The 72,089-nt window shown below is 43.8% G+C and overlaps 1 pseudogene; it reads right to left on the bottom strand.

Moving 5' to 3' along the window:
* Nucleotides 1-23,346: 23,346 nt before the first annotated feature.
* On the bottom strand, nucleotides 23,347-24,146 carry LOC121460467 (annotated as a pseudogene).
* Nucleotides 24,147-72,089: the final 47,943 nt, after the last annotated feature.

The raw sequence follows: 72,089 nt of genomic DNA, 5'->3' as shown, positions 1-72,089 counted from the left end.
GAAGTAAGAAGACGTGAACAAAGTAATGGACTTAGAGGAAATACTGCATATAGTCAGGTATAGAGAGCGCTTGTCTGTGATAGTTCACCTGGGCAACTGAGTTAGAAGAACGGTCAGTTTGAGACCAGTGGGAATACGTAGCAAGACTGGGCTTCAAAAAAGAGAGAGATGTCATAAATGCAATGTAGCATTATTCTGTCTTAAAAAACCAAGAAGGACAGGCTCCAAAACCACAGAGAAACCCTGTCTCGAAAAACCAAAAAAATAAAAAAATAAAAAAAAAACCAAGAAGGAAATTCCGCTGTTCACTAAGGACATTAAGCCATGTGAAACAAGCAGGCCACTTACCCGAGGGTCCCAGAGGAGTCAAATTCATAGGAACAGAAGGCAGCATGGTGGTTGTGAAACTGGGTAAAGGAAATGGACTTAGAGTTCTGCCCTCTACTTCTTGCCCCCTCCTCCTGCTTCTTTCCTCTTCCTCCTCCTCCTTTTCTTCATCCTCACTGTCTCCTTCTTCCTCCTCTTTGATGGAACTTTGTCTTAGAACCTTCGTGCTGGGGTGCACAAGCACATGGCATCTCACACTCCATTGCCTCCCTATTAGCTGGAAATGTAGTTCCATTACGTGGCAGGGGAGAGCTCGTGGGCACTTCTCAGAGTTGCCAGCCCATGCCTGCCATCTACTTCCCAGATTTCAGAATTAGTTGGTTCTGCTGTCATTGGAAGATGGTGGAGGCTTGATCCCAGGGTGTCAGCACTGAGCTGGTGGAAAGCCAAGGGCAAGGTAATTAGGCTATTGAGGGATCGATGGGATTTTTTTTTTTTTTTTTTTTTTTTTTGCCACCCAGGTTAGTTCTCAAGAGAGGGTTGCTATGAAAGAGGAACACGGAGCTCGCCATATCCTCCTGCATCTGTCTGCTATGTGACTTCCCTTCTGCATGTGCTCCCACAATTCTGATGCCATTTTCTTTAGTGTGACACAGTCACGGTGCGCATCATCAGAACTGGTACAATACCATTTGAACTTTCAGTTCCCAAAATTGTGAGCTGAACCTCTTTTCCTTACGCTTTATCCTGCCTCAGATATCATGTTGTAGGAACTACAGGTGGACTAATGCGTGATCCTTTTCTTCTCATCTTAAAATAATCCTAGATTATGAGACAGATGGGGTGGAGGATGAAGAACAGGAGAGCTTTTTCTGCAACCGAGAAATGCTTCACTCTTCTCCCAGCTGGCACAGAGTGTCCATCAGCGTCTTGTAGGTCTCCCTTTAGGGCTGGTTGCTTTATGCTCACGCCACTTCCTTCAATCTCCATTTCTCGTTAGCCTTCTGTTGACAGGTGTACTAGTGACTAGAGTTGTTAGCTTGGTGACAGAAAGAACTAAAAACACACAGCCTTCAACTTCCCCCTAATGAAAATCACTGGGTTGTTTAAATAGCAGGTGCTATTAATGCCTATTTGTCCTTTTCTCCCTCATCCTGCTTAATCATTGTCAGGAGGGAGGGAGGAAAGCTCGCATGTCAACAGAGCCCCGGAGTCACTAATTTACAGCTAAACTTCAAGCCAGGATGGCAGGGAGGGGGTACTTGCCCCCCCAAGGTGCTCATTTTGTGCTCCAATGCTAATGAGCCCCTCAAAACCTGCAGCGCTGCCCACACAAGGTGGGATCCCGCGGTCTACCAGGCTGATTTTGTCCTGGGCTTCTGGGAGCCACAGCCTGATTTGTATGTTCTCATCGTTACAATTTCTGAAGCCTCAATTTCTGAGGTCTTCAATAGCACACTATAATTTCAGGATTGATGATGGTGCTGACAGGAGTGAAAAAGAAAACATATTTAGGGAAACAGGAATTTCTCTCAACCTTTCTTCTGACATTCGGCGGTCGATGATGGATGTTTTTAAATTACTCTTGATAAGAAGCTATCAGTAGGAGTTATTTTGTTTCACAGATACCTGGCAGGTCAAAAACACACTCAAATTGAACAAATATTCTCAAATTAAGTGCAGAGGATGGCAAGGCCAAGTAGCTCATGCTGCAGAAAGAGGGAGAGAACCAGGAGGAATGGAGACACAACCACCTCAGCACTCAGGGGAGGCAAGCACCTATTATGTCCTTAGGAAAGCAATATGCACCAGAGGAACCCCGTGGGCCCTTGGATGCACTATTTGCATCTTGAGGATTGCAGCTGATGCAGGGAGAAGTGGTGGAAACCAGCGCCAGGCTGGCGGGAGACTGGGCTGCTGTACTTTGGATATTGAATGCCCAATGTCCCTGTGGGAAAGGCTTGGTTCTCAGCACTGTGCTATGGGAAGAGGTGGAACCTGAAAAGGGTAGGGATTAATGGGAGGTCTTAGGTCCTTGCAAGTGTGTCTTGAAGGGGACCGTGCGAGGCTAGCCTTCTCCCTTGTCTTTTGCACTTGGCAGTGAAATAGATGGATGGCCCTTGACATAGTGTGGGTTTCTATTTCTGTGAAGAGACATCAGGACCACAGAAACTCTTATAGAGGAAAACATTTAATTGGGGCTGGCTTACAGTTTCAGAGGTTTAGTCCACTTTCTTCATGGTTGGACAGGATAGCATGCAGTCAGACATGGTGCTGGAACTGGAGAAGGAACTCAGAGTTCTATGTCTTTTTTTAAAAAAATTATTTATTATGTATACAGTGTTCTGCCTGCATGTCAGAAGAGGGCACCAGAACTCATTATAGATGGCTGTGAGTCACCATGTGGTTGTTGGGAATTGAACTCAGGACCTCTGGAAGAGCAGCCAGATCTCTTAACCTCTGAGCCACCTCTCCAGCTCCAAGTTCTGTCTCAGTCTGCATGCAGCACAGGAGTCTGTGGACACAGGGCATAGCTTGAGCATATGAGACCTCAAAGCCCATCCCCAGTGAAACACTTCCTTCTAGAAGGCCGTACCTACTCCAATCACATTTCTTCATAGTGACACTCCCTAAGGGGCTCCCTTTTCTTTCAAACCACCACAGCCTTCTACCACGAGCCTCTATAGTGATGTATTTCCTTGCCATGGCAATGGGCTAACCAACCATGACATAAAACCCTGGCAATCATGAGTCCAAACAAGCTTTCTCTCTTGGTTATCCCCAGTATTTCGTTACAGTAAAAATGAAGCTAACCCCACACTTGGGAGGAATGAACAAGACCTCTGAGAGGGGCTGGGTGTGGTACCCTCCTGCCATTCTAGCACTTGGGAGGTGGAGTCAGGAGGGTCAGGAGTTCAAGGTCATTCTCGGCTACACAGGGAGTTTGATGCTGTCTAGGCTACTCAAGACTCTCTTAAGAACCCTGAATAAATAAATATTCTTCGAATTCGATTGTCCTTCACGAGTCACATAAACCCCTCTGAGCTCCTGTTTCCTATCTAAAAACTGAGGTGGAAAGATTTTCCTAGAGCGGGGCCCAGGAGTGGGAGTCCAGGAAACTGCCTGGAAATTATGATCAGAGGGTACCTGCTTTTCTTTGGAGTATTAGTATCTGCCACACAGCTATTGGTGTGATGGTGCATGCCTATAATCTCTGACCTAGGAGCTGAGGCAGGAGGATTATGAGTTTGAGGCCAGCCTGGGGCTATAGAGTGAGACTCAGTCTGAAAAATAACCTGCTACAACAGTGAAGATAGTGGACTAAGCCATTTTTAATTTCTGTTAAATTTCTGTTACAACTGTTACATATATATATATATATATAATGTGTAAATAACATTCTATAAACATTATTGAGCATTTACTGTGTTCCAGGTGCTGTGCTTGGTGGTAGAGATATAAAACAAGTGATAATTTACTAATTATAAAACCTTGTAAGTGATTCCAATGAGACTAGAGCAGTGTGTCTCAACCCGTGGGTCCTGACCCTTCACTACTTGCACTGGGCCATGATTCTGTCTCAGCACAGATTATGAAACAATGTAACCAGTCAGTCATGGATGGAACTGTCCAAAACCGTGAGCCAAATACACCTGGACTTTCTCTAAACAGTTCCCCTCAGCTCTACCGCCAAGGTGAGACAGAAGTGCCTGACACACACCATGGAAAATTCCCACTAAAACTGCAGTAAAAGCCCCACGTCTCTCTTGGGAAGAGCAAGCCAGAGAGGCAGAATAAACAGACACCGTGCTGCACATTCTAGACCTGCACACTGCTTTAAAAGCAGACGTGTTTTTACCTCCTCTTTCTCTTTCCGTGAGGTTGAAATAGTTTATTTATGTGGCTCTCACCTCAGGTATGAACTCTAAATTAAACACTTACCGTGGTATCAGTTAATGCATGAGAAACCCATCCACGGAGCCGAGTGAGTGGGCTCTAAAACCAGGTGTAACCGAATGCATATAAAAGGGGTTCAACAAGGTGATCTTTATGTCCTGGACTCCTGGGAGGTTTTCCTTGAACTGGTTCCCGTCATCAACAGCCTCGCATTCTTTTCTGAAGGACAGTTGAGATCATTGTAACTATAATGAGGCTATATGCTGTGGAAGTCTTGAAAAGCACGGCGGAGGAGGGAGTGAGCCCGCAGAGGACCCGCCACAGGCCGGCTTTGCCGCTGTGCACTGCCTCTTGTCTGGAAAGCACAGTCTCCCCTCCCCTGGACTCAGGATAACTACGAAAAGTGAAGCGAGGCTCTGGGAGAGGCCACCGGTGTTAAGCACGCTAACGTTTCCATTACGTCTAAAAGCAGAAAATGGAACAAATAAAGCGGGTTGAATTTTCCCCCCTCTATAATGTATGTCAGGATGTCACAGGAACTCATTGTCTGCGATGAATGCGAAAACACGGGCAATTTATACTGAACAATGCCCACGGCGGTGAGTCTGTGAAAGCACCTCACCCGTGTGAGTTTCATCTGCCTTGGTTTTGCCCCTGTTTTCTTCCCCAACGAACGGCGCTGTTTGGATAATACAGTCTTTAAAGTTTAAGCTGCCTGCAGTAGTGGTTCTTCTTTTTCCTAGCACTCCGGGCTTCTTAAACACAAGAAATGCAGGATAAAATAAAATAATGTGTGTTTCCTGTCTGGCCTCTCGGGTCCATGTGCTTAGTGAAAACGCCCAGCATTTTTCCAGGAAGAGGCTGTGGGGTCCGAGGGAGGTATGTTGGTACCTGTGCGAGGAGGCTTTTCTTCAAGGTAGGACTTGCTCGTCACTCTGGTGTTGGTCCAGCCCCGGCAGGTGCGCATCGATGCTTACTTCTTGTTAGGAGCCAAGACTGGTCACCCACCAGGGCATGTGGGCCAGAGCCTTCCTGTACTTGGAGGGGAGGATTGCAGCATTTTCTGTCTCCTCGGGGTCTTCTGTTCTTAATGGAGGAGCTTATGGGACTCAGAAGGGCTCTTGGCCAGGCGTTGCCATGGTTGGCATGAGAGCTCGCTGGGAAGGGCGTGTGGGATGGGTGGCTCTCCCTGTGGGGATAGGAGTTGAGTCTGGGGACAGAGACTAAAAGAAGGTACACTTAAGCTTTTGTGAGCCCGGGTCGTGTCTTTTTCTTGGTGTCTTCGGCAGTGCCTGCCGGTTGAGAATAAACTAGGTTACAGACACGCTACCAACCACCATTGTGGATAGCTCACCCCAGCCTACCAGCCCGAAACTGACACATTCAAATGGCTTTTAGCATTAGGCGCAGTACACAGAGACACAAAACAGACCTGTATCTGCTTCAAAGACTGGAGCTTTCTAGAAGACTCCATGTATTTAATGACATTCGGTTAGACTTCCTATACCGCCTTCCTGGGGGGGTGTGTGAGCATGTGGGTGCACAGAGGTCAGAGGTTGATCTAGCAGCTGCCTCTGACGCTCTCTATCTTGTTTTGGTGGCAGGATTACTCATTGAACTCCAGGTTCACCTACTAATTAGGGCTAGATTAGCTAGCTAGTCAGCAAGTTCTGGGTCCTCCCTGTCTCCATTCCCCCAACAGTAGAGTTCCAGAAACACACCATCACATGCGGTTTTAGATGAATGGGGGATTCAAACTCAGGTCCCCACGCAGTGCTGCAGGAACTTTGCTGACTGAGCCATCTCCCCTACTCTATTCCTGTTGCCAGCACCATCACCCTCTCCCCACTTCCTCCCCTCCCCCTCCCATCAGTTCTCATGTAGTCTAGGCTGACCTTAAACTCTCTACATAATGGAAGCTGGCCTTGAACTCCTGATCCTGCTGCCTCTACCTCTTGGGTGCTAGGTTACAGGGTGCACTGCTACACCCTGTTCAGTCTTCCTTCTCTTTTTTTTCATTCTTAATTTTTTATTTCCCTCCCACGCCCTCCCCCTCCAGTCCTAAGAGAGGGCAAGGTACCCTGCCCTGTGGGAAGTCCAAGGCCCTCCCTGCTCCATCCAGGCCTAGGAAGGTTTGCATCTAAACAGACTAGGATCCCAAAAAGCCAGTACATGCAGTAGAGACAAACCCCAGTGCCATTATCATTGGCTTCTCAGTCAGTCCCCATTGTCAGCCATATTCAGAGAGTCCTGTTTGATCACATGATCGTTCAGTCCCAGTCCAGCTGGCCATGGTGAGCTCCCATTAGAACAGGCACACCGTCTCAGTGGGTGGACGAACTCCTTGTGGTCCTGACTTCCTTGTTCATCTTCTCCCACCTTCTGCTCTTCATCTGGACCTTGGGGGCTCAGTTCAGTGCTCCAATGTGGGTCTCTGTCTCTATCTCCATCCATCGCCAGATGAAGGTTCTATGGTGATATTCAAGACATTCATCAGTGTGCCTATGGGACAAGGCCAGTTCAGGCATCCTCTCCTCTACGGCCCAAGGACCTAGCTGGGGACATCCCTTTGGATACCTGGGAACCCCTCTAGAACCAAGTCTCTTGCCAACCTTAAAATGGCTCCCTTAATTAAGATATCTTCTTCCCTGCTCCCATATCTGCCCTTCCTCCATCTCAACCGTGCCACTCCCCCAAGTTCTCCCCAATCCTCCCCTTCTCCCTTCTCTCTTCCCCTCTCCCCTTCCCTCGACCCCACCCCACTCCCATGCTCCCAACTTTTGCCTGGTGATCTTGTCTGCTTCCAATTTCCAGGAGGATCTATATATGTTTTTCTTTAGGTCCATTGCTGGTAGGAATGCAAACTTGTGCAATCACTTTGGAAATCAGTTTGGCGGTTTCTCAGGACCTTACTTAGGTTTTTTCTTATAGCTGTCTCTCTTCTTCCTGTCCACCATTCTCCACCATACCCTTCCTGCCGCGAGGGGTGGGGTGCTCTGAAACTCTGAGCTATCACCAAGCTTTTCTCATTTCTAATGCTGTCTCTGGTGTTTTTGCTCACAGAAATGGTAAGACTTACTAGTATTTCCAGAAAAACATTGTTCTGGATGCATCTGAGAAGTGGCATGTGAGTCTGATCCTAGTGAAAGCCAAACAGGAAGTCACGGTGGAGCACCCAGTAGAGGGGCTAGCTGCTCACCTATTGGCAGCTGTGAAGTATAAGAGAGAGAAAGCAAGAGCGTCCAGACACACCCTGCAAGAGCACACCCACAACAGGCTAATCTTTCACTAGCTTTTACGTCTTCGGTGTCCCACTGTCTCCCAATAGCAAGAGCACAAGGTCTTGGGTCTTTGGGGGACACTTATCCCAACTGTGATCTTTCAACTGTCCCTCATATTTAGAAGCTGAGGTTTTGTTTTGATGTGTGAATTTTTAGAGGGAAATTTAAATGGAATTTCCCAATTTTTAAGACAGAAACTAAATCCAGAGGGAGTGTGTGCAGCCTTTGCAGGATTGTGTATTGCTAGGTTTTCTGTCTCAAGCCTTAAGTCAAATTGAGTATGTCTGTCAGTAACTCTAATAAACATGACCCCGAGAGACAGAAAGGCCCAGCTCAGCCTGGTTTCATGAGTTCTGTTTTGCAGTTATTCTAGAGTTCCAGTGACACCCCTCGATGCTTGAATTAGACCCTTCTCCTCTCACTGGAACCCCCAGCTGTGTAAACACCACAGAAATAGACTGTGGTCAGATTCACGGACACAAAAATCCATCCATTGCATGGTGAATGTCATGACAGGAGAGAATGAAGTGGGGAGTTCCTGCTTAGCAGGTGTGAAGTTTCACCTGTGGAGGGTAAAAGAGTTCCAGAAGTAGATGGTGATGGGGGCATTGGGGAGGCTGCACAACAGGCAGGCTTTGTGTCACCAAACTATGTGCTGAACACAGTTAAGAAGGCACATAGTTTGGTTCAGCTTATGTGCATTCATCAGAATTTTAATAGTCAAAATAATACCAACAACATAAAGAGACTAATAAGGAAAGGAAGTGGGGCTGGGGGTGATGGTCTAGTCAGGAGGCTGAGGTGGAAAAATTGTTGTGAATTTTAGGCTATGTGATGAGGCCCTGTCTCAAAAATAGACTTCCTATATGCCTGCTCCTGGGTATTTACCCTCAAATACTTCAAGTCAGCAACCTCACAGTGAAGTTATGGGCCACACTTAGGTGTTCAGCAGTGGCAGACTGGAGGAAAAAATGTGGTTTATAGACACTAGGAAAATGTTTTAGTCATAAAGAGGAGTGAAATTATGTCATTTGCAAGAAAATGGGCACAACTAGAAAGAATCATGTTAAACAAATAAAGTCAGTCTCAGAAAGGCGAATATCACATTTTCTCTCACTTGTGGGTCCTATACTTTATGAACATACAAATAATTATGTGCAGATGACATGGAAGGAGAAATAAGGCATCTAGTAAAACAAAGGGGACTCATGGGAAAGGGGGAGGGGTGACAATTGAAAGAGTGGTGAGCTGGGGGGAGGGTCTCTGCTAGGGTTTCTATTGCTGAGACAAACACCATGACCAAAAAGCAAGGTGTGGAGGAAAGGTCTTATTTGGCTTATACTTCAGCATTGCTGTTCATCACTGAAGGAAGTCAAGACAGGAACTCAAACAGGGCATGATCTCAGAGGTAGGAGCTGATGCAGAGGCCACGAAGGGGAGCTGTTTACCGACTTACTTCCCATGGCGTGTTCAACCCACCTTCTTATAAAACCCAGGACCACCTGCCCAGGGAATGGCACCACCCACCATGGGCTCAGCCCTCCCTCATTGATTGCTAAATGAGATCCTTATAGCTGGATCTCTTCATGGAACTTCCTCAATGCAGGCTTCTTCCTCTTTGATTAGCTTGCGTCACGTTGACACACAAAACCAGTTAGTACCTGGGAGTATCCTCAGGTACATCATATACTTGCATGCAAAGGCCTTCTACAGCCTTGTATAAAACACTCAAAACCAAGCCAATCAATAGATTGATTCCCATTTTACTGTTTGCACATCAATTCCGCAGCCCAGAAATTACCCTCTCACGTGCTACTACTGTGCCTTCATTGCTGTGGGCAAGTGGGCCGTCTAGAGACAGCATGTTTGAATTCTGCATCTTCTTGCCAGTGGCTAAAGTTCCTTTATAGTTTTTATGTTCACAAAACATTCTGGTTTTGGAAGCATAGTGCTCTCTTCACCCATTCAGTGGAAAGGTGGCTTCAGTGGTGGCAGCAGTGACTGTCAGGGATGCAGGCCAAGGTTACTGTGAATGAGGCAGGTTGGATTCACCAGGGACCACGACCCAGGGTGAGGCTGGGCTGAAGTATTTGAGGTCCCTGCCTGCAATCTACTTTCTCATTATCCAGGAAGCAATGTGTGTCCCCCATCCTTAGCAATTCTTGTTCAAGGTCATTGTGGAGGCTTTGTGATTGTAAAGGCCCTTTCAGGCCCACCCTTGTCATGTGACAGCCAGGCAAGCCACCAGGGCTCCTTGTTCAGGGTGAGCTGAGTTTGTATAATGGTAGTGACTGCTCTTCACTGGGAAATGTTTAGATCACCGGGGACAAAGCTGCTTATTTATCATAAGGGGAAAGTCCCCGAGTCCCCTGGGTGGAGCATCCTAACAAAAATAATCCTTCAAACTTACAGTTTTCCAAATAGCGAGGACTAAGTCAACCCCAAAACTCTTGTTCCCAAGTAAAGCGCCATCCAGTTTGGCCTCCCCAGCCCCTTCTGTGACAGCCGTAGGCTTGAGGATTAATTGTGTGGTGGGACAGATCTTCCTGCCTTCAAGTCTCCAGAAGCGTCAGGTGCACAGAAGGGAGCTTCCTCAAACTTGACCATCTTCACAGTTTCCTAAATTTTTGCTCTAGTCATAAATCGCTTATAGTTACCTTGAACATTTCATTTAAATACAGTTAAAAACCTTTCTTAGCTGTGGGCTATGACTAGACCTACTTGAAGACAGCTGTGTGGGTCACACTCCAGAGGGTGGAAGGCTGGGGTAGTGGAGGTGTGTGTGTGTGTGTGTGTGTGTGTGTGTGTGTCTGCCATGCCAAAACTGCACTTTTCAAAAACTGTTCAATACAATTTTAGTGTATTCCAGCAATCACAAGCTTGATATGACTTATGTATGTGTTTGAATTGCAATTAGAAAATGTCACAGGTGCCTCTTCCATGTTCTTGAGAAGCAGGTATAGTCAGAAATGGTCCTGTCTCTTGACAGCCATCACTCTCTGGTGTCAGTACATTTATTTAGTGATACGATGTGATCCCCATTGACTTGATGGTGCAGGATACTGAGGGCAAGTCCTCACTCCTCCTTGGTACCCATTATTCCTATAAAACTGGAAGGGCTATGACTATAACCTGGGGTTGCTGTTGCTCAGCTCTATGGCCTTTTTGAATCTGGGATCTGGTGAAATCACAACTTTGAGAGAAGCTGGGTTATGCTCCCTTGGGGACTTTCATGTCCCACCTGGCAGCTTTCCGAGCTGCATATGACTAGAAGCCCTTAGACAGATTTATATGAAAAGGAACTTGCTGGTTCATGTAATCGAAAACTGTGGGTCTAGCTTCTTGTGTGGAATAAAAGGGTGGTATCGGGCTCAGATTCGAGTACTTCTGCTTTCACTGCCTCATCTTTTCTCAGGTTCACACTTGACAGAGGCACAATAGTCAGTCACCAGGCTCCCATGGTTAAGTTGCTAGCACACAGCTCTCGTTCTAGCAATAGTTACTCGGCTAACCACCTACCAAATGGCTTAGGGGGTTGATTCTAATTGATGGGTAGATTTGGCTCCTGTTCTTGTCTTGGAGCTGGGAGGCAGACCAACAGCTAGTTAGTGTAACAACCTTAGAGGATGAAAATTTTCCAAAGGCAACAGAGGCTGTTGTCAAATGGAAAGGTGTCTGGAAGGAAGAAGGCTTAGGCCCACAAGGGTCTCACCAGTCATAACCCCAGAGGTTCATGGCTCAGCCCTACAAATAAGTCTGAGACATTGCAATCCTGACCTTGATTAGAATTTCCTGGGAAGATTTGAAGCACAGGCCTCTCACCTCTCCACTGTGATGGCTCTGAGTGGGATGCAGCTTTTGAAGGGTTTATTTTGTGTAGGAAATCAAATTTCTTTCTGGAGAGGGATTCTGCAGCAAAAGGTGGATGCGCGAAGCTGCCTGCTGCCGTGGTACAGGGTAGAGAGGGCGCTGACCATCTGACCAGTCAGGGGAAAGGAATTCTTGTTTTGGTGGCTGAAGCAGGCAAAGCCACAGAGGCTGGCGAGGGTGGACAGAGGCAGAAGCACAGGGCCAGACTTAGAGCCCTTTGGGTATCAGGACACCAAGATGATTGGGGCAGTGAAGCACAATGAATAAAAACTCAGAGACAGATATTGGGGTTCAACCTGAAGACCAGGAAAGCAAAGCAACCAGCTACTGGCTCTTACCTTGACCTCTGTCCGAAAATGGTGATCCTGCCTCCAGGAAACAGAATAAGACTGAGACTGAGAGCTGTCTCCTCCTGTTTTATAATCCTATCTAGTTCTGGGATTAAGGGTGTACACCACTACCTCCTGGTTTCCATGGCTAACAAGTGTGGCTCCTGGGATTAAAGGTGTGTGTCATTGTTGCCTGGTCTGTTAGACTGGCCAGTGTGGCTGTTTTACTTTTCTGATCTTCAAGCAAACTTTATTAAAATACAAATAAAAGGCCACTACAGGGCAGGGGGCCCAAACAGGAATAGACAGAAAGAGAGACGTTCTCTGCCACCTCCTAGGGAGGGTGGCAACTTTACTGGGGACAGTTGTAGGCCAGTCTGGGGCGATGGTAAGATGGGAGATGATGTAGACAAGTGGGGAAACCATGGAACATGGTGGCTTAGGGTGGAAGCCCCTTCTGGAAGGATGCCACTGTTGTAGAATATTATTTTAAGTTGTGTTACACTTGTTTATGCTGTGGAGCATTTGTTTAATGAAGCAAAAATGTATTGGGTTCTTTTCTGTTGTATTTGTCTAACTCTGTAAAGCTGTTCTGCTTTACCTGTCAAAAACACCTGATTGGTCTAAGAAAGAGATGAATGGCCAATAGCAAGGCAGCAGAAAGGATAGGCAGGGTTGGCAGACAGAAGGAATAAATAGAAGGAGAGATCTGGGAAGAGAGAGAGGAGCGAGAGAAGGAGGACTCCAGGGGCCAGCCACCCAGCTACACGGAAAGTCACAGAGTAAGAAGTAAAGAAAAGTTTATAGGATAAAGATAAAAGCCCAGAGATAAAAGGTAGACAGGATAATTTATATCAAGAAAAGCTGACTAGAAATAAGTCAAGCTAAGGCCGGGCATTCATAAGTAAGAAGAAGACTCTGTATGTATGATTTATTTGAGAACTGGGTAGAAGGCCCCCAAAAGAGCCAAAGAATAAAATCAACCAACAGCAGGCCACATTCAACCTCCTACAGCAAGGAGACATAAGTTGTGGGAAGGTCACATTCAACCTTCCAGACTTGCTTCTGTGAAGCAGTGGTCTGCTCAGCAGCGATGGATGATCTGTTTGTAAAGGGTTGTCGGTGAATAGCAGCACATTCAAGGTACTGAGAAAGTCTGCGGTACAGGGACTTCCTGTAAGGTTATATTTGCTTGAGCATCTCCAAAATGCTCCTGAAGGGGTCAAGACAGCATTTGTCACCCTGTATGTCAGGTTCAAAGTGATGCCTCTTCCCTGGACGGCCCATTTCCTGAAGCTGAGATGTGCAGTTTGGAGAAGTAACCAGTGATGCTTCTAGCCTTGGCATGAGACGAGTGTGTTCATGGTTAGTTCAATGAGAAATGTGGCTCCTTAACAGGCCCTGCTGTTTGCTTTAACCACTTAGAGCAAAAGGCAAAGGTTAAATGTCAGCAGTCTCGGACTGTTGCTTCCTGGCTCAGTGTGTGAGAGCGTGAGCAACTTCTGTACACCTGGCGCTAGGCACTAGTTGCTGAGCGTGCAATGATGTGCAGAGTGCTGGCTGGGTTTGAGAAAGTGCTGGAGTAGACAGGCGTGACAAAGACCTGAGCAGGGGCTTAAAATCGGGTGATGATAGACAGAGGAAGTCGGAGCAGGGATGTGAGATAGCAGAGACAGTCACACAGGGGGTGCTACTAGGCAGATCCCTGCTTCGAGGGACCAGAGCCTATGTCCTCAGGCTCTGGGGACAATGTAGAATGTGGAAACTAATGTCACTCCTATTAAGGATTATGCAGTGACCAAATCGTTGTTTTTCTGGACCGAGAGCAGATGTTGAGACACACACCAATAGCTGTTTTAGGTGTTCTGTGGCTGTCAGACTGGAGCAGAGGGTTCCGTGGGCATATGACAGATGGGCAGAGATGTTTCCAGTAGGAGCAAGGATAAAGGAGATGGGTCTGCATTCTCCAGGGGCTTGAGTGGACTGGAGTCTTGCCAGGGTGAAGGAGAAGCAGACGTTAGATGCTCTGGTTGCCTCTGCTGGGTGCCAGCCCACCAGGCCTCAGTACTGATCCTCTTGGACTCTGACCTCCCATTCTCACACGTGGGCATTTTAGCTGTGTTGATATAAGTTATTTCCCCCTGGATTCATTGAAGCAAAACAGAGCTCCATAAGCAAACACTACCTAGGGCCCTCAGGGATGAAAACACAGAGCTTACGAGTGCAGTGTCAGGCTCTCTGGCTGGTGCAAGGGTTTTTGAAATCTGGAGGGTAGTGATGGGGTGGTGGATTTCATGTGTCAGGAGTTCCCTGTTCTTGCTGTGGAATGTCCACATAAGAGACAGGAGGCACTGTGGAGCCACCATCTCCTATGTATCATTGTGGGCAACCCTGTGCTAACTGACCCAGCTCACGACAGCCATGGTATTGGTGTATATGTAACACTTATGCCTCTATAGGTCAGCACCAGCATGGCTCACACCTCCTCTAGCCCGGTGGTTCCCCGCCTTCCTAATGCTATGACCTTTTAATATAGTTCCTCATGTTGTGGTGACCCCCCCAACCATACAATTATTTCAATGCTGCTTCGTAACTGTAATTTTGCTACGGTTATGAATCGTGATGTAAATATTGATATGGAACCCTTGTGATAGGGTCATCCAACCCCCAAAGGGGTCGTGACCCGCAGGTTGAAAAAACACTGCTCTAGAGGCTATACCAGTGTGTCATGCTTCTCCGCAGGACACAACCAATCAAACTTCCTTGATTTTCCCCACTTTAGTCCTAAAACAAACAAATCAAATTTAACAACAACTTTCAATTGTAAAGCTATTACTCAAGTTTGGTACAGTATTTCAGACTCGAATTCAATTTTGCACTTTCCGAACCCAAATAAAACACCTCACAGTTTGCTTTCCATTACATCATTCTGACTTTTCAAATGGGAATAGAAGCCCAGGCGGTCACACGGAAGGATGCACTGAGACAGTGTTTGCTCCTCTGCTTCCAGGAAGCACGGTGTGATCTCTGTCTGGAAGCCACAGCTAATATGTGGCTATGCAGGACGCAGGGGTCCGGAGGAAAGTGCGTTGAGAAGGCTCCTGGAGCTCCCGGAAAGACACAGAGGCAGGGCGGGTGGTTCATGTTTAAGGGGACCGAAGGGATGTTCTGAGCGCCGCATCATTAGCTGCCGAATGAATCAGGGCAATTAGTACTACTGTCGTCACTGGAACCTCTTCCCTATTGAACTGTACTTGTAATCTGACCAGTCCCTCCTGTCCCCTTCCCTCTCCTCTTTCCTGGCCCCTGTAGTCACTATTCTACTCTCAAATTCTGTAAGAGCAACTCTTTTAGGTTTGATCATTCACGACAATCAAGATACAGAATTAACTTAAGTGCCGTTAACAGATGAATTGATAAAGAAAACATGTATATACAATGGCCATTAAAACGATGAAAGCCTGTCATTTGTCTGAGCCCAGGGAAAAACCTGTTAAGTGAACTATGGCAGGTATAAAAGACAAACACCACTGTTGCACTTCTATGGGAAACTCACCATTGACGCCTCTGGAGTCTGCATGGAATCCACAGGAGAATGAACTGACTGTGTAATTGCACTAGCATCCATAAGAATGCAGCGAAACAAAAACACGAAGGGTGTATTTATGTAAAATTACAGTTTACCCATAGTTATAGAAATTGTTTAGGATTCTGATCAACAACAAATTTCCTTGTTGTATGTGGTGGCGCACACCTTTAAACCCAGCACTCGGAGGCACAAACAGGTGGATCTCTGTAAGTTAGAGGCCAGTCTGGTTTACAAAGTAAGTTCCAGGACAGCTAGGACAGCTATACAGAAAAGGTCCATCTTGAAAGAAGAAAAAAAAGAAAGGAAAGAATATCTTTCCCAGAGTAATATTTTATGTCTTACCTTTTTTTTTTCTTTCAGGGTTATAAATGGTTAAGACAAATAGACATGTCACAAGAGCAGACTTGCAAATAGCTAAAATTTGCAAAAAAAAAAAAAGTCCACTGTTCTTAGCCATGAGGGAAATACAAACCAAAGTTTATTGAGATTCTATCTCACCCCAGTCATAATGACTATCCGTAAAAAAACAAGCAAATAAACAAAAACAAATCAAAACAAACAAACAAACAAAAACCTAAAGCAAAACCCCAAAACCTAAAGAAACAAACGTTGGGGGAATTTACAAAGGCAAAGAGACCTTACCAACTGCTGTAAATGAGAGTGGCCACCTCAGAAATCAGTATGGAGGACTCCTAAAAAAATTCAAATAGGTCCTGGGAAATTGCTCAGTGGATAAGGTGCTTGCTGTGCAATCATGAGGATCTGAGTTATGATCTTCAGCACCCACATAAAAGCTGGGTGCAACAGAGCATGTTGTATTCCCAGTGTACTTAGGATGGGGGTGGGGGACGGAGATAGGTGATTTCCCAGAGCACACTGGACAGCCAGTTAAGCTGAATTGTTAAGTTCCCAGGGCAGAGAGAAGCCTGGTCTCAATTAGCTAAGATGAAGGACAATTGAAGAATACATGTGACCTTCACATTTATGCACATACACATGTGTGTGCAATCTAACATGCACACACATCAACATGTACATGCACAACACAGCATACATGCACAAAGAATAAAAACCTTAGAAATAGAAACCACTACATTATCCAATTCTTCCACCTTTAATTATTATCCAAACACATGAAGCCAACATGCCCAAGGGACGACTGCATGCTCACGTTTATTGCAGCATTATTTACAGTAGCCGACATGTGGAATCAGCCTAACCATCCACCAATGTATGAACAGAAGAAGAAAATGCAGAATAAATGCACAGAGTATTATTCAACTACAAAGATGAGAGGAAGTCTGTTATTTGTAGTGAAATGGACAGAGCCAGAGGAAGTTACAGTAACTGTAACAACCAGGCACACATGTCCTGTCTCATAGGTGGAAACTAAAAACCAATGATTTGAAGTGGTTTGTAGAGATTGGAAAGGCTGTATGGATGTACATGGGGAGAGGAAACGGGGCATGGGATTTAATCATTGCACGCTGTATGCATGTGGGACTATCACATTGTACCCTTTTAATATGTATGATTAATACATGCTAGTAAATTTTTTAAGTATGTGGGCCACTATGATAAGAAAAAGCAGAGAACATTTCCTCTTATGAAGAGTTTCACAATGTAGCCCAGGCTGGACTCACAATCTTCCCACTTCTGCCTAAGGTTTGCTGGGATCACAGGCCTGGGTCACACGCTAGGTGAGCAGAAGGCTTTTTTTTTTTTTTTTTTTTTTGGTTTTTCGAGACAGGGTTTCTCTGTGGCTTTGGAGCCTGTCCTGGAACTCGCTCTGTAGACCAGGCTGGTCTCGAACTCACAGAGATCCGCCTGCCTCTGCCTCCCGAGTGCTGGGATTAAAGGCGTGCGCCACCATCGCCCGGCGAGCAGAAGGCTTTTAATCTGTGCTGTACTTTTTTTTTTTTTTTTTTTTTTTTGGTTTTTGGTTTTTCGAGACAGGGTTTCTCTGTGGTTTTTTTTTTTTTTTTTTTTTTTTTTTTTTTTTTTAAAATATTTATTATTTATTATGTATACAATATTCTGTCTGTGTGTATGCCTGTAGGCCAGAAGAGGGCACCAGACCTCATTACAGATGGTTGTGAGCCACCATGTGGTTGCTGGGAATTGAACTCAGGACCTTTGGAAGAGCTTCTCTGTGGTTTTTGAGCCTGCCCTGGAACTAGCTCTTGTAAACCAGGCTGGTCTCGAACTCACAGAGATCCACCTGCCTTTGCCTCCCGAGTGCTGGGATTAAAGGCGTGTGCCACCACTGCCCGGCTCACTTGTATTAGTGTTCCAGTTGTTGTAAAAGTCCATCTGCTGGTCTGGCCTGTCATGTGGATACCCTGTCCCTTTAAGAGACAAGCCCCGCCCACTCCCAATCACCCCTCCCATTGAGGCAAGCAGATCTCCCACCTCCTTTCTAGCCTGTGCTCTCTCTCTGACTATCATGTTAGATAGTAGATGTAGAGAGATGTTAGTTAGATGTAAAGAGAGCTTCATGTTAGATAGTCCTCCAAGAGTCTGGGGAAGCTGATCCACTAGACTACATGAGTTACCCCAAATCTATAATGAGATAGCAGCTCAAGAATGAGGCAAGAAGGCAATGGGCAAGAGAAGAGTGCAAACATTCAGAAACTTGGCATGTGACAGGTCCCTGGATTCAGCAAGTGTGGCTGGTCTGACTGTATCCAGAAGGAAAAACATGAGGTTAAATGTTGAAGGATGCCGCTTGTTGGTTCCTGCCTGCTCAGCTCTGAAATAATCACACAGAAACCATATTATTTGCAATACTGTTTGGCCAATAGCTTAAGTGTATTTCTGGCTAACTCATATTCTAAGCTAACCCATCTCTATTAATCTGTGTCTCGCCATGTGTCTATGGATTACTGTGTAACGTTCCCAGTGTCTGTCTCCAGTGGGGCTACATGGCTTCTCTCCATTCCACTTTCCTTCTCCCAGCATTCAGTTTAGTTTTCCCTGCCCAGCTAAATTCTGCCCTGCCATATGTTCAAAGCAGTCCTTTATTAACCAATGGTATTCACAGTGTACAGAGGGGAATCCCACATTGCCTCCCCTTTATTGTTTAAATAAAAAGGAAGGTTTTAACTTTAGCATAGTAATATTTATATCTACTTTATCTTTCATCATATCTAAGGAAAACTATAGCTATAATCATTTATTCTTCAACTCCATCAAAGACTCCAGAAGGCTATAATATTACCTAAGTTAACAGGTTGTGCATTGTAAGCAACTTCCAAAACCCTAGAATTGGCCTGAACAGTCACCCAAAGTTCTTCTATACCATTGGGGCATCCATCTTCAGCCTACAGGCCCAGAGTATCTAGCATACTTTTTCATGAAGCAGGAAATTTCAAAGACAGTTCTGCCTATATTGGCAGTTTGTCAGTCACTTTTTTCTGTGTACTGCAGAATGTCTGCAGATTCTTTTGTGAATCAGGAACCCTGAAGGACCATCTCATGTTTCAAACAGTCCAGGAAAGAGCAGTTTCTTGCCCAGATGGCTATCAAACTTTATAAGGAGCCTCTTCGATGCCCATCTTCCTCTTGAAGTAATTGGTGCTGCCAGGAGTAGATGTGTCTCATTGTGATGAAAAGGTCTAACTTCTTAAAACATTTTAAATGCCATATTCCATAGGTATTTGAAAGGTTTGAAGATCACCTATCTAATTGAAATATATCTCTATATATCTAGAAAACCTAGCTAACTTGACTAGAAGCTTGACTATTATAGATGATTATCTATTAACCTTTATTTCTTAATTATACATTGCATTTTTAAATGAGCTGCACAAACAAAATATCTCAGTCAAGAGCAGAAATACATATAACAAAATTTACCTTAAATTTGTATCAATAAAGCAAGATCCTTACTGATGCAAATTTATATAGCATATCCCCCCTTTAAATGTAAACAAATGTTTATAAACAATATTTGGGAATATGAACATAGTTCTTCTCCAAACTGTCTCTGATATAAGTCGTGACCTTGTGATGGGCTGGGTAGTTTTTGCCTCACTCTTAATGTCTCTGAACCTGCAGTTTCCTTATGGGTCAGTGAGTTTGATTAGTGGGCCTTTTACTTCCTGGAGTTGCCAGGAAGAGCCAATGCAACATCTGATGTCAGGTATTTAACCCTAGCTGGGTATGCAGAGGGTATTCAGTGCATGGTGGTGAATTTTACAACCACATGTTAATAATCAATTATTTTTTTCCAGTGTTTATTGAGCATCCATTGGAAACCAGGGTCTCTGGGGCACACCACCAAAATCAAGGGCAGTCTTCCATGTGGTTGGAGCGGGGGACTGGTACCCAGGCCTGTGAATATATGAAATGAAACAAAACAAAGCAAAACTGAAGCCCATCTTCATGGGGCCTCTTTTGGGCTGCACAGACAAGAGTAAATAAAATCAATTATGCCTGCTGGGGTCAACTGGAGCCCAGCTGTGAGCTCAGAGGCTGTCGCCTGTCAAGCACCACCTGGAATGAACCAAGGTGTCTTGCTTTTTCGAAACAGGGTCCCAGGTGACCGGAAGTCTAATTCTGGTTCACACAGGTTATCACAGTGTTTACTTGCCTGAGTGGTGCAGCCGACAGGCACTCTGGGAAATCTTTACATCAATGCCTCACTTCCTGCCATACATGGTGTTGGTCATGATTCTTTGGTACCTTATTGTTGGATAAGTTAATGGAGCTCTGGGGATGAGACTTACCCCTTGGCTTTGCTGCAGAATTTCAGCGAGACATGTTAGGAAGGCGGTGTGCAGCCGGTGGCACAGAACGTGGGCTCATTTATTTGAGCAGTTGTTGAGTTGGTGTGCCAGGCTGTCCATTCATGAAGACACTGTTATATATAATGTAGAGCTGGAGATACACCTTTAGAGAGATAGTACACACATCTGAATACAACTGCATATTACAGTCACATTATAAATTCAATATTTCAATAATACATCTGCAGTGTGTGTTTTGCTATTTTTACATTGATGTGTGGCTCAATTGTTAATTCTGCTTGCAAAAATCCATTGAGTCTAGAGTGGGACCTTGCAATGCCAGGGCACTGGAGATGGCCCTTTTGGGGTATGCCTGGACAAGACCTGGCATTCTGCCTTGCTTGGCAGTTATCCTTTCTCCCCTGCAGCTCTGCCATTGTAGGGGTGTCAGATGCCAAGGGACAGAATGGATTCTGAGGAAGCTGGCGTCACTAAAGCATGAATGGCCTCTACTGCTTCTGTGCCAAAGGGCCGAGCCTTCCTGGGTGGGAGGACAAGGAGAGCTGGCTGGAGGGGCAGGGAACTTCAGCATCTTGTGAGGGCTTTGGCCAAATCCAGGGCTGGTGCTCTTGTTCAGAAAGAGTGAGCTGGTGTGAGAGGCCCAGGAGCTTTCTTTTGCAGAATAGAGGACTAGAGCAGCACAGCATGAGGCACCCTGATCACAGGCTTATCTGGAGCCTAGTGTCTCCACAGAGGAGGGGAGAGAGTCTTGCAAGTTGTTAGGTTTGTAAAAATGTATATGTTTGGTAAGAGAATGAAAAATAGGAAATGAGCCATAAACTAACTGGGGACACTTCTCTGGTAAGTCAACAACAACAACAACAACAAAAAAAAAAAAAAAGAGGAAAGAAAAGGAAGAAAGAAAGAAAAAAAAACAGTCTTGGAAATACAAGCAATACAAGCATTGCATGTTTTCTTTTGTGAGTTCTACACTTCTTAGGTACCTAAGTCCACATGGGTATTAATGGCCTGAAACTAGAAAGGAAACTGTCTGGGGAACTAGTGGGAGTGGAGTGAAAGGAGGAGGAGAATAGTGGGCACAGAAGGCAATATATTCGAAGTATGTTGCATACTTATGTGAAAATGGTCTTATAACCATATGTAATCATTTGTTTTCAAAATCCCGGTTATGAGTCAGATGTGCTTGTTTGTATAAGGAATCAGTCATACCCAAACTTTAGAATCTGAAATATTATTACTCGGAGGCCCTTCCAGGGCACAGGAAGGAGAACACAGTTAACTGTGGTGTATGATATGTCTCAAAGCAGCCAGAAGAGGGGGTTTTGAGTGTGCTTACTACAGAAAATGATAAAATGCTAATTGTCTGACTTCAGTATGTCCGATGTGTACACAAAACAAAACTTGAGCTCTATCCCAGAGACATGCGCAGGGTACGATGTGCAGCAAACCCACAAACCGCCACCTCTGTTAGGCAGATCTGTAGCAGTTACTGCCAAGGCTTCCACTATAGGTGCCCTCCCTCGAGACCCTACCTCAGAAACAAAACAATAACATAGGGAGGCTTTTTTTTTTTGGAAAAAAAACCCCTCAGAAACAGCTTTATAGACATGAAAGCCTTTTCCCTTAAAAACAAAAATTTGTATTTCTGGAAAAAGTGGTGAAAAGGTCATTTTCCTACACCCTCACCTTCTGATTTAGTCTACTTTAAAAACTTTGTTAAAAAGCTTCACTTAAACTTGCTTGGAAGTGACCCAGTGGGGATGGAATACAGTTCTGGGGTCTCCGAACTCTGGAGCAGGTGCTTTCTGACGCACTTGAATTCTATGCTGTATACAGAACGGCACAGAGCGTGGCCTGCTCATTGGCGTCTCTGGAGAGCAGTTCGCAACAGTAGCTTCATCAGAACCAATAGTCCCACTCCCTGACTACAGTCCAGACCAATACCAGCAGAGTCTGTGTCCGGGGACTCAGGCAGTAGAAGTGTTTAAAACTTGCCTGGTGACCTGGGCCAGCACAGATGAAGAACCCCAGCACAGATGAAGAACCCCAGCTCCAGCAGGAAATTATATTAGGAACAATGACGATGACAGTTCCCGTCAGCAGAATACCTTTCTTTCCTTTCTTCTTTCTTTCTTTCTTTCTTTCTTTCTTTCTTTCCTTTCTTTCCTTTCTCTCTCCCTTCCTTCCTTCCTTCCTTCCTTCTTTTTTAAATAAAGACTTTACAGTAACTTGCTGTACCCTCAGGCTAGCCTGGAATTTCTAGGCTGTCTTTAGTCTCATTTTTCTGTGTAGCTGGAATACAGGGGATGTCACTACATGTGTTCAGAATCTCTTAGGAGATAACACAGTTTGTAATAATTGTTTTCTTACCTTGAAGTTCACAGAGTATAAGCTTATTAAAAAGTTTCTACTCTGTAATATAAAGGAAAAACAAAAGTGAACACAACACACAAAATAGGTACATGTCTCCAGAGGCAGGACTTATCAGGCCGGAGAGTCAGGGGCTAGCTCAGGTGACCAGAGACAGAGTTACCAGCCTGCGTTTCAGACTGAACTTGGGGTTCTTCAGAAATCCAGTCCTTTTCTTCCAGTTGCTAAGTCCAGGCCTATTCTCTACTGTCACGGAGAACCCAAAAATGCCCACACGAATTTCTCAGGGCATCCTCTTCATGAAAACAACAAAAAAAGGCTCCATGCAGTTAGTTCACCGGCTACCTCTGTGTTCTATCTGCATTGAAACAGCATCTGCAGACTCGAGTGTGAGACACGCAGAGGTCAGATTAGAGACATAGGTTCCCAATAGCCTGGAGAGGTTGGCTGGTACTGCAGGCTTCCATCAAGCAAACCCAGAGTTGGGTGTCCAGCTGGGAGCAGTAGCCCGCCCCTTGGAACCCAGGACAAGCATCCACCCATGGGAACGATTTGCCAATCTCCTGCGCCCTCTAGCGGTAGACACCTGTCGTGCGGGTGCCAAGGGAGTTAAAATTTTTAACAAAAATAACAAGCAAGCAGCCCTACATTTTCTTCTCTTTCGTCCATCTTACTACCCAACTACAGGATGTTTCCACAAGTTTCTTTGAGTTTACAAATGAGCAATGTATCTATTACATAAGTACTAATTTCTGAATGTGCGGCTGGAAATATAGGTATGTGGACACATACATGTTTTATCCACACACATGAAACATGTCTTATATATAACCATAAAGTGGGTCTTTTTGTGTATGTATGTACTATATATATGTATATATATATTTGAAGTTTTATAATTATATTTATGTACAGAAAACTCAGCAGTACACTTATCCCAGTTTAGTGGTGAGTTCTTTGGCCTTTGCCTTTTCCAGCTTGGCAATTCGAGCCACAGATTTAGGACCCAGGACGTTGCCTCCCCAGTGGCGGCAGATCTCATCATATCTGTCATTGTAATTGGTCCTAATAGCTTCCACCAGCTTGGCCAGAGCACCCTTGTCTTCCGAGTTAACCTGTGTGAAGGCAACAGTGGTGCACGTCTTCCGATGGACCAGCCGCCCCAGTCTGGCCTTTCCCTTGATGATGCAGTAGGGGACCCCCATCTTCCGACACAGAGCAGGCAGGAAGACTACCAGCTCAATGGGGTCTACGTCATGGGCAATCACCACCAGCTGAGCCTTCTTGTTCTCTACCAAAGTGGTGACTGTCATGACGCCCGCTGGAAGGACAGGTGGTCTCTTAGTCGGGACATCCCCTTTGCCGGCAGCTTTCTTCTCAGCACGGGCCAGCAGCCTCTGCTTCTTCTCCTGCTTGGTCTCTGGCCTGTACTTGTGGGCAAGTTTTTAAGCAACTGGGTAGCTGTTTGCCCGTCCAGGGCCTGGGTGAACTGGTTAATGGCAGGAGGAACTTTGAGCCGCTTATAGAGGATGGCCCTCTGCCGCTGCAGCCAGATGTAGCGGGGCCATTTGACGAAGCGCGTGAGATCTCTCTTGGGCTGGATGTCCTGCCCAATGCCGAAGTTCTTAGGCCTCTTCTCAAACAAAGGATTCACCACCTTCTTCGCCTCCTGCTTCTTCACGATGGCGGGGGCCGGGGCCACCTTCTTCTTGGCCTTCTTTCCTTTGGGCATCTTGCCGGGCTGGAGGAGACACTACTATATATATTGAGACAGAATCTCTCTATGTATCTATGGCTGTCCTGGAACTTGCTACATAGGCAAGGCTGGCCTTAAATTCTCAAAGATCTGCCTGCCTCTGCCTCCTGAGTACTAGGATTAAGGGTGTATGCCACCATGTCTGTCCATAAACATAAATGCTTGCAAATGTGAAAGTACTTTAAAAGGTTATATAAAATACTTATATATTTAATTTATGCTATTAAATTTAATTATATAACTATAAATGTTAAAAAATACCAGAATCAATTTCTATATTACACATACATTGTATAGACTATGTATTTATGTTTGTAATGCATATGTGTTACGTATGAAAACAGATACAGAGTTTCAATATATAAAAAAGATCCAGCTGCCTTAGTTGGGCAGACAGGAAATGAGATAGTGTCTTAGCTTGCTTTCTGATACTGTGATAAAACACTGACAAAGACAACTTGTGTCAGGAAGAAGGGGTTTGTTTGCATTTAAAGGTCATACTCCATCAAGAAAGCCAAAACAAGAATGCGAGGCAGGAACCAGGAAGCAGTATCTGAAACAGAGGCCACGGAGGAGTGCTGCTTACTGGCTTGCTCCCCATGGCTTGCTCAGTCTGCTTTCTTATACAACCCAGGACCACCTGCATATCGTGGCACCATCTACAATGGGATGTGGGTCAGTGGTAGAACATCCATATAGCTGCTCCGTGTCCTGACTTATATAAGACCAGCAATGATCTACTATATGACATATAATATATGTGCATTATATATAATATATGATATAATATATATATTTGTAATCAGCAATGCTTGTGTGTGCATGTGGTGTTTCTAGAAGATCTTAGTATGAGTGTCAGCGGATTAGGTAGAGAAAGTCCACTTCTATGTGGGTGGCCTTGGCTGGCCCTCTGGGGGCGTGGAGAGAACACACCAAGCCAGTGTGTATTTCTTCCTAGAGCAGGACACACAATTCTCTTCTCTGGAGCACTAGCATTTATCTGTCTTGGTTTCCCAACTGTTGACAAGATGTGGCCAGCTGTCACATTCCTGCCTCAATGCCTTCCTACCATAATACATACATACATGCACATACATATATATCCATATTCTCTAACTGAGATGCCTTCCTATTGTTATGTATATGCATCTCTATGTATACACACATACCCATACGTGTGTACGTATGTACATGTGTACGTATGTATGTATGTATCACCTCATGGCTCCTCCCTATGTCTGGAGAACAAATGCAAAAGCCCTGGAACCTTTTGCTCTGCTCTTCCAGGGCACTCTCCTTATGGGTCAGCTTCAGGAGCTGCCAGCAGCCAGAACTCTCCAGGCAAATGACAATCAGAGCCCCGGTTTGCAGCAGCGCTAGGCTGGTTCTGAACCTTCCTATCCAGGTTTCAGAGACTGAGGAGAAGAGCCAGGTGTCCATGTGCCACAGTTTTTCTGTGAGGTACAGCCTTCTTGTGTTTGGGCACACTAGGCAGCACTTGGATCTATGCTTGGGACCATTTGGGACATCAAATAACCTATACAAATGTAAAAACTGTAACCCACTGTAACGAGACCATGGAAAGGATGCTGAATTGTAAGTCAGAACTGCCTTCTTCACTCTCAGATGGGCTGGAAGCATTGGGTGGCTCAACAATTTTATCCCTTTATGTTTGTGTTTGAGCTACTGGGGAGATCCTGAGTACATTGACTTGGAGGTTATAAACACATTTTAATGACTACCAGAATTCACGATGTCCGAAGCCACAGTGAATAAGGATTGCATTGTTGGCTACTTAACACTCTCACTTTTCTCAATAGCCACTGAGCTCCCAGCTTTCCAAAGTGATTGTCCCCAAAGGCCAGTCAGGGTGTGCAGCTGGGCCTCAGGATAACCCTCACCACCCATCCTTGGATGACACTCCTGGGAATCAAGCTTGATTTTTGATGAGAAAGTTGGAAATTCATACTTTTCTCTGAAACACATGGTCAATAAAAAAGTAGATAGCTAGGCAGTGGTGGCACATGCCTTTAATCCCAGCACTTGGGAGGCAGAGGCAGATGGATTTCTGTGAATTTGAGGCCAGCCTGGTCTACCGAGCGAGTGCCAGGACAGGCTCCAAAGCTATACATAGAAACCCTCTCTTGAAACACATACACACACATTACACACACATATATAACACATATATATACACACATATGTTTATACACATATATGAACACACACACACTATATATACACACACACACACACACACACACACATACATACTTTAAGCTGGGACTGTATAACTCTATCCTCTCTCCTGCAGCTAGTAGAGACTGGCTGATGGCAATAATGAGGAAAATGTGACTTCACACAGACAGAGCAGGGCGACTGCCATAGTGCTTTCAAGTGTATCAACCATCTTGTAATAAGTGTATTTCGGTTTTGTCTTTATCTTGTGCCTCTCGGTATGAAAGCTTTCTGGGTGGTTATGTCCATGAAAACAAAGGCCCCCGTTTTTCTTTCTCTAATAAAAGCTGGGTAATGAAAGATAAAGATAAGTTCGCACCATGGCTACCGAGGTTGTCAACAGCCTTTTGAGGCATCGTTTTCTGGGGAAATCAGCTAATGAGTGGAGTTTTCCGCGGAGCTCACAGAGGTGGCTTTTCGACTCGGGAGCAGAAGTCAGTGACACTTTCTCCGGTGGTGTGTCGAAGGGAATTGTCTGGTCTTGTGGAGACACCAACAGAGCCGAGCCTGGAACCAGTCTGGCTAATTATCGCAGGTGGATCTTTGACCCCAGGAGGAGAACAAGGCTTTGGGGCACTTCTCTGTGGCCTCCTCAGGACCTTTCCAAAGGAATGCACCAGTGGTCTGAAAGCTGCTTGGGTTATAATGATTCTCCAATGGGCTTTTATACGGACAGGCAACGTGACCTGAGGCACTGGGGACACGAGAAAGAACACATTTTATGCGGCTGGTGATGTGAGCTGAGAGCAAAAGAGATTTCAAAGATCAGCACTAAGACACTTTGAAGCGGTACAGAGTCTTCCAAATGACAAGAGTATATATTTGGGGAATAACAATGTGTGCTTTATACTCATTTTGGACCAGGTGTGGGCCTAGGAGCTTCCTATGTTCAGGTCACTGACTTAACCCTTTCTGGGATGTGGAGGGGTTGAGGCTGTGCTGCTTAGTGTTTTACAGGTGAGGGGACTAAAGCCATCAGCTGGGACTTGAGCCCCACTCTTTTGACCCCAAAGCCTGTACCCATGAGGCTTGAGACTGTAACTTGGATGTGGCTGAGTTTATTTCACCTGAGCAGGAGAAGTTACCAGCCCACTAGAGCAGGATGGGAAATTCCCAGGGCATTAGTTGGAAACAAATTCCCACTTCCTCCTTCCTTCTCCTTCTTTAAATTGACTTTGTTAACTTAAAAGAAGAGCCCTGGAATGAAAAAGACCACACACTAATAATGGTAGTTTGAATGTAATTGGACCCATAAGCTTACAGGGAGTGGCACTATTAGGAGGTGTGGCTTTGTTAAAGTAGATGTGGCCTTGTTGAAGGAAGTGAGTCATTATGGGGGTGGACTTTGATCAAGCCACACCCAGTGTTTCAGACCACTTCCTGTTGCCTGTGGGTCAAGATGTAGATAGAACTCTCAGCAACTTCTTCAGCACCATGTCTACCTGCACATCACCTTGTCATACCATGATGACAATGGATTAAGTCTCTGAAACGGCAAGCCACCCCAATTAAATGCTTCTCCTTTGTAAGAGTTGCTGTGGTCATGGTGTCTCTTCACAGCAATAGAAACCCTAAGACACCAATATTAACCAACACAAAGTCTTCCCAACTTAATACAGTTAGGATAGGCATTCTGAAACTGCAAAGCTTCACACTGGAATTAATACTTAAACTGCTGAAAATAATTTTTGCATGTATGTACTACCAACTCCCCAAAAATTTATAAGGGAGTTAGAACTAAAAAGCAATTAGCTTTAAATCCTCCTCCATAATTCATATCCATTAGCCACATTCATTCTTTCCCCATCTTCTAATATTTAGCCCTACTCGTTCCTTTTTTTTACATGTTATACTGTGCCCAATATATGTATATATGCTCTGAATATGAGCATGACCATATGTTTTTTTTCTAAGAATTATAACCTCACTTCTTATTATACATTTGAAGTCCATCCATTTTCCTTCAGATCTTGTGACTGGTTTTCTTCAGAGCTTACTAGTATTCCATGTCATATTTGCTTTAAATCGTGGGATGGCTGCAGGCTCACCATCAGAGGAAGGCAGGTCCTCCAGTAAGCTGAGTGATGACTGGATCCACTAAGTACTAATAATAAAGCAAAGGCAAACCATGTGATCATACTTTCTCTTTCCTTTTGGACCCAGTGGTTTACAGATCGTGGGCAGGAGACTGATGCCTATGCCTTTAGAAAGGGCAAGTGACTCCCTGTCATGCTGTTTTCCTTGATTTTGAACCAAGACCATCACAGTCAGCTAGGCATTCCAGAGCTCGTGAAGGTGTGATAATACCCGTGCTTCTCTGCAAAATGCCCTGGGAAAGGGGCAAGTGTGTGAGCATCCTATCCCACCAAAGCCTCTGCTCCTTGGACAAGGTGAGAACAACCTGCTCCATGGACTAGCATTCGGAGACCTAAATATCAGGGTGAATCAGTGCCCTCGTGATACCATCAGTATTTCTGTGATTGACATCTCATAGGTCAGGCTCTCATTTCTTAATGAGCTCCAGTCATCTTGCCAGGCTTTTATAGCCCGTAGGAGCCTTGGCCGTGTGGGAGTACTTACCCTACACGGAGACAGTGAGGTCTCCATCCTGGAGTGACTGCAAGCTCAGTGGCAACGCTTTGGAAAGTAGAGGTAGCTGGCAGTCCAGGGGCTGTGCTCAGTAGCCGACTACTCACCCGGGGGCTTCTGGGAATTATCCTTCTCTTCTCCCTGTTGTGGAAACCTCTCCAGCTGCTTCATGAGGGAGGTTAATTAATGCAATTAACAACAGATGCCTTAATTGCAGCTGTTTAGAGCGACACTTTACTGTTATCATCGCTACTATTGTTACTATTGTTTTGTATACAAGTCTCTGCACACTTGGATATCTCTCTATAAAAGCAAATAAAGCCATAATTAGGTGCAGCCTCATTTAAACAGTAGCAGCCGCCTGGAGCCGGAAACTATAATTCAACAAGAAGCATTCTTGACAAATATTTTGTTGGTGTAGTAACTGGCTGTGTGCCAGAGAATGGTGCTTGTCTCTGGGAGAGCTCTTACCTGCAACCTGGCCAGAGGAAGAATACCAGACAGTAGCAGACAGATGGTGTGCAAACTCTGGAAGAAGCCTGGAGATGAGGCTGAAGCTAAAAGAAACACACTTAGTCCGCGGCTATTAGACAAAGCTGAAAGAAACCCACTCATGTCTATGGCTACAAGAGCAGAGGTCTCAGAGGCCTGGAAGAAGCTGGGAGCTAGAAGAAAAGCCAGAAAGAAGCCGTTGGCTGTGCTCAGACTGTGGTTTGGGAGCCTGAGAAGGGAAGAACCTGAGATCAGATCAGCAGATGAAACTATCAATCAAGAGAACATGTCTTGCAGGCCTTGGCCACAACATCTATTCTGCTGCTCAGCAGCACGAGAGGCTCCTAACGGGAAGCTGGTGCATCAATATGCTAATGACGGCCTCTTTAAGTGAAATTAATACCCTGATTGTGTGCATAGAGCGGCCCTTCGCTGTTCCCCGAGATATGAAGATATGTTGGAGATTCTTCCGGGCCTCTCCGTGACACTCTTCGTACAGAATTTATCTCTTTTATGGGTTTGAAGCTCTTCCAGATACATATCAAAGACCTTTCCATGACTCTACCACGCATAATATATTCTGCAACCGCTCATAATAAATCATCGTCCTTCCCTGACTGGTTAGTATGAGCTGGCATGGTTGTTGCTAGGGCTGGAGGGACTTGGAATCCTCACATTTAATGCTTGGCCTCCCACAGTAGCACTTTCTGACCTTCCACCTTTCCCAAGGAGCCCCACATAAGGGGAGGGGCTGGGGTCATCCCAAGTGCGGCTCTGCTTTTAAAAGGTAGCCATGGGTGGATGACCCAGGAAATGTAGCACACTGTCACCTCATGTTGACAGGGCAGCTCTCTCTCCTCTGTATCACTTCTTGCTTCCAGAAACAGGTGTGGTACAGATGCTTGATGCATGTCCAAAGGACTTAGGCGAGGCAAGGTGGAACATATAGCTAGTTGTATCTGAGTGAAACACAGAAGGGTTTTGTTGTATCTTAGTGAGAAGAAACACAAAGTTGTTTAAAGGGAAGACTGCTCAAAATGACACCTCTGGGCTGGTTCCTATATTGCTGCTGGCTGCTTAGCACGAGAGGTCCTAGGGTGTAGCTTAGGATAAAGCCACTGTAATACGAGTGCAAACTTAAGGTGTCAGCAGAGCCGTGTGTATGGTGGAGTGAAAGGCTAGGCAATTTTTTTTTTAAGAAATAGAGATTTTCTTATATGGAGCTATTCCTAAAGGCGAGTGTGTGCTCAAGAGAATGCACCTTGCAGTTCAAATGACTGCAAAGGCTCCCCGGGCCAACCAGATCTCCTTGTTTTTTCCTCTGTAAAAGCAAAACTCAAATTTACAGCTGAGCAGATGATCAATACATGTGACCCTTTTGGACTCTCTTGCAGCTAGGAGTGACAATGTAGATGGTCAAAGATTAAGTTTCCTATGTCATACTCCTGGAAAAGTAACAGAAACAATACCGGAATCCATAATGTTTCATTCTACAACAAACAATCACTATTGCTTCCTTCTTATTTTCTTCAAGCTTGACTTTCAGTAGGATCACTTTCAGACTTTTCAGAGAATAAAGAGTATGCCTAACTTAAAATTGGATTTGTATTTACAGTAGTATTATTACTAAGAGATACTACGTTTTATATGTAACAAATAGCACAATAAGTAAAACTACATCATTTGAATAATCAATGAATAGTTCTTTATAAGTTACAAATGTATTTTATTTGACTTATCAATTTAAATGCAATAAAATGTGTGGGCTTTTGAGAAAGAGTTTGGTAAACAGAGGGACACAAGACATGTCCATCACCACAAAGGTCGCCTTTGCTTTTTCTATTTCAATTATCTAAGCTGAATGATCAAACTTGCCAGTGATGCTTAGAGTGGCTCTTTATACACTTAAAGAAGATGTGTCCTATGTGTGTGGCTGTACACAGAACTCATTGGAGCTGTCTGAGCTGTAGTAGTTGACTGGATGAGGATCCAAACTTGATTGAAGGGCATCTAGGTTGTTTCCAGGTTCTGGCTATTACAAATAATGCTGCTATGAACATAGTTGGACAAATGCTTTTGTCATATGATTGGGCATCTCTTGGGTATATTCCCAAGAGTGGTATTACTGGATCTTGGGGTAGGTTGATCTCGAATTTCCTGAGAAATCGCCACACTGATTTCCAAAGTGGTTGCACAAGTTTGCATTCCCACCAGCAATGGATGAGTATGCCCCTTCCTCCACAACCTCTCCAGCAAAGGTTATCATTGGAGTTTTTGATTTTAGCCGTTCTGACAGGTGTAAGACGGTATCTCAAAGTTGTTTTAATTTGCATTTCCCTGATCACCAAGGAGGATGAGCATGACCTTAAGTGTCTTTTGGCCATTTGAATTTCTTCTGTTGAGAATTCTCTCTTCAGTTCAGTGCCCCATTTTTTAATTGGGTTAATTAGCATTTTAAAGTCTAGTTTCTTGAGTTCTTTATATATTTTGGAAATCAGACCTTTGTCTGTTGCAGGGTTTTTCTTTGTCCTGCAGCCAAAGTGTGTGATGTCTTCAGCAACAGGGTCTTACTATGCACTTACCTTAATAACTAAGGGCAAATAGTCTGTATTGTTTTGGAGACCTCTGGACTATTATCTTGAGTTTAGATAGCCCATGCCTGTGTCTTAGGTAGGGTTTCTATTGCTCTGATAAAACCATGACCAAAGCAACTTGGGGAGGAAGGGGTTTATTTATTACATACTTTCACATCACATTCTATCACTGAGGGAAGTCCAGGCAGGAACTCAGACAGGAATCTAGAGTTAGGAGCTGATGCAGAGGCCATGGAAGAATGCTACTTACTGGCTTGCTCCTCTTGACTTTCTCAGCTTGCTTTTTTTTTTTTTTAACTCAGGGCCACCAGCTCAGAAGTGGCATCACTCACAGTGGCCTGGGTGCTCCCACATCAATTGTTAATCAGGAAATGTCCCACAGACTTGCATATAGGCTAATTTGTGAAGGCATTTTCTCAATTCAGACTCCCTCTTCCTAGATGACTCCAGCTTGTGTCAAGTTTACATAAAACTAACCAATACACTTTGTGCCGTGATTCTCATTTAACAGCTCATGTCATCTCAAAGGTACATTATCTAGAGATTCAGAATAATTCTGTTCAAACTATCTTTTTACAGTTATAATTTGAAATTAGTTTACTAACTAGCAGATTTCCTAAAGCTTTTTTTTTTAAATAAATATATTTGGATTTGGTTACCCTAACCACCACTCTCTTCTCTTTTGCCTCCACACCGGACCAGCTAACCCCTGGGATTCTCCTTTTTTTCTTTGATATCATGTTAATTTTACTATCCTGCTAATTATATTTTTATTTGGGTTTTGAGATAGTAGGCTTCTATATTTTTTTCATATCTCCATCCTTTGGATTAGCCCTCTTTTCTACATCATGATTTCTGTCATAATTCAGTGCCCTTCCTTGCTTAAGCCTTTCTGCCCCTAGTAGGTATCTTCTGAGAAGGTTCCATGAAGCTGGCTTGTGTGATCTCTTCCTAATATAATGACATAGGAAATTTTTTTTTGGAGGAGTGATTTTTGTCCTGAAAATGTCTGGAGACATTTTTGATCATCATGACTAGGAAGGATGACTTTGATATCTAGTGGTCTGAGGCCACAGATGATACCCTACTATCCACAGGATATCCTCAGTAAAGACTTTTCCAGCTCAAAATGTCAACAGGTCTGAGGTCCTCATTGCCGTGACAAACCTCTGACTAAAGCAGATGAAGCCAGTATGCTCCACAATGGCAGGGGAGGCATGATGGCAGGGACATGAAGCAAGTGTTCAGAAAGTAGAGGCAGGTGACTACAGTGTTCTATTAGGTCTCTTCCTTTTTATTCAGCACGGGACTGCAGCCCATAGTACAGCACTATCCAGAATAGGGTGGGTCTTCCCAAATTATTAATCCTCTCTGGAAAGCCCTTCACAGACATGCCAAGAGGTGTGTCTCCAAGGTGATGCTAAATTGCATGATGTTGACAATCGAGATTAATCATTCCTTGGGGATGGAGAGATGGCTCAGTGGTTAAGAACACTGCTGCTCTTCCAGAGTTCTGAGTGCAATTCCCAGCAACCACATGGTGGCTCACAACCATCTATAATGGGATTTGATTCCTCTTCTGGTGTACAGATGTACATGCAGACAGAGTACTCATGCATTAAAACAAACAAGCAAAAAAAAACCCTCAAAACATTCCATACTGGCTTATAGATTTCTTACAGTATCTTCGTTGGTGTTCAGAATCTCCAGGACAGCACAGTCTCGCTGACTTTCCGTGTAGCTGGGGTGAAATGCCCCAACTCCCCAAGCTCTTACAGTGTTGTAGTTTGCTTCTCTCCTGCTGTGATAAAACCCTGACCAAAAGCAGCTCTGGAAGGAAAGGGCATATTTCATCTTACACTTCCAAGTGAGAATTTGCCCTCAAGGGAAGCCAACACAAGCACCTGTGGGGATGTGGGAACTTGTTGACAGAGGTTTCTGTCTTGCCTGATCCCGCAGTCATTCAGTTCCAAAGAAACACAGAGGTCTACATTAATTATAAACTGGTTAGCCTATTAGCTCAGGCTTCTTATTAACTCTTATAACTTACATTAGCCCATAATACCTGTCTGTGTTAGCCATCTGATTTGATACCTTTTATCAGCAAGGCATTCTCATTTTGCTTCCTGTGTGTCTGGGTTATAACTGCAGACTCAGCTTTTCGTCTGCCCAGAATTCTTTTTTGGTTGCCCCACCTATACTTCCTGCCTGGCTACTGGCCAGTCAGCATTTCATCAAAGTAATATAAGTGACAGATCTTTACAAGGTACAAGACCATTGTCCCACAGCAGGAACATTATGGGAGGACACTGCTCACTAGCTCCCTTTCCATGACTTGCTCAGCTTGCTTTCTTCTATCACCCAGGGCCACCTGCCCAGGGCTGGCACCACCAGTGAGTTGGACCCTCCCACAGCTATCATTAACCAATAAAGTGTCCTCTGGCTATGCTCAAAGGCCGATCTGTTGGAGGCAATTTCTCAACCGAAGTTCTCTTTTCCCAGGTGACTCTAGTTTGCATCACACTGACAAAAATTCAGCAGCATATCTAGGGATCACCTGCTGCGGCTCCCCTCAGTCTTCCCAGGACTGCATCCCACAGCCTCCTGTGCACTAGTCTAACTATGGCTTCCTATTGTATGTAGAAGGCTGGCATTTACATCTTTTATTAAAATTGATTTGCATTGACGGTGTTGCGACTTTAGAGGAGCCACATTGTTCAGAGATATAAATAGCCTCTTTGTGTGTATTTGTGTAGACACACTTAAGGCATTTATTTGATCCACAAATAATTCAATAGCATATCACTGGAGAGCAAATAAGACAATGAAGATGTGTGCAGGAAAAGAGGCAAACCTCCTACCCGAACCCCCTCCATCCCACTTGAATCCCGCTTCCCTTCCCAGAGGTACCTGCTGTTATACTTCAGTGTCCAATTTAGTGTCTGTATGTTTTCTACACATTTACATTCACAAATATGCACATACAGATTGTGTTATTTACTTTCCTCATAGCTGCGACCAAGCGGCGAATAAAAGCAACCTAAAGGAGGGATGGTTTATTCTGGCTCATGGTCAAGAAATGTGGTTGATTATGGTGGGGAAGGTATGGTGGTGGGCAGCTAGCTTAACAGGTCACATCTAGGCAGGTGAACAGGAAGCCAAGAGACACTCTAGCGGCAGTGGGGTTAGAGTCTAATCCCTAGGGTCCACTTCCCGGTGGCCTGCTTCCTCTAGCAGGGTGGCAGTAGGGCTAGGTTCTAACCCCCAGGGTCCACTTCACAGTGGCCTGCTTCTGTAGCTGGGCCTTGCATTGCTGAAGGTCCTACAAACTCCCCAGAGAGCACCACCACCTTAGGAACAACTGTTCAAACCCGCGATGGAGCTGGAGGGAAGCATTTCATATTTAGCCACAGCAGACATAACAGTCTTCTACGAGGATTTAATTCTTGTGTGTGGGCTTAAATATTATTGAATCACTTCCTTTTCCTGCTCCCCCGTTTTCCCTCTTTTATGTGATGGGTCTTACGAAATAGGAAATATTTCTTCCTTCCATTCCCATTTCCCATTCCACATGGGAATGCTTTAGTTTACTTTATCCTACTGACTGCTGCACAGTATGGTTTAAATATGTCACATTTGGGTGTTTGGAGTGTGGTAACTCCTCTGTGGATATATTTAGCCTGCCTGGGTCTAAAGTATAGCTCCACCATTAGGTACACATTTGAACTTGGACAAACTGTTTAGCATCACCAGGCCATGATATTTTTCATCTGTGCCCTGGTTTTATTGGCTAGAAAAAATGAGAAATTACTGAAATTATTGAAGTCATCCTGTCCCAGTAAGTAAAACATATAGAATTATATAGACACTATCTTCCATGTTATTTGCAGAGTTCAGCTTGGGAAGGGAACAATTAGAATTATTACACTGAATTCTCTTCACTGGCCACAGACTTTTAAGCAACAAAACCTATGTCTTGAAAATGCCAAGGTCTTAAGACCTATGTCTTAAACACCTAAAGTATTCTTGTTGATTTTCCTAGGATATCCATTCCACAACCACCCAGGTTTTAGGCAGATATCAGTTGATTCGGATGATTCTTTATTTCACCTTGGCATGCCTTTTTTTTTTTATCAGAAATCATATGAGAACTTTTTAATTTATGGGCTTTTATTGCAATCCTCAATTCACCCTGAGTAGTGTGTTATTAAGAGTTCTAGAGGTTCTTATTGTCTCTTATCAAAGAATTGTATCTCAGCGTAATTCATCTGCAGTCGTCCTTCAGAGAAGGAATCTTTCATATTCGCCTTCTTTCATCATACCACGACAACTCTCGAATACATCATTATTCCACAATGAGCTTATAAATTATTATCATTAGGCAATTTTTCATATAATCTGATTTTATAAATGGGTTCTTTTTATTATCGTTAGAAGGGAAACCAGTAAATGCATCTGTCTGTTTTGATCCCTATTGATAACAGTAATAGAAAAACTAAATAAGGACATCTTACTGAGCTACCAACACACTGGCTATGTGACGACTTCAGACCAGGGCATGCACGTGCAGGCAGCTGAGCACCTACGTTGCCACAGGTCCTGCTATCTCAGCTGGCAACGATGAGTGTGATCTAAAGGTCTTCTGGTTTTGTGTATATGTAGTGCTGAGGCTTGAAGCTAGGGCTTGTGCATGGGAGGCAAGCACTCTACCTTTGTGCCACAGCCTCAACCTCCGAAATGTCTTTTGTGTGTATGATTTTCTTCTTATAGAAGGGAGTTCTAAAAACGCTAGCGTACAACTTACCTTTGTTTTATTTTCTGTATGCGGCTATTTTGCCTGCACTCACGTCTCTGTGCCACATGTATTCGTGCTGCCCACGGACACCGGAAGAGGGCATCAGATTCACTGGGGCTGGAGTTACAGACAGGTGTGAACTGTCATATGGGTGCTGGGAATTGAACCCTGGCCTTTTGATTGAGCAGCCAGTGCTTTTAACCACTGAGCCATCTCTCTAGCCTCAATATATATATATATATATATATATATATATATATATATATTTAATGAAGAGAAAAACACATGAACTGTGTAGGAGTATATAACTTACTGTGTGAAATGTAACCTAAGAAAGAGCTTCCAACACCCACCCCTGCATTGCCCTGCTTACCCCTTCTTTGAGAATACAGAATTTTTTTTTTCTCGCACAAAACAGTTCAGGCTTTTTCTCAAGTCAAAGATGGAAGGTACATTTCCCACATGATTTTTATTTATTGCTGAAAATGGAAGCCAGGTTCATGCTTTGCTAACCATGTGCTCGGTCACTGACCCACACCCAGCCCATTCCCAATATGTGTTACTCTGTAGAGCATAGGTGAAGGTGAAGATGCTGATTGCCCCCCTGTCAGCCCTGCTAACCTCCAGCCCCTGGTAAAATGTGGAATTATAGTTGGTTCTGAGCCACCTAATGTGAATCCTCTGCAAGAACAGTAAGCACTCTCTAGCTTGCCCCTTTCTCGATCCACATTTAAAAGTGACCTTTTCTTAACTTGGTCTGAAGTACTAACATTTTATACGAAGTTCTATCTGGCAACACAAATGTTCCTATCTCCTTGTTTGTGTCTGTCATGTCCACCACAAACCATTGCTCTTTCCCAGTAGGGCTTTCCAGCTCTTGTCTTCTGCCACAAGCCTGTTCTTTGTAGGAGGGTTTGTCCTACTGCAAAGTTTGTCACAGACTGAAGACCAGTACTGCTAATCACCACCCCTGGATCTTTGGACATTGGAAATGTCTGCTGTGATTCTATATGAGTGGTAGTGAGGCAATGAAGCAAATTCCAGTATCAAGTGGTTTTGGTATTGATTGAAATATTGAGACTTTGTAAACACAGGCCTATTTCATTTCTCTAAATTTGCTCAATTTTATGTCTTTTATTAACATTTTGTTTTTCCCAGGAAGGCCTTATGTATTGCTTGTTAAGTTATTTTTTTTTCCCCCAGAACATCTTGCAGTGCTTTTGCTATGAAAACAACAATTCCTAATTCCAATGTAATTGGTTATTGTTGGGAAAGAGAATACTACTAATTTCTTATGTATTTATCTTACACACAGAAATATTGTTGCACTCTTTCATTAAATATAATTGTCTGCAAATCTTTTAGAATTTTCTGTGCATATAACTATATTGTCCACAATTAGACAAAATATTAACCCATTACTTTGTATTCTTACACCTTTAACTTCTTTTGTTTTCTTATTTAAAAATCTTTCTTTTCATACAATATAGTTTAATTATGATTTTTCCTTTCCCTTATTTTTTGCATTGTCTAAGATCTCCAGGAAAATGCTGAAAGAGGACCTAGATAGAGAGACTATCATGTTGAAACAAAGAAACAAAGACCTGATTTCTCAAGGCCACCTGATGAATTAGAGGCAAATCAAAGCTGGGTTCTCAGGTTTGCAAGCCCTTTATTCTTTTCTGCTTCTCTAGTTTTGGTTAATTTGGCTTAACATAAAAACAATTTGCTATCTGAACTCTTTTGACTTAAAACTCATTTTTGTCAAGAGAAAGCTTGAATACAGTGTATCAGGACATTGACATCCACATGATGCCTCTGTTATTCTCTTCTGTTGTAAACACATGTTTGTTATTATAACTGATACCAACATTTAGTGTATTTCCACCAGAGAAATCTATGGAATAGGGTTATTTTGTTAGGGAGAGAGATTAAGAGAATGTGTGAAGGTCTGATAGCAAGACTATGTTTGACCCATTACTTAAAATTAAACAGGCATCCATGTTAGATGATGTGGAATTTCCCTCTGCATGCTGTGAATACCATTGGTGAATAAAGAAACTGCCTTGACCTGTTGATAGGGCAGAATTTAGGTAGATGGGGAAAACTAAGCTGAATGCTGGGAGGAAGAAGGAGGAGTCAGCGGAGAAGCCATGTAGCCCTGCCTATAGACACCATAACTTTAGCTGGTAAGCCACAGTCACGTGATGATACATAGATTAATAGAAATAAGTTAAATTAAGATGTAAGAGTTAGTCAATAAGAAGCTAGAGCTAATGGGCCAAGCAGTGATTTAAACAATATTGTTTCTGTGTGATTATTAGGGGTCTGAGCTGCCAGGTGACCAGGAAACAAACAAGCAGCCCCTCTTACAACAGTTAGAGACTTTACAATATCACCTCAGGGCATATTTGTAGCAATGCTTTAACTTGCATATTATTGCCTTCATTTTTCAGATAAGGAAACAATGTCAGGATATCAAGCAAAGTGCTCAAGGCCTCTGTGTCTAAGCTTGTAGAACCTTCATTCCAACCTAGGCTGGATACAGAGCTGCATGCCCTGCTGGATGCCACTGGGCAGAGACACTTGCAAGAGTAGCATAGGACAAGTTCAGATTCTGTTGAAAAGTCTTGACAGAATGCTTGTCATTACTTTAGCTTAAAGAGAATGCAATAACAGAAATAATGAGAAATATAGAAAGTTTTCTTCTGGCTTCTCTTTCACATAAATATATTGGAAGCAATGACATTAAATCTAGAAAATGTCTCTAACAGTCTGGGCACATGGCCTATTACCCATGTCTTCTCTATAAAACAAATGTGGACAAAAGGTCTTATTTATATTGTTTTAGTGTTTGGGAAACTGGAGTTCCTGGAGATAAAAGGACAGCTCACAAATTGCTGGGCAGGTGGGACCCTGCTCTGTGTACCCCTCACCCCGGAGTGGGCTAGTGTAGGAGGGTCTTCTGTCTATGTGTTACTTTCATTGGTTAAATAAAGATACTGCCTTGGCCATTTGATAGGGCAGAAAATTAGGTGGGCAGAGTAGACAGAACAGAATGCTGGGAGAAAGAAGGCAGAGTGAGGGAGAGCCACCATGAAGCCAGCCACCAGGTCAGACATGCTGAATCTCTCCGGTAAGCCACGACCCCTTGGTGGCATACAGATTATTAGAAATGGGTTGAATCAAGATGTGAGAGTTAGGGGCTGGAGAGATGGCTGAGAGGATAAGAGCACTGACTACTCTTCTGGAGGTCCTGAGTTCAATTCCCGGCAACCACATGGTGGTTCACAATCATCTGTAATGAGATCAGGTGCCCTCTTCTGGCCTGCAGGCATACATGGAAGCAATGTTGTATATATAATAAATAAATAAATGTTAAAAAAAAAGATGTGAGAGTTAGCTGATAAGAGGCTAGAAATAATGGGCCAGGCAGTAATTTAATTAATACAATTTGGTGTGGTTATTTCGGGTATAAACTAGCCCCGTGGCGGGGTCGCAGCCCACCGCTCCTTTTACAACAGGGGGCCAACCAACCTAAAGCTTTGGTCCTGTTGGCTTTCCAGTTGATACAATGTGCCTCAGCAGCTGAACTTAAAGGAAACATTCCAATCATTATGCAGTTCATGGAAGCCGAGAGGGGCTTCCATAAGCAGGAGTACATGTTTCCAGACAGGGGAGATAATATCCGTGACAAACAGCCATTATCTGGAACATCTGTGAGATGTTCCTCACGGCTTTAAATCAGGCAAGGCGCACTGTGCTTCAGGTGTGCTGCAAGCACTCCAGCTCTGACCGTGTTTCCTGCGATCCCTGGGTGTGATGAACGAGATATCTGTTGATGGTGGAGCATGATGCTTAATCAAGCACTTTGGCTTCTGATCAAATTTTCTATATTTTTAAGCCATAATTATAGCTATAACCACCACTACTTATCTTGCTTTATAATTTGCATAGTGATTCCACATTCAGCGCTTCTAAGCATTTAATGTTTCAAACAGCTCTGCTCAGCCATTGTTAATATGGTCCTCACATCAAGGTTTCTAAGCTGCTCATATGTATGGGCAAGGGTGTTGTCCTTTGAGGGGAGGATATTTTAAAAAAAAATATGTTTTAATGTGCTCCTGTTTAGGCTTAACTGTGCCCAGAAAAGAGCACAAATGAGCATAAACAGTTGGTTGGATCTCTCTGGGGAAGAGTTTTGGAAACTCGTTACTCCTTTTTTTTTTTTTTTTGTATGCTTAAATTCTCTTCTCTTTTTTTAATAATTAAATTTATTTATTTTATATCCCCTCCCTTCTCACTTCCCATTCCCTCCTCCATCTTCTCTCTGTGCCCCCCTCCAATCCACTTTTTCATTTCTGTTTAGAAAAGGGCAGGCCTGCCATGAATATCAACAAAACACGGCATATCAAGTTGTGGTAGGACTAAGCACCTCCCCTTGTATTAAGTCTGGGCAAGGCAACCCAGGATGAGGATAGGTTCCTAAAAGCATTAGCGACGGCCCCTGCTCCCAATGTTAGGAGTCCTGCAAGAAGACTGTGCTATACAACTGTCACTTATATGTAGAGGGCCTAGGTCAGTCCCATGTAGGTTCTCTGGGTGTCGGTTCAGATTCTGTGAGCTCCTATGAGTCCAGGCTTGTAGAGCACAATTTTCCTGTCCTCACTTGAATGACTGTGAGACTTTGTGGGGCAGAAACCTCAGTCAACAAATGGTGCCCAATGTGAATGGCTTCCTTAGGGATGGACAAAGAGCTGAGTGATTTATTGGATTTCAGTGCAATGTTTTCGCCTCCTGTAAGCAGTGGGAAAAATGGACCAACTTCTTTGGCGAGTGGATATTTTACTGGCTCAAACGTAGAAAACAGAAGTAGCTCAGGGTTCTGGGGGCATGGGGGCCACCCAAGCCTGTCCCGGTACTATGGAGATGGGACTCCTTATCACCGCATGACCAGCAGGGATCTTGGGTCACGTGACAATCTCTCTCCATCTTTTGTCAATTCCAGAATACAAAGTTTGTATGATTATGTTAAAATACTGCACCAGCAACAAATGATGCCAACGTGGACAACTGTATCCATATAAAACCCAAGAGAGCCTGGGAAGTAACTCTGGACACAAAAGAACAGAGTTAAGCATAGCTTCTTGGTAGTAGCATTTTCTCTGGTGGGCTCTGTTTGCAAGAGGCAAGCATGTCTCACTTAGGAGAGGCTTCCTGACAACTCAGCTTTCACTGCAAAAACCTCACAGCTCTTTTAAGAGCCCTTGCCACAAAATACTTAAATAGTGTTTATGAATAGCCAACAGCATGCTTCTTGGTGGTGGCAGGGACTTTGAAACTCCATAGAGTTTTGGCAATAAGCATGGCTCCTGCCAGTACCTCCGCCCTGAAGCTAGACTCTCAGAAAGCTAAGGAATGGGGTGGATTCAGCCGTCAAGGCTATGGCTTTAATCCTAGCCATATTTCTTAACAAATGATGTGGTCAGAAAAGAGAGATATACAGTAAAGAGAGATTCAGACAAAAAAGTCTCTAAACAGTTTACGGTGTGTTTAAAAATATATATAGGCTTGGGAGAGAAAAAGAAAATGGATAAAGTCCTTAAAATAGTTTCAGAGGTTCAGTCCATTATCATTATGGTGAGGAGTGTGCAGGCAAACCTGGTGCTTGGGGAATAGCTGAGAGTCCTACATCTTGTAGGCAGCAGGAAGTTGACTGAGACACACTGGGTGTTATCCTGAGTATAGGAAATTTCAAATCTTGTTGCCACAGAGACACACTTCCTCCAACAAGGCCATATCCACTCCAACAAAGCCACACCTCCTAATAATGCCACTCCCTATAAGATTATGGGGACCAATTACATTCAAACTACAACACCCAATCTTTCATATATAAAACTTTGTAACTACGGGTTTCTCTTTGTCACCAGTGTCCTGAAATTACCACATAGCCTATTTTGGTATGGAACTATTTTTACCTTTATAAAATAAAACAAGAAAACCACTAAAGTTTCTGGAAGAACTTGTTTTGGTCTGTTTTATATCTTTGGGGATTTTTGTTTGTTTGGCTTTGTTTCTAAGACTTGTTATATTTCTCTTTGAATGCGATTTGGGCTTTCCATTGGGCCTTGCATTGAGAGCAGTCTCTGAAGACATCCTTATCCAAAGGGATACACCCAGAACTCTCAGCTGAAGAGAAGCAATGATTGAAGTAGGGTTATAACATTTCAATTAATCTTGGGTAGGGGAGAGGGCTTGATCAATTAAGTGTTTGCTTGGCAAGCATGAGGACCTGAGATTCATTTCCAAAACTCATGTAAAAAAAATACAGGTGTGATGCTTGGGAGGCAGAGACAGGTGTGATGCTTGGGAAATAGAGACAGGTACATTTGTGAGGTCGCTGGCCCACTAGCCTAACTGAACCGGTGAGTTCCAGGCCACAGAAAAATCCTGTCTCAAAGAAAATGGTAGACAGTGCCCGGGGAACAAGACTCGACACATGTGCACACACAGAGAAAATTGAATTCAATCTTAGGATGTTCTCACAGTGCACATTGAGGGTGGAGGTTGCGTTCACTCCCTGAGTCACTCTACTGGAACCTTGAGATGGCCTATGGCAGGAGAAAATCATCTCTGTAATTTATTATGTTTCCTTCAAACACAGGAAATTAGATACACTGAAAAAGGCTGTAGCAATATTTTACATGTCGCATGTTCTTCCAAAATTTTGTCAACTCCACCAAGAGATAGCCACTTAATCTCTGCACTTAGGGTTATGTGGTGACCTCAAGGAATTGGGTATGGTGAACATGATTTTATATAATTTGCAAGGCTAGGCCATAAAAAAATATGGAATTGATGCCTGTCTGTCTGTCCGTCCAAACCTTCGCTCAGGGAACTCAGCCATCATGTTTAAAGAAAGCTTAGGTTCCATGGTGATGAAACCGGGCTCTTTGCCTTTAACCCTGCTGAGCTTTCAGCAAGGTTAGTGAGCCCCCCCCCCCCCCCCCGCTTTCTACTGAGCCCATCCAGTGGCTGCTGCAGGATAAAAAGATGACCCATTCTTCCCAAGCCTTGCTCCAAATGCAGGTTTGTGAGGAAAGAAACACCAGTGGTCTCTAGGTGTTAAGTGGTTTTTAATGCAATGATAGGGGGAGATAAGAGTCAGGACCACACTGGGCAGGGGGGGGGGAAGGTCACAGCAGTTGAGTGCAGAAGTCTTCAGAGCAGCAGAAGTCTTCATGTTCTCTGTGTCATCAACAGAGAAGCTAATAATAATAATAATAATAAAAACAAACAACCCCCCCAAAAATACAAATAACAAAAAACAAAACAAAACAAAACACTTTCCAGGCACTCTTGTAGAGAATATTGGTCATTGACACAAAAGCAGTTTCTTGGGAATAGATCTTTCAAAAATTGAAGCCATTATTGCTACCCCCTAACCCCCGCTTTGTGTGTGTGTGAGCATGCTATTGCTCACCACGGTGCATGAGTGGAAACCAACAGACAACTTTTAGAAGGCCGTTTTCTCCTTTTATTGGATGGGCATCTTGTATCCAAATCCATCAGGATTGGTGGCAGCTAAACTCACTGAGCCATCTTGCCAGCCCTGGACAAGATCTTTAAAAAATATTTTCAGTGGGAGTTGCCTTTTTGCTCCCCGCTTTTGGTATTGGACTTAAACAAGATGAATGGGTTTCAGCAGCCATTTTGTGACTAGGAGATGGTTTAAAGATAGAATCTGTGGGCTATGGAAGAATGAACCAAAGATGCAAGAGACAGAGACTGATGATATGGCGAGACACAAAACTCATCCTGGAATATCTGCTAGCATTAAGGGGAGAGAAAATAAACCATTAGGCTCTTGGAAGTACCACCATTTTGGGTCTCTAACCAGCAGTCTGATGTAAACCCAACTGATGTAGGTGAGTTATTGTGGAAATCAAAAGAATGACGGTCACTACAGGAGCCCAACCAAATGTCACATGGGTGCAAAGCACCTGAGACCCGGTGTCCTCAAATATTTATGCTCATCCCTTGGTCTGTGTAACAGATAACTTTTTACAGCCCTGTTCTCATTTAACAATGAAAAGGCCCCAGGTCTAATCTTGTTTGTGAGACTAGGTGTTGCTATAACGTCCAGACTGGCCTTGGACTCAAGATTCTCCTGCCACCACCTCCCAAATGCTGGGACCACAGCTTAGCTTTGCAAGGGTTTTCCTACCTCCCTTTCTACATCAGAGGAAAGTGAAGCTGGATTTCTTTGTGCACACTAGAAATTCCAGCACTGAAGTAGCTGAGGCAGGAAGATTATGGATTTGAGGACATCTTGGCTTGAGTAGTGAGACCTTGTCTCAAACAAGCAATGAGCCAAACAAACACAAATGGAAAAGTAATCGAGAAACAATAGGATAGAGAGATCCTACTTGGACCTAGGGCTCAGTGATGCTGCTGTGCTAATCCCAGGGCTTCAGGAGCTTTGTGAGTAGTGGGACGGTCGGGCCTGAAAGATGCTGAGGGTACCAGAGACTTGGGTTGAAGATGGTCACGTAGTAGTGCTTGAGTGTGGGCAAGACACAGGTGTTCTGGTCTTCTTGTGGGTAAAAGTGGAGGTTGGTGACTGTGGACTTTTAAAGGCTGTAGCTGCCACGAGAGAGAATGGCGGGAGCGGTGCTTCTCTGTAGCATTCGGTTTTCCAAAGGCGGTTCTGACTCTGCTCCAAGCCCCTCCAAGTAAACAGTGTGATTCCCACGCTATTCCCACCGACTTTGTGTTCCTTCCCTTCCAATCCTGGCTCACGTGCATGGTGGAAGTGAGCATGGGTGGCATCTGAGACCAGACGAGGTAGTTCCTAGATAGTCATTCACACGTGGTTTTTGGAGAGGAACCCAGTGGGGCAGGAGCCAAGTAAGCTCCCAGGCAGCAGCAGTTCACCAGCTAAAGGCCCTGATAATGCTGAAAATGAGGGGCCTGGTTTCCACTCTGGCTGCCTCTGCTGATACCAGGCAGGCCAAGATGGTTTCTCACTTGCCCAGGATTGACTCTCAGATTCACAAGCTAAAGAAATGATATGTTTTAAAAGCCACTAAATTTCAGAGTGGCTTATTTATGCAGGCAGACAAGTGGAACAGATGTACAATATTGTAGCTGGCAATACTTCTTAGCAGTTGAAGCAAGTTGGTAGTGATTAATATTAGGAATATCACTTTTATGGATTCGGCTGTACTCTTTTCTACTGTCCATAATTAAAGCTATTTGTGAACAGGCATGAAGGGAGCAGGAGATAGAAATGTGTTTGGAGATTTTGCTGAGTGGTTCAGTGCCTATGGGACTTGTAATAATAAGGGCTTAGTGTTCCCATCTTAACCACTCTGTGCCTTTAGATGAGCCAGTGTACAAACCACCCACACATGGTGTTCTCCTCCATGGTCTAAGCTTTTTGAGAAAGGAAGCCTCTGCTTATTCCTGGGGGTGGGGGGGGGGGGTAGGAGAGCCTAGGCAGGTCACTCCCTCTCTCATGGGGGAGCTGGGAGGCTTGGATGAATTGTGGGTCCAGTTAGTCTCCCTGGATTCTAAAAGGGGAGCCATTGACACCTAAAGGAATGGTCAAGACGGCACAGATGACATCAAGGGGGTTCTGAGGACAAAGACGGTCACCTTGCTCTCCTTTGAACAACTCAACACATCTGGCCAGAGTTGTGTGTGTGCCTGAGAGGGGGGAGAGAGGAGGGAGGGAAGAAAAGAGAGGGGGGAAGGAGAGAGGGAGAGGGAGGGAGGGAGGAAGAGAGAGAGAGAGAGAGAGAGAGAGAGAGAGAATGAATTTGCCTGTACACAAATGTGTCCACATTAGCTATCTTCCTCTAGCAGGCTTCACTTTATTTATTTTTGGGTTTTGGGTTTTGTTTTAGATACAAAACATTCCTGGCTTGGTTGGAACTCTCCTGAAACTCCCTATGTAGGCCAGCTGTCCTCCAACTTTTTGAGATCCACCTGCCTCTGCCTTCTGAGTGCTGGAATGAAATATGTTCGGGCTGTCTTACCTGTCTCTTTTTGAGATAGAGTCTCTCTTGAACCCAGAGCCTGCTCTTCTGGCTTGGCTGCCTGGCCAGTGCCTGGAATCTGCCGTCTCCACCCACCAGGGTTATAAGCACGGGTTGCTGAGGACCCTCACACACTTAGGCAGCAAACACTACCCACTGAGTCTTCTCAGTGGCTAGGCTTCCTTCTGCAACAACCACTGAGAAGTGTGTCTACAGCCGTTTTGTCTTTTCCTGGGCTGGCTGTGCAGACTCGAGTTTCTCCATTTCCCTTTGCCAGATTTCCCGGTTTTTCTCTCCTCACACATTCTGCGTAAGAAGACTAAATCTAAACTCCAGTCAGAGCTCAGCCAAGTCTGTGTGAAACAAAACGAGTGAACCTTGGTCTGCATATTCCATGCTTCCCCTGGAGCGCCTAAAAGCCTCCCGCTAACTACTACATTTCTGACTTCCGTTGAGCTTGGGGTCTATTCTGCGTCTCAGTTTTGTTCTTCCTACCCCCTTGTATCGGTATTCTCTTTGTAAGTCTTAATCCTTCCCATTGCTATGCAGCCCGCTTGCTTACAAGACTGTCCTTCCTGACTGTCTTTCAGGGCCCCTTTCCATTTCATCATTCTCCGTCCGTTATACCCCGGGAACGTTGGCTCTTATTTATGTTTTAAGTCCAGCTAGTTCATTTCTCGACTCCTTTTAGTGATCAGTGGGCCTGGCTTAGGGTATCTGTTGCAAACGCCCACCTCACTCCTACCCAATCAGTTCATTAGCTTTAGCTTCTCTAGGTGCGCGTGCTCCACTGTGAGCAAGAGGGCTGGAGGTGGCAAGGGGTGGAACAGAGTGGAGAGAGAGGGTCAGCCTACTGGAATCAGTTGTCAGCCAGAGAGTGTGGGGGTTTGTGGGTAAACATTTTCCCCTCCTCGTCCTCCAGGTGGAGAGAACATCTGACGAATATTCCATCTCATAACTGTGAGTTCTCTAGCAGGATCGAGCCCCATCATTCCGAACACTACCTGCTTGCTGCCCTGTCCTTCCTTGCCCCCACTCCAATATCTCCCCCAGACTCAAACTGAGATCTCAGTCAAAGGAATTTATTATGAGTCGGTGGCTGTTATTGACTGGGGAGTGGCATTGTGAAACAAGCTGTCCCCATAAGATACTTCATGTGAAGTGGCTGGCTTCAGTCACCAGCGTGCCTGTGCTACAAACAACTGGAAATATGCACCCTGCTAGACTCTGACTCTTCATCCACTCGGTCAGTACTGAATGCATACTCTGAACACTAGGAGGAGTTGCAGCACCGTTACCTGTTGGTCACTTTTCACACCGCTATGACAAAATACCAGATTGGGGAAGGTCCTGAGTTCAATCCCCAACAACCACATGGTGGCTCACTACCACCTGTAATGAGATCTGGTGCCCTCTTCTGGCCTGCAGGCAGAACACTGTATACATAATGAATAAATAAGTTAAAAAAAAAAAAAGAAACCTTAAAGCTGGAAGGTTCTCTTCTGTCCACCATTTCAGAGGGTTCAGTCCACCATGACAGAGAAGCACAGAGGGCAATGCTTCTTCTGACAGATAGGAAGGAGAGAGAAATGCCTGGGCTCCACTGGTGCTCCCCACCTTTCTCTGTCTGGGTCTCAGCCTGTGACACCCACTCCCATTCAGGGGTGGTCTTTCCCCTCAGTTCCTTCTCGCTGGAAATACTCTTATGAATCACTCACAAGTACCTCACAGTCTCCTAGGTGACTGTAAATCTAGTCAAGTTGGTAACACAGGTCAACCATTAGAGATTATAGAAAAGGCTACAGAACTAAGCTCAAGTCACCACAGGGCAGTCAGGAAGGATGCCCCAAATGTTGCGCACTCCCTTCTCCAACTCCATTCCCCTCCAGTTTCTTCAGTAGAAAGTAATCAATCCATTTATTTTCAATCTTCTTGATTTGGCTTCCACATCTTATCCACCCCCCTTTTTAGATTCATTTGTTTTATTTTATGTATGGGTGTTTTGCTTGCATATATATCTGTGCACTGCATGCATGTAGTGTCCACATAGTGACTGCTATGATGTAAAGCCAGCCAAACTTCTGGTTTAGATGGGGGAAGTGTTCTTCAGGCCACACCCCTACTGTCAGTAGATGACTGTGAGGGAGGAAGAGTCATTTTGGTTGAGAGGTGATTACTGGTAGGTTGCTCAGGCCCTACACTCATGGACATATGGGTAGTACTAACTAACTAATAATAACTAACTAACTAGTAATAACTAACTCAGTGAGCTTGCGGAAATGATGATGATAATTTTTAAAAGAATATATGAAGCTGAGAGACAGATGCATTTGAAGGTTTCTATGGAGAAGTGGAGGGGTAGCAGGTATTGGTATAAAGAAGATACCAACTATATATTTATACATATATTTTGTAATTTTCATCATATAAATATACAAATTATAAAGAATAAAATAATTTTTTAAATGAATTTATTATTAACATTAACAATAATTTTAACAGAGTTTTAGCGATACTTTTATAATGCTTACCAGCTTTCTGGTACCCAAGAGAGGTGGGTTCCTCTGGTCTGTCTCAGTAGGCCTGTTAATTGAGTATTTAAGCATAAGATGCTTTATTCTGGCTCACGATCCAATAAACATCACTATTTGGTGGCACACTGCCCCAGTCCCAACTCTCCGTGCCAGCATGAACTAACTGCTCAAGCCAGCTGTCCTACCTAGGCCTTGCTAACACCAGGGCCAGCATTCTGTGAGCTCTGGTCTGGCCCATTCCTTGTTTCACATACTCGTTCTTCCAAGGTTGTATAAACCTCCCACGTCAATTACTTGGGGTTGAATCACAATTTTAGGACCTGCTTCCAGGTGAACACAAACTAAGACTTGGTTTTAAGTCAGGCATGGTGGCACATGAGTCCTTGAGAAGCTGAGGATCAAGACTCTGAAGTAAGCCGGAGCTACAAAAGTGTGACCCAGTTTTAAACACCCAACAGCATCATCCAAGATTTATTTTTAAGTTGGCAGTTAACTTTAAGCAAAATGTGTGACTTTCTACTTCTTGTCCCGTCAGTGGTGGGCTGCTGCAGCCTAGTTCTCAATACTGTGAGATTTAATTTTATCCGGCCTCTTCCCTCCACTTCTCCACTTTTCCATTGTTTAAACTTCATGCAAACATATGCAGTGTTTAGGTTGCTCACATTTTTATCTTGCAATCATATTTTAATCAACTTGGTTTTTTCCTTATCAGTTGATTTTAAAAGTTGAGAATCAGTACACACACTGCATTTTCAAAGTCTGTCTTTATTTGCAGAACTAAGCTGGCTTGCGTTTCTTTTGTCAGGAGTTCAATGACAAGATTCTCGAATCAGTCAAAGGAGAGTGTTTCCAGCATTCATGGCTGGAGCCTCTTGGCCAGCTTCATCCTTGGCTCAGAGGCACACTCCAGCCCTGTTGGCTTCAGAGCTGAAGCTTTTCTCCTTACTGCTTTTGCTTCTCGTTCATCTGTAACCTCTCATCCCACGCCAGTCTTTCCTGAGTATACTCTTCTCGCAGTTGTTTTGGATTTCTGATTTTTCTAAGTGGGTTTCCTCAATCCACTCTGTACCTCTGAACTTCGCATTTCTTTTTACTTGCAGGCCAGGATTAATTTTACTTTCGTACTTTCTTTTCACGCTACTCTTTTACTTCTATTGGTTTTTATTCTTTCATTGTGGAGCAGCCTTGGATGATTTCTATAGGAATAATGCTGAGAGATTCACTCTCTAAGTCTCTGTATGATTAAAATGTGTTTAATTTATCTCAGACTTATTATTAGTTTAGTATCATATGAAATGTCTACATAGATTAATGTTAGTGTAGAATTGAATAAATTAATTTTCCAAGAGGAGTTTGAATGCTTTTCAGCACAGTCTAATAACACCTTGGCTTGTTGATGGTAGTATGTGTCTTAATTCTTTGAATGTGCCCTATTTTTTTTATCTTCAGTCGTTTTATATTTCCTTTATATCCTTGATATTGTAACATTTCAGAAGTGCCTATACAGTTTGGAATCACTTTCTATTCATTGTGCTGGTACTCCAGGGACTATTAAACATGAAGACTTCATTAAAATTCTTAGGTAATATTTCTTTTATTTTGCTTTTTTAATTGAAAATAGATTTCTTTTTTCATACAATATATTCTGATCATGGATTTCCCCTCTCACAATGCCTCCCCTATTCTTGCCACCTCCTCACCCAACCAAATCCACACCCTCTCTTTCTCTCTCTCTCATTAGAAAAGAAACAGACAACTAAAACAAATAAACAAACCGAACAGAATAGGATAAAACAAGCAAACAGAAAAAAGAACCAAAGAAAAAGCACAAAAAGCACATACAGACACAAAGACACACGCACATACTCACACGACACACAGTGGTACTATTGGGAGGTGTGACTTTGTGGAATTAGGGATGCCCTTGTAAGAGGAAGTACGTCACTGTGGAGGCAGACCTTTGAGGTCTCATATGTGTTTAAACCACGCTCAGTATCTCAGATCACTTCCTGTTGCCTGCAAGTCAAGATGTAGGACATTTGGGTACTTCTCCAGCACCATGTTTGACTGCACAACACCACATCACACCGTGATGATAATGAACTAAATTGCTGAAGCTGTAAACCACCCCAATTAAATTTTTTTCCTTTGTAAGAGTTGCTGTGGTCATGGTATCTCTTTACAGCAATAGAAATCCTAAATAAGATAGAAGTGTTGTTGGTAAAAAGTCTTTTCCCATCCTGTAGCCTTCCACTATGTCTAAATGATGATGTCCTTTACCATATAGAAACTTTTCACTTTCATGAGGTTTCATTTATTAATTATTGTTCGTAGTGCTGTGCTATTGATGTTCTGTTCAGAACGTCATTTCCTGTACCAATGAGTTCAAGACTATTCCCCACTTTCTCCTTTATCGTAGTCAGTGTATCTGGCCATATGTTGAGGTCCTAAACACATCTGGAGTTGAGTTTTGTGCAGAGTGATAAGTATAGATCTATCTATTTGGAGTCTTCTACATGCATCATCCAGTTTGACCAGCACCGTTTATTGAAGATGCTCTCTTTTTTCCAGTATGTACGCATGGCTTCTTTATCAAAATTTGGTGTCCATAGGTGTGTAGACTTAAGTCTGGGTCCTCAATTCAATAATGTTGATCAACATATCTGTTTTTATGTCAAAACCATGTTGTTCTTATTACTATACCTCTGTAATACAATTTTAGATTGGGAATGGTAATACATCTAGCAGTTTTTTGTTATTCAAGATTATTTTAGCTATCCTGGATTTTTTGTTTTTTCATATGAAGCTAAAAAATGTCCTTTTAATTTCTGCGAAGAATGGTGTTGGGATTTTGATGGGGTCTGCATTGAATCTGTAGATTGTTTCTGGTAGGATAGCAGTTTTCACTATACATCTCACTGATAAGTGAGCATAAGAGATATTTCCATTTTCTTTTTTTAAGATTTATTTATTTATTATGTATACAGTATTCTCAGTACTCTGCCTGCAGGTCAGAAGAGGGCACAGATCTCATTACAGATGGTTGTGAGCCAACATGTGGTTGCTGGGAATTGAACTCAGGACCTTTGGAAGAGCAGGCGGTGCTCTTAACCACTGAGCCATCTCTACAGCCCCATATTTCCATTTTCTAATATCATCTTCATGTGTTTTCTTTAATGTCTAAAATTTTTTTATTATGCAAGTCTTTTGCTTTCTTGGTTGGTGTTGCCTCCAATGTATTTGTTTTTTTGAGGCTATTGTGAAAGAAATTGTTCCCCTGATTTCTTTCCCAGTCTGTTTGTCATTTGTATATAGAAAAGTTACTGATTTTTCTGTGTCAATTTTGTATTCTGCTACGTTGATGAAAATATATATCAGTTGTAGAAGTTTCTGTGTGGAGATTTTAGGGCTATTTCTGTATAAAATCATATCCTCTGTGAATTAAGATAATTTGACTTCTTCCTTTCCTGTGTGTATCCCTTGATCACCTTTAATTGTCTTATTGCTCTAGCTAAGATTTAAAATACTATATTGAGTAAGTGTGGAGAGAGTGGACATCCTTGTTTGTTCCCGATTTTAGTGGAAATTCTTTAAGTTTCTCTCCATTTAGGTTGATGTTGATCATGGGTTTACTGCAAATTGCCTTTGTTATGTTGAAATATGTCTCTTTTATCCATAATGTCTCTACAATTTTTACAATGAAGGATTGTTAGATTTTGTCTTTTCTGCATCTAAATGAGATGATGATGATGATGATGTAGATTTTGTCTTTCAGTTTGTTTATATAGTGGATTACATTTACTGATTTATGTATGTTGAAACATTCCTGCATCTCTGGGATGAAGCCTACTTGGTTATGGTGGATAATATCTTTAATATGTATTTGGTTTACAAGTAGTTCATTAAAATTTTTGCATCTATGTTCATAAGGGAAATCAGTCTATAATTTTTTTTCTTTGTTGGGTCTTTGTGTGGTTTAGGTATCAGGGCAATTGAGCTCATAAAAGGAATTCAGCAATGTTCCCTCTGTTTCTATTTTACAAAAAACTTTAGGAATATTGGTGTTAATTCTTCTTTGAAAATTTGGTAGAATTCTGCACTGAGTCCATCTGACCATGTATTTTTTTTTTAATTTGGGAGACTTTTCATGATTGTTTTTAATTTTTCTAGGACTTGCAGGACTGCTTACATTTTTTATCTGATCTTGATTTAAATTGGTAGGTGGTGTATTTCAAGAAATGTGTCCATTTAGTTAGCCCTCTATTGGATGTTGTGGTGGTTTGAAAGGAAATGCCCCCAAAGGGAGTGGTGCTATTGGGGGGTGTGACTTTGTTTGACTAGGTATGGCCTTGTAAGAGGAATTATGTCACTGTGAAGGCAGACCTTTGAGATCTCATATATGCTCAAATCATGCTCAGCATCTCATACCACTTCCTGTTGCTTTCCTTATCTCTTCTGATTAGTTTTGGTTTCAAGATTATTTTGTCAGATATTAAAATGGCTACACCTGCTTATTTCTTGACCCAAGATGATGTCTATCCTTGATGTTAATGTGTGTTTTTGGGATGAAGCAGAAGGATTGATCCTATTTTCAAATCCATTCTGTTAGCCTCTGTGTTTTTTTAATTGGGGGGCTGAGATCATGGATGTTGAAAATTATTAATGTGCAGCGTTAGTTCATCCTCATTATTTTGTTGTGGTGGTGTGGGTGTTTCCCCTTCTTTCCTGGTCTGTTGCTATGTATTTCTTGTGTTTTCTTTGGTGTGGTTAACCTCTTCAGATTGAAGTTTACTTTCTAGTGTTTTCTATAAAGTAGGTTTTATAGATAGGTACTACTTAAATCTGGTTTTATAATAAAATGTTTTTTTCTCTTTTCCATCTATTTTTATTGAAAGTTTTGTTGGACTTGGTAGTGTAGACTGGCACCTGTTGTCTCTTAGAGTTGTAGGGCATTCATCCAAGCCCTTCTACTTTTAGAGTCTCCATTGAGAAGTCAGGTGTTATGCTAATGGGTCTGCCTTTATATGTTTCTTGATCTTTTCCCCCTTTTCAGCTTTTAATAATCTTTTTTTTTTTGTTTTTCTGTATGTTTGGTGTTTTGATTATTTTGTGTTGTGGGAAATTTCTTTTCTGGTCTATCTATTTGATGTTCTGTATTCTTCTTGCACCTCCTTCTTTAGGTTAGGGAAATTTTCTGCTATGACTTTGTTGAAAATATTTTCTGTGCCTTTGACCTGGTTTGCTTTTTCTTCCACTTCCTCTTCCTTATCCTCCACCTCCTTTTCTTCCTCTTTTCTAGTAATTATAGACTTGTGTTCAAGATTTCCTAGGTCTTTTGCTCCTGGGATTTTGTTTGTTTGCCTTTTTTGTTGTTGCTGTTTTAGATGTAACATTTTCTTTGACTGAGGTCTCCTTTTATCCCGCTTGTTTTCAATGCCTGGGATTCTCTCTTTCATGTCTTGTGCTCTATTGGTGAGGCTCACTGTTTTAGTAAGCATTCTATTGATGTAAAGAAACACCTGGGCACACCAACTCTTATAAATGAAACAATTTCATTGGAGCTTGCTTACAGTTTCAGAGCTTTAGTCCATTATTATTATGGAGGGGAGCGTGGCAGCATGCGGGCAGACGTGGTGTTGGATAAGTAGCTGAAAGCTCTGCATCTGGATCCCCGGGCAGCAGTAAGAGAGATTGAAATGTTGGGTCTGGTTTGAACTTTTGAAACATCAAAGCACATCCTAGTGGTACACTTTCTTCAACAAGGCCACATCTACTCCAACAAAGCCACAGTTCCTTTTCCTTCTCAAATAGCGCCACTCTCTGGTGACTAAGCATTCAAATATATGAGCCTATGGGGGCCATTCTCATTCAAGCCCCCACACTCACCTTTGAGGCTATTGCTTGATGTCCTTACATTTTTCATTTTTAATGTTATCTTAGTTTGGCTTTCTTTAGTGATTCTGTGTTGTTATCTTAGTTTGGCTTTCTTTAGTGATTCTGTGTCTACTTTCATGACTTGGACTGTTGTCATTGTTTCTTTCCACTGTTTGCTTGTGTTTTCACACTCTTCACTAAGGGGTTTATTCCTATCCTCTTTAATGTCCTTGAAATGGAGGCAGAGATGGAGGACAAACTCCCACCATCTGTATGCTCTGAGACTGAGGAATTTGCGATGGAGGGACAGGAAGGAGAGTAGCCAGCAGGACCCAGGTAGAGAGTGCCTCAGGTATTGGAGGCCAAGACAAAGGGATGGGATGAGGGAGGGAAGCTGGGTCCACCCCAGGACTGTGGAGTCCCCAGGGAATAAAGGCAGAATGGGAGGACAAACACCTCCATGCAAGTGATCTGCTACAGGGCTGGGGGGTCGAGCCTGGAGAATTTGTAATGGAGGTCAACCCTCTCATTTAGATTTTAATATCTTTCCCCATCAACATTTTATTGGGTACCTACACTATTTTGATCCTTTACCTGGCTTGATTCTCTGTGATGTTTCTGGCCATTGTATATTTGTGCTATATTCTAGGGAACTATGTTGGCATTGTGTTTAAATTCTTACAATTCTTTAAAAATTTTTGTTTTCTTATTTGTGTGTGGAGTGTATGCATGCTACAACCGATGTGTGGAGATTAGAACTGATTCTCTCCTTCCCCCATGTGGGCTCTGGGGACGAAACTCAGGACATCAGGCTTGGCAGCAGTGCCTCAATCTGCTGGGTCATCTTCTCTCCCCTGCTACTTGATTGTTAAAATCCAAAAGTATGATTGTAAGTTTCAAATTTCTTTCTTCCATTTTTTTTTTCAGGGCATTCTATTCTTGTTTGGCAGGTATGATATACTCTCAGTTTACCCTAAGGATACCGTGCAGAGGTTTTCTCCTGAAGTCTTCTTGGTTCTTTAACTGTGTCCATTTTCTCTGGGGTCTCTTGTTTCTGTTTGCTTTGGATTTTATTTTTCATGTAGTTAGTATTCTTAGTGCACTTTTTTTTTTTTTTGAGGAAGAGATGGCGCTGATGTAGAAGCTCTGTTGAGAGAGTGCTTGCCTTGGAGGTAAGAGGGCCTGAGTTCGATTCTCAGAACCCACAGAAAAAGCCTGGAGGGTTGAGGAGTGCTTATAAAAAATAGAGGTGAGCAGTATCTGAGGAACAACATCAAAGATTGAATTTTGAACTATATATACACGCATTCATACATGCGCATACATACACCCAACACACGCGCATGATGTGGATTGAAGTGGCCCAACTCTGGAAATATCTGGTGTTTGCATGGGCTGATATTATCTGTACAAATTGGGTGAGACCTTCAGGAGGGGCGGAGCTAATTGGCCAGTAGAATTTCTTTTAGGGTAAAGAGTCAGGGAAGGAGAGGTTAGGCCAGGAGGGAAGATTTGGCTCTGGGTGACTAAACTTTAGAATGGTTTGTTTAATTTGGAGCTCTTGGCCTTGTTACCACGGTCTCTTCCCCTTGTTTGAAAAAGAGAAGACATGCCATCTATCTGGGCTGAGAACTGGGAGAAGATAAAGGCAGTGCAGAGGAGAGGTCAATGGCCAGCACCGTTGATTTTTAACTTCAGGACTGTGGATGGGCCTTCTCTCAACTGTCACTCTTGTGTTTGCTGACACTGGAGTTGGAGCCCTCTGAGGGGAGTGTGAGCATAAACCCCCTTTCTGTGGGCTCCTATCCTGGCACTCCAAGCCCTGTTTTCTCGGTAGGCTTATTTGTCTCTTCTACCCCGCTTCCTCAGGCCTCTGCAAAGCATCTCATCCTCTGCTTGTCAGCTTTTTGTCATCATATTTTGTCCTTAAGCAATCTGTGTTCCTTTGTCTCTTCGTTGCTTAACAGATGTGGCAAGAGAGAGTAGGAGGACAAACGCTTGATTCCACCCCAGCCCATCCTTGGTATTTCTAGTTTGGGCAACTTTTTCTGATTTTACAGTAGGATCTTGTACCAGATATGGACACTAATTCTGTGTTCCTGTCAACTGATATCCTTCATGTGTCTGACAGAGAAGAGGCATGGGAGAAGGTGGCGGGAAGAAGTTGCCCCCTGTGACTGTGCTCTTGTCTCTGACTCACAGATTCCAAGCTGCAAAATCAAAATTACTTTCCACCAATGATGTGGCTGCAGGTGCTTTGAGCCTGTCTTTTGAGATGCCCGACTCCTCTTTAGGGATTTATTAGAGAACATTCCTTTAGGTCACCCTTGGCGAGGCAAGCTTGAGTGAATACAGTTCCCTTCTTCTGACTCTGTTTCCAGGATTGCCTGGGTGCCCACATCCAATTAGAATACGGGCAGGCAGTCCTGGCATCCCAGTTCACCTGGCTGTGGGCACCTCTGTCCAGGTGTCTTTCTACATAGAGGCCAGCTAAAACCCAATTTGGAAGGTTCAGAACCCTCCCCCCCACACCCGTTTCTGCCCAGGAGTTACTTGCATCTCCGAGACAGGACTGAAAATCATTCTTGGCTGCTCTTCTGTGGCATTCAGCTGCCTATTGTTCTTCACCAACACTCAAGTCTCTTGAGCTGTGCCCACTTCCAGCAACTGTGAGCAAGGTCACCAATTAAAGTAGGAAACAAAACATTTCCTGAGCCCATGCGGCCTCCAACACTCTATTTCCTGTTGCGTTGGTGTGTGTGTGTTATCCGCTTTTGATTGCTTGCCCCCATTCTGTGTGTGTGTTCTTGACATCTTCATTATTCCTCCTCAGCTTTGGTTTCCTTTCTCCCCATTCCCCCTTTGCATGCCTCCGATTTCCAGCCCCTGCCCCACACAGAACCAGGGGCACCCCTTTCCTGTCTCCTCGGGAGTCACTCCTCCCTCTGCCTCTCAAAACAGAGCTGTCACCTGCAGGCCCAGGCGATGGCTCTGGGCCACATCTTACCCACAATGGAAGCTCTCAGAACCCAGCAGCCAGGCCTGGGCTAGGAGCCAGCACACCACAGAGAGGCAGCTCGGCCCTGCAGAGGGAGAGTGAGCTGGCAATCAGACCCTCTCGGAGCTGCCACCACTTGCTGTGGGGTCTGGAGCAAGTCACTTGACCTCTGCTTAGCTCCTTGTCCAGAGAGGAAGTCAGAATGGCCTCCCCGAAGATGCTGGAAGAATCAACAACGATGGTGACGCACCTCAGGCCCAGGCCCGCAGACCCATAGCCGGCTTTCTGGATGAGTAGTTCTGTGTGTACTCCTTCTCTCATATGCAAATAAATGTGCTCAGACACAGGCAAGCTTACACATGGGCGCACATACAGACATATATGTGCTCATACACACAAATGTTGTATGACGACACACACTCACACATCATACACAAACTCAGCATCAAAAAAACATTATATGCAAGCATACATGTGTTCACACACAGAGACACATGCATCACCACACCAATACCAACATACACATGTATACACCTTCCGATACAAAGATGTACAAATGGATTCAAAGGCTTATTCACAGAATGTGCATGGGACATACACGCACACATGCACAAATACACGCAGACACTCAGACATGTTCACCATCCTGGTACATATGAGTGTCCATATGACTGAGATTCCCAAGGAGATCAGTACAAACCAAACAAAACTATACTTTCTTATCATAAAAAGGAACAAATAGTATTAGTACAGCTCTGGAATTTTATCCTTCTTTTTCCTCATTCAGCAACCGGAGGTCAGTGGCTCCTCTGTGCCGGTCACTGGGCAGGCACAGTGAGGGACACAACAACAGATGCGGCCCTGACCTGCAGGGACATACAAGCTATTTATCCAGGCGGCACAGGTAAGCCTAGTGTGTCCCTATGCTGTGGCAGAGAGTTCATGGGGAGAAGAGTGACCCACAAGATGGAATGGTGGCTCTTACTGGGAGGGGAGATCACAGAGGGCTGCCTGGAGAAAGGAGCTCTTCGGCTGATTGATTCCCCTGGGTAGGGCACTAGTCAGTGCTGTGAAATCGTTTAACTGGGGTTGGCCCCAGAATGACAAGCAAAACTCTGATCCCAGAAATGTTGGTGGAACGTACAGCAAGGGAAGTCCCACAGTAGTCCAGTGGCTTTCCAGCTTTGCTGGGGCTATATGTAGGATCCAAGCATCTTATACTCAGGCCTGTCCAACAAACAAGTTAACATCCTACACATTTTTCTTGTTCCTGTGTATCTGTGGTGAAAGACTGTGCCGAGTCTAAGCCTCAAGGTTGATGTGTTTATGGCTTAGTCCTTAACAATCTGTGTGGGAGCTAGAGGAACTTTAAGAGGTGAGGTCTACTTGGAAGTGTTTGTGTTACTGATACTGCTCTCAGAAGAGACTGCTGGTCTCTTAGAGTGAGATCTCACAAGGTAGCCAAGTGCTATAAAACCCTGGCCCTGGCCCTACTCAGCTTCTCTTTGGCTTGGTGTTTGAGGTGTGATGGCATCCCTACACATCCTTGCCATCTGCCTTAATCCTGTGCAACACCTGCACTGTGTTGTTTGGACTTTATCCTCCACAACTGGGGACTTAATATAGCAATTTTCTTTGTAGAGTAGCCTGTCTTGACTATTTCATAATAACAATGAGAACCAGGCAAAGCAGGATCACAATGATTCTTTGCTCCCACGTGGTCTTCTTTATATTTCTAAAGAAGCAGAAACCCCTTCTTCCTCTGACCTGGAGTTGGCTGCAATGAGCAGAATGCACCATCTAGAAGGAGGCATAAAAGGTGGTTTCGTTTTGTTTTCCCAATCTCTCTCTCTCTAGGACACACGCCTTGGGGACTTGGTGCTAGTGTGATTTCACTGAAGCTGCTGTATTGGTGAGGACACAGGGGCAGACTCCAAAGGGACAGAGCGGGATGCGAGGGGGACCCCATTGCCCCACTATCAGCTGTTTGCTCTCCCCAGCCCAGGTGTCAGATGTAGCCAGGAGTCTGTGGATGACTCCCACGCCAGCTTAGGACAGCCTGACTAATGACATGAGGAGCTGAGATGGAGGAGTGAGCTCTTCCTGCTAACAGCCACCCGTACGGCATATTCAGGAGCCAAACAAATGCTGCTGTTGGCCTAAGTCACTGATGCTGCAGGGATTTGCTATCGGTTCTGTGTTTTCTTTTGAGACAACGTCTCACCGAGTAGCCAAAGCTGGCCTTCAATTCTTTGTGATCCTTTTGACTCTGTCTCATAGTTGTTAGGAATACAGGTATGGACTACCATGGCAGTCTATTTTTTTTTGTACTGTTTTTTTTTATTTTTTTCTATTATTATTATTAAAAATTTCCACCTCCTTCCCTCCTCCCTATTGTTTTGTTTTGAGACAGGATCTCACTATGTAGCCATGGCTATCCTGGAACACACTAGACTAGGCTGGCATTGAACTCACAGAGATCCACTTGCCTCTGCCTCCCTCAGTGCTGGGATTTAAGAGGTGCACCACCATGTCCCAAATTATGATTGATTGTCCTTAAGGACTGAAAAAAAAATAACTAAGCTGGGATATAACTTGCCTGGGATTATTTCCTGTATTTAATCTGTAAGGCCATTAAAAATAAATAAATAATAAACATTAAATAAAATTTCGGCTACTTTTGTGGATCTTCTCCAGATATCCAAAGCCTTTCTAGATGAACCACTGACAAACTTCACTCTCTGGAAAGGCTAAGCTGGAAGCAATCCAAGTTCTTTTTCATGAGTTTGTGACATTCTACACAAGCCACTTGCCATCCTGCTTACCCACAAAGGCAGGCTGCTGTCTGCCAGGTGCATGGGCATAGCCAATAGACATAAAATGATGTATTTCATAGAACTAGAAGATGAATTAAAAGGTACAGTGTCCACCCTGGGCATGTTTGGGCTTAGTCATTGAGTCCTTGTGGTTATGCGAGGTATGTTAACCTGTTGGAACCACAAAGGGGACAGTCCCTTCTGGCAAGGGCCAGTACTCCTCAACCAGCTGGCTCCAGGGAGCACAGGATGACTTGCCTGTAAATAGAGCTGCGGTCGGGTCGCCAGTAAATGTTAAGAGACAGAGAAAGAACACCCTGGCCAGAGAACATGTTAGAAACACCTCCAGTCCACCATGGACGGGCATTTTCACAAAATACAATAACCACGAATTACTAGGAACGCTTAAAATGGACATGAAAAGTCAAGCTGAAATTTATTATTAGTTTTAACAGATCTGACGCCCCTGTCCTGTTGCTATCGAGGGCTCTAAATCTTTGTCTTCCTTATTCAAGCACATCCTCACAGCTCAGTGTAGGTGCCAGGGCCACACGTGAAACCGTACAGGCTTAGAGAACAAACAGAAACTGATTTATGAAGATAGGTGTGGAAAGGAGAAGCTACAAACATTTTCTTTAAAAAAAATAGTAAAATGACGTACGAAAGTGGGACCCTTGTTCAAGAAGAAAAAGAACGGGGCTGTCTTATACAGAAAAAGCTTCCAGACAGGGAAGTCAAGGGTCCATATCCTGTTCACTGTTTGTTTTGTAGTTCAAGGTTGGTCAGAGGATTAGAGGATTAGGGAAGAATTTCCTCTAGGGAAAGGGTGGACAGGGCATGATAGATACACCTGTATCCTGGCAGGGGTTCACATTAGGGTTCCCAGACTAACAGCAAATCTTAATTTTGGCCCTCCACAGATGCAGTAGTTTCAAAGTGTCTAGGGTACAGGCCTCACTACATGGCCAAAATACTAAGCCAATGCCAGGCGGGGATTCTGAGAATGACTCTGCTCTCTCTCTCTCTCTCTCTCCTTCCTCTCTCCCCTCTCTGTGTATGTATGTATGTATTATGTATGTACATGAGTTTTTTTGTGTTTTATTTATTCGTTTGTTTGTTTTTGAAACAGGGTTTCTCTGCATAGCCTTGGAAACTGTCCTGGAACTCGCTCTGTAGACCAAGCTGGCCTCCAACTCACAGAAATCCACCTGCCTCTGCCTCCCAAGTGCTGGGATTAAAGGTGTGCACCACCACCACCTGGCTGTATGTACATGAGTAAGTATGCACTAGGCACATGCCAACCCAGCATATACCAACAGATCGTAACATAAAGAACAGGTAAATTTCCCTCCCTGGGTCGTACCTAGGCTAACACACGCCGTTCAGGAGCCCCTGAACGCTCCATTCAAGACCTACACCATAGTAATTCACAAGAAATGGCGTAAAAGGAAGTCCATTATGACAATGGACAATTCACATGATGCTAAATAAGGACACCTGAATAGAAAAATAAACCAATATCATCACCCAGTGGAGTAGTCTACAGTGTTTTTAAAAGAATGAGGCAGGTTTTAAGTAGAAACAGGAAGTTTTGACACACTCTTGAATGAGGAAAGCAATTTTGAGATAGTATATCCCGGAGAGAAACATTATTAAAAGACACAACTCCCTTCACCAAATTACAAAGCACTTTTACCTGGTGTGTGTGTGTGTGTGTGTGTGTGTGTGTGTGTGTATGCGTGCATGCACATGTATACACATGTGCGTGTATACATGCATGTGTGTCTGAGGTTGTCACTGGGTTTCTTCCTCAATTACTCTTCACTTTAGTTTTTCTGAGACATGGTCTTTCACTAAACACAGAACTCAGAAATTCTGCCAGGCTGGCTAGGAAGCCCCAGAGATGCATCTGCCTGTTTCAATGTCCCAGGGCTGGGAATACAGGTGCGTACTGCTCTGCCAGCTGGCTTTCTTTCCTTTTTTCTCCTTCCTTTCTTTCTTTCTTTCTTTCTTTCTTTCTTTCTTTCTAGTTCTTGTTTGGCCAAAACTATTTCAGGGCCTGAACCTCGAGGCCTATAGGACCGAGAAAAACCTGGCTCAAATTTGAAGGATAGTCCCAAAGCTACTGAGTAAGGATGAGATAGCAAAATCTAGGTAGATGCCCCTCCAGCCAGAGGGAGGGCTTGGCTGTCTCTCATTGGCTGGAGGTACCCCCATATCATAAGATGTCACTTAACTTATATGGGTTGATGCTCACAGTAATAAATTGAGTTCCTGCTTTGACTTAACTCCCTGTCACGTCTGATTGTCCTATGTCTTGGGGCTGCAGACGGGCAGATAGCACACTCACCTTTCCCTGGGGAATAAGGCTAAGGAGGCCTGGCAGTTCTTCCTTAAATAGTTTTATTTTATGTGTAAGAGTGTTCTGCTTACATACATGTATTTGCACCATGTGCATGCAGTGCTTGAAGATTCCAGAAGAGGGTGTCTGATCCCCTGAAACTGTAGTTAAAGGTGGTTTTGAGCAGCCATGTGCTCAAACCTAGTCCTCTGGAAGAACAGTCAGTTCTCTTATCCATCAGGCCTATCCGCCAGCCTCTGTTTTGTTTGGTTTTGTTTGTTTTTTTTGACATGGATGTTGGGGAGAAAACTCAGGTCCCCTTGGCAGCAACAAATTCTCCACCAGCTGAACCTTCTCCCCATCCCTTAGTTGTATGTGATTTCTCAGGGAATGTATTCACAGAAAATACTCCTTTTCCCATAGTTTTTTAAATTGGTTCTTTGGGGATTTCACATCATGCACCCCAATCCCACTCATTGCCCTGTCTTTCCATGTCTGTCCTTTACTCTTGTAGACCCCCAAAATAAAAAAAAATCATGGGGCTGGAGAAATGGCTCGGCAGTTGAGAGTACTGACTGCTCTTCCAGAGGACCTAGGTTCAATTCCCAGCACCCACAGGTTAGCTCACAATTGCCTGTAATTCAGTTCCGAATGATTTGACACCACACACACACACACACACACACACACACACACACACACACAGACAGTCAAAACACCAATGCGCATAAAGTAAAAATAAATAAATCATTTAAAGGAAAAAAGAAAAAAAATTCACTTTTCCACCTTTTCCACCTTTCTGTCACATATTCATTTGTCCTAGTGGCCTTGGGAGCCTTGGTGTGTCATGCAGTACCCCAAACAACCTTTCTTGCAGATGCTCCTTGCAATAAGTTGTTGGTCTGACTCAAGGTCTTTGGCTTTTGATATGCCGTCAATATTGCACCCCCACAAAAACTCTGGGATGTCCTGCTCTTGCAGGCATGGAGATCCTGCAACTCTGTTTCTGCAGACTGGTCCCTTCACAGACTCCAGCAGCTTATAGGTGGGGCAGACATTGGGGTGGGCCAACTCAAAGCGCTGAATATGGGTCTGGATAGTAGCTGAGTTGGTCAGTTCAGGCCTCCACTGGGACAGACACTGCCCCCAAGGGTCAGGACCAGTTACCTTGCATGCATCGCAAGGAATGGAGACAGCTCTCCAGTTGTTGCAGTCAGTGTGGGGATGGCAGTTTGCTGACAGCCTTTGAAGGTCAGAGCCAGCTCTCCCATACACAGGCCAGTGGTTCCAGTTTGGGGGGAGCCCTTTCCCACTGAGGCTGCGAGGGGCAGGACTCGTTCTCAGGTACCCAGTCCCTGAGAGACATATGAAAACATTCTTAAGAATAAGCCCTAAATGACAGTAGCTCCTATAGGTAGGTGAAGAGCAAACAAAATGGTTTATTCAAAGAGGTCTTTAAATCTTTTCTGCAAAGCTCGAAATTTTGATTTTGTTTCTGATGTTAGTGAGAAAGCATCACACATGTCTTTTTTGTATAGAAACTGAAAATTTCTTCTCTGAAGTACTTGGGACTGGGGCTTTGGATTCCTTTCTGGATCTTGGAATTTCATTATAGATAATAAGAAATTTTGAAGATAGGACCCAAGTCGAGCGGTTACTTTATTTATCTTTCCTCTATAACACACACACACACACACACACACACACACACACACACACACAAGCACGCATGCACGCACGCACGCAGAGGCTGGAGGCTATCCATGTAATGTTCTTAGTACATCTTCATTCTGAAGTGACTTGGTACATGAGGTCAGAGGGGGAGGCTTTCTTTTAATAATGGCATGTCAGTGCTCAAAAGCTATGAGATCTGGGGGCATTACACACCTTAGATTTTTGGGGATGGGGGGCGAGCAGAGGAGATGGTGCCTGAAGCTAAGGGGCCAAGTCTCTCCAACAGACTGTGTCAAGTAGCAGCCCTACTTTACCACTGGACCAGGCTGTGCCAGGCCTTGGGGTACTTGACCCTGCCACCTGGTAGGAGGTGAGAGGAGGTCAAGTTTCAAAACCAGCCACTGCAAACTGGGTCTGGACCCCAATGGATATTATTTAACTGCTCGGTGCTTTAGCGCCCTCCAGTGGACCATGCGTATTGCAACACGGAATGCTGCGAGAATGAGTCTGGGGAAATGAAATAGTCTTGGGAGTGTCCTGGCACAGATCACCCTATGAATGCTATCTACTGATAGCCACGCCCCCAATCCTCTGGTTCTCTTCCATCTAGAAGATTTCCCAGTCTCCAAGGTGGTAACCGCCGTCAAGATATTGCTAGAGTTTGCAGTTTCTAGCAACAGGATTAGCATTTTCAGTGCTCCGGAACCTCTTCCCGATTTCAGACCCTTGGCGTGTGAGGTCACGGGCAGAGTTAAAAACAGGGAGAGGAAAATTTTGCTGTATAAACGGAGAAACTGAGGCTCAGAAAGGACAGCCATCAGCCATGTGGCTTGTAGCACCATAACGTTGGCAGCAGGGCCAGCTTCAGTTCCGTCTGCTCTGATGTTTCTTCTCAGAGCCATCTCTCACACACACACACACACACACACACACACACACACACAGACACAAACACACACAGAGACATACACACACCTCTGACAAAAGAAGGAAGGTGAAAATGGATTTTGGAACAGCAGAATTGGAAACTTTGTCAAAATATTTACTTCCTCCCGAGACAAAATGTGTTTTGTATGATGTTTTAGACAGCATCACCATGGAGACCAAGGGGGGAGCAGCCACACCATTTAGATTTGTTTAAATGTACTGTGATGGTTATAGTCATTTTTAAAGTGTGTGTGTGTGTGTGTGTGTGTGTGTGCACTCGCATGGGCACACGCCCATGGAGGCCGGATGATAACCTCAGGCGCCAGTCTCAGGAGTGCTGTCTTTTTTCTTCCTGAAATGGTCTCTCCTTAGTTTGGCATTCACCCTTTAGGTCAGAGCGGCTGGACAGAAAGTTTGGGGATCCTTTTCCTGCCCCATTCTCCCCAGGGCTCAGATTACCGAGGCACGCCACTGCACACAGGTTTTTTATTTGGGTCCCGGGGGACTGAACGGGGGGGACCTCTTGCATGTGCGGTGAGTGCTTTACCAACTGAGCCATTTCCTGAGCCCCATGGCCAATCTGGATTGTTAACCCGAGGATATGAAGAACCACGTTGGGGACACACCTTTGGGCGATTCTGTTATGGTGTTTTCAGAGAAGTTTGTGTGAGCTGGGAGGACCCACTCTGGGTGAAGGTGGCGTCAATTCACAGCCGAGCTCCCAGACTGAATAAGGAGAACGTAAGCTAAGCACCTGCGCTCATTTCCTCCGGCTCCCTGACTGTAAACCCCACTTGCCCACGCATTTGTTGCCCTGCCCTCCCTGCCTCCTTGAATGAGCCCCTCAGACCACTAGTCTTTCTTTACGTTACTTTTGCCAAATATTTTGTCATTTGCACTGAGAAAATTAACTAATACCTAAGACAGCCTACGCTGTTGTCACCGTGACATAAGGCCTGCCGACAAGTTTCACAGAGATGATCTTTAAATGACACACGATTCTGGAAACACTCCAGGTTCTATGGAGGGCCCCAGTAGTGACACGGATAAGCTTGGCTTGCTGCTTTTGCCTTGGAGTGAATGCTACAGGGCAGGGACTGGTTGAATCCCAAAGAGCGACAGAAGGAAGCACCTCTGCAGGAGGCTGAAGATGGAGACGCAATTTTGAGGCAGGCAGCTGCCCTCCCTCACATGGAAACAGCCCCCTCTCTTCTTCAATATTGACCTGCAGAGAAAGAAGAAGAAGAAAGAAACATCTTAATACTTTTTCAGTAGATCATGAAGCAGTTTATTTAATATTATTTGGATAACAGGCCTCCACATGAATGGGATTCGAATGTCAATTGTCTTAGGGGAAAAAAGATTTATTGGTTGGTAAATATTGAGAAAGGAAAGCCGATAAAGACTGGTTTCAGCTGCAGCCTCTGCCGGGAACGGGAGAACAGGCCTGTGTTGTATTTTGGGGCCCTGGGAAGGCAAAAACTGGTGAATGTCTGCCTTTGTTGGTGGGTGTAAAAGTGGAGCCCACCACAAATAATTTCTTATTTCTGTTCACATAGATTTTAAATTATGTAGCTCCCCTACCTTGTTAAGTATTAAAGCAGTCTTGTTTAAGGAAAAGGCACTTAAATAATGAAGCTTATGTAGCTTGTTTTCAGACATCAATATCTGGCTTTGAGTGGCACAGAGAGATAAAGGAATGCGGATTCACAGCTCGCTGGGATGCTTGGCAATTCTAAATCAACCCGACTGCAAGTAGACACAAGACTGCTGTGACTTCTGAAGAGAAAGAAGTCTGAGTTTGCACGTGGTTTGGGGAAATTGTATTCTCTTCTTCGAGTCCCTCTGTTTCCGAACATTTAATCCTACTGTTCTCTTCTTTAATGAAGGTCTCTTTGGTAAAGAATCTCTTTCCTGGAATGTCGGAGGATGACAGAGGCTGGATTCAGAATCACCCGGAGCTGGGGGTGGTGGGCTGCAAGACACATGAAGGGAAAGGCTGCCATCTTGTGGTCAGCTTGGTGCTCTGCACTCTTGCGTACTGTCTGCACAAGTCCACAACCCTGAAGGAAGGAGGTTGTAAGCTGGACTTCTGCAGGACAATGTGGATGCCTTTAGGAATCACTCAGACAGTGGCCAAGTGCCCTCCAACGTAGGATCCAGTGGGTACTCTGCATGTACATTGTCGTTTCTGAGTCAAGTCTCACAGACACTTTGTAGACTGAGCAAAAATGAGCAGAAACCCTGGAAAAACAACTCCACACTGAGAACAGGCAGACACAGATGTATCATGTGCTTACTGTGTTCCTGGAAGACAGTCAGGAACAGACAGCCAAGTGAAGATGCCCAGACCTAGGTAAAGAGATAAGAACATAAATGTCTGTTTATATGGAAAGAAATAGACAGAAAAGGCCTGCAGGTCTTCATCTAGCAGGACATCTGGTCAACCCCCAGGCAAAGCCAAACCAGAACAGGCAAGAGCTATAGTCTGGGGATTTATTTATTTTTTGCAATTGCATGACATAATTGTAAAAATGTTATACATGTTATAAAAAAAGAAAACCAAACAGTATAGAGAGGCTTAGAGAACAAAGCAAGATTGGAGTCTTGACTACCCTCGTCACTTACCGCTCACACTTAATCAGGCTTCCAGACATCTTCTAGATATACTTAAGTGGAAATTCAAAATGCACTTTTATTTAAATGTCATCAGACCTTCCATCCTATGGGGCAGTGTTTTGTCACTTAGCACCCTGCAAGATATGACATTCCAGGTCAATAAAAATTAAGTTGGCATTACTCTTTTTTTTTAAAAAAAAAAATCTGTTGTGTAATTAATAGCCAACACCATTTACTAGCCACTTGGCCTCTGCTATGTGCTGGGCATTGTACTGAATGCTTGGCATAGCTAATCTTCTGCAGTCTGACAACCATACTACCAAGCAGAGATTTTTATTATGCCCTTCACACTGACAGTAAGACTCGAGCACAGGATATTAACCAGCACTGTCCTCGGAGCCTGTCTCTCTTTTTATATACTTCTACTGTTTTTAGAATTTTATACATGAGTACTATGGTAATATCATTGCCATTCCTCCCTCTCCTCTTCAACTCCTCTTTGTATCCCATCAACTCCCTCCCAGATTCATGACCCTTCTTTATTGTTTTACACACACACACATACACTCAGACACACATACGCAAAGGTATATATATACATATATATACACAGCCTGATTAGTCCATTAGCATTGCTCAAATGTGTATTTCTTGGGACTAACCATTTGGTATTTGATAAACATCAGGAGGATTGGAGGATTGCCCCTAGAGAAGACGAATTCTCTCTCTCTCTCTCTCTCTCTCTCTCTCTCTTCTCTCTCTCTCTCTCTCTCTCTCTCTCTCTCTCTCTCTCTGCAGCCATTAACGTCTGTAGATCTTAATCTAGGGGTAGGTAGGAGCTTGTGAGATTCCCACTATCCATGTTGGCATGTCAACTGGTGTTGCTATGGTGTTGTTGTCTTGTTTAAGTGGTCACAGGTTTCATATTGTTTGGCTTCCCTGTCACTTTTAGAACACAGAATTTCACGACAGATTTTCTGACTTTCTGACTCTTAACATGTTTCCACCCTCTTCCACGATGCTCCCCGAGCTATACGTGTAGCAGTTGTATTGTAGGTGTATTAACTGGGTTTAAACACTCTACAGTGTTGTATTGTAGGTGTATTAACTGGGTTTGAACACTCTACAGTGTTGTATTGTAGGTGTATTAACTGGGTTTAAACACTCTACAGTGTTGTACTGTAGGTGTATTAACTGGGTTTGAACACTCTACAGTGTTGTATTGTAGGTGTATTAACTGGGTTTAAACACTCTACAGTGTTGTACTGTAGGTGTATTAACTGGGTTTGAACACCCCACAGTGGTGGATTTCTGTTATTGACTCTGTAAAGAGAGGCTTCTTTGTTGAGAGGTGAAAGTTGCACTTATCTGTGGTTATAAGAGTCAGTAATTATAGTGCAGATGGAAATCATACTGTTATGCATAGTATAATTTATAATAAATTCTATATAATTTAGCATAAATTATATTATGATTTGGAAAAGTGGCAGTAGTAGGTTCTCCTCTGGAGTTCATGACCTTATAAGCCATGGGGAGTTGGCCAAGTTTACAGTATCAGGCGTGATTTCTCTCTTATTGAGTCCAATTACAGAGCTATTGGTTTCCCCAAGATATAAGTGCCACTATTTCACCATTGGGAAAATCTTGCCATACTGGTTATTGCAGTTTATAGACTTTAAGTTTGGGAAAAACTATTGGTTGCTTTTCTCCCTTGGGAGCTTACATAGGAACCTGTGCTGTTGATCAGTAGGTCAGCAATGCCCCATGATTCACTTAGCACGTTTCAGTGATGGGTACTAAATTATTTCCACATTTTCTGGTATTAAACATGAACAGGCTAAAAGGTGTTCTGTGTGTCTCAATGGGTGCCACTACAGCGTTCTCAAGATTCTTCTTCTCTTTTAAAATTTTTATTTTGTTTCTGATTTTTCTTTTAAATTTGGTTTTGGTTCATGAGAGAGGTTGTAAGGGCAGAGTTCAGATGTGAGGAGACAGAGATAAGTGGGATCAGGACTCATGGTATGAAATCTACAAAGAACCAATAAAAGTTAACAAGAGAGAGGCTGTAAAGAAGCTGAAAGCCGCGCATCTCTTTGTGCGTTAGGACTCACTAGAGAGTTCACCTGAAAGCGGGCAGTGTGGGTAACGCACATTTTAGTTGGTACACTCTGTCTTCAGAGAAGACATGTCAGCTCACACCAGCTGTACCTGAAAAACCCCAGGGCCCTTGTCATAGTAGGACATCCCATCCCCTCTCTTCTGTTTTAAGGAATGGGGCGGGGGGAGGCAGAACTCAATGAAAGAGCAACACTGATCTTATAGGTTGTAGATGGCTGGGATTTTGTTCTCGCATAAAGCTGTTACTAGAATGCATCACATTTAATTCGATTTGTTCCAGCTCACTTTAAAACTAACCCAGGAACAAGTCTATCTAGGCCTCCCTTGTCATGTGCTCCTTCTAGTGTCTCCTGCTTTTAGAGAATGGCCTGTGGGAATGCTACAGGAACGAGTACAGTTTGTCCCTGACAATGGTGCAGCTGTTATAGGTGACCAGTTGTTATTGCCCAGCCTCAGGTGCTTCCTCTCTCTTTCTGCATTCATTTGATATCCCGCTTTAGTGTCCGGCTAGTCTAGTATAGCTCTGAGGAACGAAGACCTGTGCCTGTGTGAGTATAAGGTATCTATTGTACTTGGAGGGCCTTTGATAGGGTTGAAAATTAGATAGTCATAGTTACCTTCCGCTTTTGATTTAGCCAAGCCTATTTCCGATGCAAGACTTAGACTCTTTGGAATAGAATGCTTATTAAATGTTCCTTGCTTAATATTGTTTATGTTGTTTGTAATTTTATACTTGATATCTGTTCCTAATAGTTTTGTATTAGGTTTGGATCGCTCTTGTTTAGAAAAGAGGGGGAGGTGATGGGAAAGCTTTGTTAACCAATTATCTTCAAGAGGTGGGACCAAGTTAGGGTGTGGCTTACTGGGACCTGGAGAAAAACAGGCCCATGGCCCAGGTGCTCTCTCTCTCTCTCTCTCTGTGGTTCCCACGCAGCACAGCTGAGCTTAGACTTCTCATTCCTGTTTCGTGAGTTTTTCCCTCATAATAAATAAAAATATAATTGCTTTATCTTTTGGCTAGCCTGGTTATTTCCCGAATCGAGCTAACTTCTACAAGCATCCATAGGTGGCCCCAAGTACCCAGTGAGGAGGCCACAGTATGAGACACTTGCAGCAAAAACACATTTCTCGGTCCTCTTTTGTTTAAAACAGAGTTCCTTTATAACTACTTGAGTCATAAAAAAGTAAAACCTTAAATATCTTAAATATTATTTGCAACTATGAGATTGGGAGTAACTATTAAACTTTTAGTATGGGTGAAGTA

The sequence above is a fragment of the Microtus oregoni genome, unplaced genomic scaffold, assembly GCF_018167655.1.
Source record: "Microtus oregoni isolate MIOR12 unplaced genomic scaffold, Mior012 000020F_ref0000438, whole genome shotgun sequence".
Taxonomy (NCBI): Eukaryota; Metazoa; Chordata; class Mammalia; order Rodentia; family Cricetidae; genus Microtus; species Microtus oregoni.
Note: the sequence above shows the minus strand (reverse complement) of the source record. Positions and strands in the feature narration are given on the sequence as shown.